The 71081-nt window shown below is 39.5% G+C and overlaps 5 protein-coding genes and 1 pseudogene across 6 annotated transcripts; 2 read left to right on the top strand and 4 right to left on the bottom strand.

The window, feature by feature from the left end:
- Positions 1-2063: 2063 nt before the first annotated feature.
- Positions 2064-4455, bottom strand: LOC147286430 (uncharacterized). The gene is made up of 4 exons (XM_086240765.1): positions 4173-4455; positions 3781-4051; positions 3521-3638; positions 2064-3155 (listed from the first exon to the last, which is right to left on the bottom strand). The coding sequence occupies exons 1-4, from the start codon at positions 4453-4455 to the stop codon at positions 2064-2066; spliced, it is 1764 nt and encodes a 587-aa protein (XP_086096891.1).
- Positions 4456-17435: 12980 nt separating this feature from the next.
- On the bottom strand, positions 17436-34636 carry LOC147286429 (chitinase 10-like). The gene is made up of 5 exons (XM_086240764.1): positions 34618-34636; positions 29402-29445; positions 26246-26652; positions 25486-25850; positions 17436-17773 (listed from the first exon to the last, which is right to left on the bottom strand). Exons 1-5 carry the CDS (start codon positions 34634-34636, stop codon positions 17436-17438), a joined length of 1173 nt encoding a protein of 390 aa, XP_086096890.1.
- Positions 34637-37030: 2394 nt separating this feature from the next.
- LOC147286428 (uncharacterized) lies at positions 37031-40069 on the bottom strand. The gene is made up of 3 exons (XM_086240763.1): positions 38825-40069; positions 38108-38311; positions 37031-37135 (listed from the first exon to the last, which is right to left on the bottom strand). Exons 1-3 carry the CDS (start codon positions 40067-40069, stop codon positions 37031-37033), a joined length of 1554 nt encoding a protein of 517 aa, XP_086096889.1.
- Positions 40070-45782: 5713 nt separating this feature from the next.
- LOC147286427 (uncharacterized) lies at positions 45783-49686 on the top strand (annotated as a pseudogene).
- A 6821-nt stretch (positions 49687-56507) lies between these two features.
- On the top strand, positions 56508-59323 carry LOC147286426 (DHHC-type zinc finger family protein). The gene is made up of 9 exons (XM_086242093.1): positions 56508-56610; positions 56720-56833; positions 56925-57251; positions 57503-57571; positions 57666-57737; positions 57853-57981; positions 58068-58148; positions 58338-58508; positions 58627-59323. The coding sequence occupies exons 1-9, from the start codon at positions 56548-56550 to the stop codon at positions 59134-59136; spliced, it is 1536 nt and encodes a 511-aa protein (XP_086098219.1). The 5' UTR covers positions 56508-56547; the 3' UTR covers positions 59137-59323.
- A 168-nt stretch (positions 59324-59491) lies between these two features.
- LOC147286425 (Pectin lyase-like superfamily protein) lies at positions 59492-63074 on the bottom strand. 2 transcript variants are annotated; one of them, XM_086241352.1, is made up of 6 exons: positions 62719-63074; positions 61815-62147; positions 61545-61665; positions 61289-61463; positions 61073-61143; positions 59492-60636 (listed from the first exon to the last, which is right to left on the bottom strand). In XM_086241352.1, exons 1-6 carry the CDS (start codon positions 62734-62736, stop codon positions 59939-59941), a joined length of 1416 nt encoding a protein of 471 aa, XP_086097478.1. In that variant the 5' UTR covers positions 62737-63074; the 3' UTR covers positions 59492-59938. The 2 variants fall into 2 exon arrangements, with proteins under 2 accessions (XP_086097478.1, XP_086097479.1); XM_086241353.1 differs by having other exon boundaries at positions 61815-62141; positions 62719-62977.
- Between the last annotated feature and the right edge of the window lie 8007 nt (positions 63075-71081).

Below are 71081 nucleotides of genomic sequence, written 5' to 3'. Positions count from 1 at the left end.
AGAAAAGTGGAGTGCGAAAATCGCCTCCCAAAAATAAAAACCAAATACATCAATAAATTATTAGCAAAATGATATTAGGTACATTTTATGGCAATCTTCTTTCATCATGAACATAATTAATTGTTAATCGAATGACTAATTGTTGGTGCTAGAAATAAAAATGCCATATGTCAATTCCTTGAGGCCTCACTTGTAGTTTGCTTAAGAAACTGATAAACAGTATAGGTGTTTTTGGTAATTCTTTTTTTTCTTCATCTATTATTCTTCCTCTATGGGGCTTTATATAATGTGATTACAAGTAGGTTTCGTAAGGAATCATAATTACACCTAATCACTCTTAATTACTCCTAATTATACAGCTGTTATAATATTTCTATAAATACACCTAATTACTCCTAATTATATAGCTGTTATAACATTCCCATAAACACACCTAATTACTCCTAATTACTCATAATTATACAGGTTTGAGCTGTTACAACATTCTCATAAATACATACATGTATCTAATCAATATTTATGACTCTATTCAACACTCCTCCTCAAGTTGGTGCATAGATGTCTCGCATGCCCAACTTGTCAATAGAGTCATAGAAAATTCTGCTGGAGACGGCTTTGGTAAGAACATCTGCAAGCTGATCTTCGGTCTTCACAAAAGGAAGTTCAATGATACCATTCTCCAACTTCTCCTTGATGAAGTGTCGGTCTATCTCAACATGTTTGGTACGGTCATGCTGTACCGGGTTATGCGCAATGTCTATAGCGGCTTTATTGTCACAAAAGAGTTTCATAGCTTTCCTGGGTTTACGACCCAGGTCACGCAAGAGACTACGCAGCCACAATAGTTCCTGAATTCCATGTGCCATACCCCTGTATTCCGATTCTGCACTAGATCGGGCCACGACTTTTTGTTTCTTGCTACGCCTCGTAACAAGATTACCCCTACAAATGTAAAGTATCCTGACGTGGATCGCCGATCAGTAATTGATCCGGCCCAATCTGCATCTGTATACCCCATAACCTCATCAGAATTATTCTTACAAAACATAACACCAATACCTGGAGACGTCTTCAAGTATCTCAGAATTCGGGTAACTGCATCCATATGAACATTGCTGGGATTATGAGTGAACTGGCTAACCACTCCAACTGCATACACAATGTCTGGTCTCGTGTGTGATAGGTATATTAATTTTCCCACCAACTGTTGGTATTTCTCCTTGTCTGTTGGGACTTGTTCAGGAAAGATACCCAACTTGTGGTTCATCTCTATGGGTGTATCACATGTCTTGCAGTCCAACATGCCAACCTCAGCAAGTAGGTCTAAAGTATATTTCCTTTGAGATAAAGAAATGCCATGTTTGGATCTGGCAACCTCAATTCCAAGGAAATATTTCAGATCACCCAAGTCTTTCATCTCGAACTCAGAAGATAGGTATTTCTTTAGTTGACAAATTTCTTCACTATCATCTCCGGTTACTACCATATCATCGACGTAAATGATCAAGACCGTAATTTTTCCTCTCTTGTTCTTGATGAACAGAGTATGATCAGAATTGCTCTGTTTGTACCCAAATTTCTTCATGGCAAGTGTGAATCTCCCGAACCAGGCTCGGGGTGACTGTTTCAACCCATACAAAGACTTCTTCAGTTTACATACCTTCCCTTGGTTTGAAATAGTCATCATGCCAGGGGGGAAATCCATATATACTTCCTCCTTAAGTTCACTATGAAGGAAGGCATTCTTAACATCAAATTGCAATAGAGGCCAATCATAGTTTGCTGCAAGTGATAGTAGTACCCTAACTGTATTCAACTTCGCGACTGGGGCGAAAGTTTCTTGATAATCAATGCCATATGTCTGGGTGTACCCCTTAGCCAAAAAGTCGTTCCTTGTACCTTTCAATAGAACCGTCTGACTTGTATTTAATGGTGAAGATCCATTTGCAACCAACAGGTTTCTTCCCCTTGGGTAGTGCCACAATATCCCAAGTTTCATTCTGTTTTAGGGCAGTCATCTCTTTGTTCATGGCTTCGGTCCACTTTTCATCTGCAAGAGCATCCTACACTTTACTTGGAATAGATATAGAGGATAGATGACGAACAAATGCATCATGAGACTCAGACAATCTATGGGTAGACACAAGGTTACTAATGGGATATTTTGATTTTGCATGTATGTCAGGTGAGTATTGGGTTTTTGGTTTGCCTCGAGTAGTTCGAGGTGGTAATTGGTATTTAGACACAGATTCATCATTCTCAACATTCTCAACATAATCATTCTCAACATTCTCAACATAATCATTTAGGTCATAATCAACATGTTCATTATCAGAGTTAAGTAGTACCTCGTTCTCGAGTGTCGATTGGTGCATTGGCAGGGCAGAGGGGTTAGTTTCTTCATCAATGACGACATGAGATGGCGCTTCAGTAGTGTCTTCATCAACTATATGGGATGTGTTGGGTTTGGATGTATTGGGTGTAGATTCGATACTGGCAAAAGGGCGCTCGGATGGTGCAAAGTGCGAATCTTCCACAAAATCAACCACTTGGTCTAAGTTTTCAACCACTTTGCGATTCGGCACTTTACTCCCCCTTTCCCCCTGAAGTGGAGAATCGGGAGAGTGTGAATGGAAATATGCATCATCCTCCCGGAACTGAACATCAAGAGTCATGATGATCTTCTGGGTAGGTGGGTGAAAACACTTGTAGCCTTTTTGAGTAAGTGAGTATCCCACAAACACACACTTTGTAGCGCAGGCATCCAATTTACTCCTGTGAATAAGATCAATATGAGTGTAGGCAACACATCCAAACACTTTTGGTGGTAGTTTGGATACAGACGACACATTGATATGTTGAGAAAAAACTTGAAGTGGTGTTTCAAATTTGAGGGATCGGTTAGGAATCTGATTGATCAAATAAGTTGCAGCTAGCACGGCATCGCCCCACAAATAGTGTGGAACATTCTTGTCAAGCATAAGAGCCCGTGCCATTTCAAGGAGTTGGCGATCCTTCCGTTCAGCAACCCCATTTTGTTGTGGGGTATATGGGCATGAGGTCTGATGTATCATGCCTTGTTCCTGAAAAAATTGAGACATGCTATTGTTGACAAACTCGGTGCCATTATCAGAGCGCAATGTTTTAATCTTGATCTAGAATTGAGTGAAGACCATGGCATGGAAATCCCTGAAGGCTTTATTGACATCACTTTTGTGCTTCAGGAGGTATACCCAAGTCATTCGGGTATAATCATCAATAAAAGTTATGTACCATATATTACCATGAGAAGCAACCTTAGTAGGACCCCATACGTCAGAATGAATTAACTCAAATGGGAGAGCAACTTTATTATAACGCAGCGGATAAGAGATACGATGGCTTTTGGCCATCACACAAGTTTCACAAAAGAAATCATTGTTTGATAAATCCGTAAATAATGAAGGAAACAATTTCTTCAAATAACTGAAAAAGACATGTCCCAAACGACGATGCCATAACCAAATTTCTTGCTCCTGACTTGAACCACCACTTTGGACTTGACAACCATGACTACCAGCTTTATCAAGTGGTGACGTCCAGTAGTACAACCCTCCTCTCCGTTTACCATGCCCAATCTTCTCTCGGGTTGTGAGATCCTGAAAGTAACAATGAGTAGGATAAAAAGTACCAAAACAATGAAACTGGTCTAAAAACTTTCTGAAAGATAGGAGGCTACCATTGAGAGAAGGAACATGCAATACACTAGACAGGGGCAAATCATGGGATATTGAAATGTACCTTCTCCGATAACTGGAGAAGTTATGCCATTGGCACTTGTAATATATGGAGCACGGGTATGGGGTTTTACATGTCATATGGTCAGATGCACCTGTGTCAATAATCCATCCATATCTATCACAAGTATTAGTTTGAGTACTCAAAGCAATTTTAGAGGTACCTGACTCAGGTGGGATGAAGTCATCTCTTGGAGTAACTGCTAAGGAGGCCTTGGGAGTGGAGGATGACGATTTTGGGACATGATTGTGGGCCTTGTAGTCATCCCACCATTCTGGGTATCCATGTTCACGGAAGCACTTTTCAGACAAATGGTTGCCACCACAATGTGTCTTTGCGGGGATTTGTTGGGCCTGTTCGGTGGGGCAGCGAGGATACAGGACGGGTGCCGGTACGATGGGGCGGTTTATGAGTCTTAATTGCCATGGCACTCGCACCACCAAGCATGAAATCCTGACGAGTTACTTCTTCCATAACCTGAGCATAGGCTATCTTAATATCAGGAATAGGATTTGTTGCCAGGACACGGCTGTGAACATTATCATATTGAGGTTCCAGGCCTCCCAAAAAATCAAATACACGGTCGCGGTCAATTTCTGTCTTGCGAAGGGCAATGTCAATAGCAGATGTATGTTTATTAGGATTCAACAGATCAATTTCATGCCAAAGCAAAGTCATTTTTTCATAGAATTTGGGAACAGAATCACTTCCCTGCATAGTGGTCACGGCTTGACGACGGAGTTGAAAGAGTCTTGAGCTATTTGAGTGACTGTGTAGGTCTCTTTGGCAGAGTCCCACACACCTTGAGCAGTTTCCAGGTTCTCAAAGAGAGGGCGGACCGAGTCTGTCATGGAGTTGAGCAACCATGATAGGACTTGGCAGTTATCTTCATCCCAGGGGTTGTACTCGGGGTTTGAGATGGCAGGAGCAGGTTTGGTATTATTGATGAAGCCACCCATACGTCGGCCAACAATGGAAATTCTGGCATTTCGGGACCATGATAGATAATTGGATTCATTCAACTTCATTGGGGTGATTGGAGCAGATGAATCACGGGCATAAGTAGAGGACCCTCCAGAATTGCTGGAGTTTGAAGCATCATTTTTGGGTATTTCTTCGTTGGCCATAACAAATTAGAGGTATGGTATGGTAAAGCTTATCACAATCCACAGGTTCAGAGATTGTGCTCTGATACCATGATAAACAGTATAGGTGTTTTTGGTAATTCTTTTTTTTCTTCATCTATTATTCTTCCTCTATGGGGCTTTATATAATGTGATTACAAGTAGGTTTCGTAAGGAATCATAATTACACCTAATTATTCTTAATTACTCCTAATTATACAGCTGTTATAATATTCCTATAAATACACCTAATTACTCCTAATTATACAGCTGTTATAACATTCCCATAAACACACTTAATTACTCCTAATTACTCATAATTATACAGGTTTGAGCTGTTACAATATTCTCATAAATACATACATGTATCTAATCAATATTTATGACTCTATTCAACAGAAACGTATATAACATAGAAGTACGTTAGACAAAAGAATAAAGTAGCACCAGATGCACCATGTTGACTACTTCAAGACCCATAGCATCAACAATGAGGTCATTTGGCCTTGGTTAATCACTAGCATTGCTACTTTCAGCATGAAAGCTATGTCAATTGAAAAAATCTTTACCACCTATGTGATCACAAGCTAGCCGCACAATCATCCAAGTTCTTATATTTTTTAGAGATTTTTAGATAAAAGTCCATTTTGGCAATGAAATATTGGATTTAACCCAAGGATTTTTATCTTTGGATTTTAACCTATTTTTTATTTTTGTATGTTCATTTTGCGTCTTGATATAAATAATGGAAATAAATTAGAAATCCATAATTTTAGGCATTATTACTCATAATTTTGAATTTCAATGTTTTTATTTCCAAAAGTTTGATGACACCTGCATCGAATTAAAAAAAAACAAATATGAAGGTCAACATATAAAAACCTAATTAATATCATTAACATGTTAAACACCTAATATTTATATAACTTACCTTCTATATAGAGGAAAAATTGAAACACTCAACCTTCACTTTGGGTAAAAAAAAAAAAAAAAAGAGAATAAAATAGAAAGGTAACAGTGGCAACACAAATACAAACTTATTTGCGAGATATATAAACATAAATCATAATATGTGCCAAAATTTCCAATATATACTTCTATCATAGTTCAAAAAAAAAAAAAAAAAGATGGTACCTCTCACTTTGGTAAAGAAAAATATAAAACACAAATAAGAATAAGAAAATACCGGCTAGCTAACTTAGAGGTTGAGGTTGAGGTTGAAAAGAAGAAACCTCTTATTGAGGTTAAAAAAAAAAAAAAAGATATGAAGAAGAAGAAAAATAATATACATCTAGTTAAGGTAAAAGGTATATAATATAGAAGTAGAACAAACCTATTTGTGAGGTATACAAATATAAATCAAAATATGTACCATATTTATGAAAAAACAATTTTTTAAAAAAGATATCTCTATGTCAGGTTAAAAAAAAAAAAAGAATAATAAGGAGACACCTTTAATTTTGGACGAAAAATGATGGAAGAGAAAGAAGATACCTCTAATTTAGGTCGGAAAAAGATAGAAGAAGAAGAAACCTTTGACTCGAATCGAAAAGAAGAAGAAGAAGATACCTTTAGTTCAGGTCAAAAAACATATAAGAAAAAATAAGAAGAATAAGGCAATATGGTAAGAATAAGGCTTGACTTCACCTAGTAAATGAAGCCAAACAGAAGGAGCATGGAATGAAACTTTGCCTTCCAAAGACAGTGTCCCTAAGAGTCTGCGCCATGTCGAGGATATGCCTTGTGCGTAATTGCCTATATCTAATGTCTAGTTATGACTAGCCTTGGTCCAAGCTGATTTGCCCCTAACCTAGCTAATCAGACCTTGATAACTTATAGTTATCCAACCAAGAAAAATACAGAGTTGTCAGAAAGACTAGAGCAGCTACCACTAGTCCTTCTCATATGTTAAGGATAAAGACTAGTTAATCAATATTCATAATAATAAATTAAGAGTCAGGTTTATGAGCCACACCATTTTACATACCATTTTTACACCCCTTCGGCAAGGTGACAACAAGGTGTCGGCACGATGTTGGCGCACACAATTTCAGCAAATGTCGATTTTCAATCATCGTGCCGGCACCGTGTCGACTCCAATTGGCTGCAGCAAATGAAGACTGCAATATCGTGTTAGCACTGTGTCGTTGCCTTGCCGAAGGAGTGTAAATGATATGTAAAATAGTGTGGCTCATGAACCTGATTTATAAATTAATTACCAATTACATGATATAAGGAATCAACTTAAAATGAAATGTAATTATTAAGAAAATCATAATTAAAGATTATTTAATATAAGAATTGATTGACACAGCATTAAAACTAGTCGTTTGTCAATAAGGGAAAAATTGGCATTCAAAATAAATAAAAAAATACATAAAAAATAGAAATCCAACTTGTCAAGGTAAAATAGGGTCTAATTTGATAATTAAAAAACGGTGGGTTTAATCCAAAGTCAACGATTGTATTTGGGTTTTTGTCCAATTTTGTATATTTTTTATTGTGATTTGATTTGTTCTCATCACTCGTTGGGGGTCTTTATTGTGATCCCTTTTATTCTTATCACTTGGGGTCAAATGTCAATTGATAGCATTGCATATCAATCTCCATGGTATTGTTCATATAGGTTGTTGAACAAAAATTGTAAATAAATGCTAATAATATTACCCAAGGAGTTAAATTTCGAAATTTTCGGCGAAATTTCGGTGAAAATTTCGTTTTTCAGGGGTATGGAAATTTTAGCACATATTCGTCAACATTTTGCCGAAATTTCGCTTTGTCTTCTCCAACAATTCCTTCTCTGTCTTCACTCTTCGCAAGAGAGGGAGATCCTAGCCAACTCTGGCCAGATCTCGGCGGCCCAAGATAGGGAGATCCCGGCTAGATCTCGGCGGCCCAAGAGGGGAGAAGAAATCGGGGAGTAAGGAGGAAGAAATCGGAGAGGAGAAGAGGAAGAGAGGGAGAGGAGAAGGAGAAGGAGGAAGAAATTTATGCGCGGGCTGGTACTTGGGAGAGAAAAATGAGAGGGAATAAGGGTCTCTGCCACGGGAAGGAAAAGGGAAGGAAAAGATGAGGAACATGAAGGAAAGACTGAAAGAGAAAGGAAGAAGAAAAAACAAGAAAGAAAAAGGAGAAAGAAAAAAAAACAAAGAAAGAAAGAAGAAGGAGAAAGAAAATAAAAGAAAGAAAAAGTCAAGGAGATCAGGCCATCAGTACTGGGTAGTGGTATTAGGCTGCGTGAATTGATATTGTGGAAGTGTGGAGAGAGAATTAACATACAAAATCTTATTTTATATTGAATAGAATTGACAGACTTTTAAGTACTAATGGTCTTTTGCCTATTGTTACAATCATTCCTCCTCCACAATATAATACTTGTGGATTAACATAATAAACAAGTGACAATAATATCATGCACCTCTCTTTTGTGGCTGCGGATATAAATTTTTTTTTTAAATTCAGATTTGGTGAGTGCTTGTACATTGGATATTCCTCTACTTAATTGTGGTTCTAGCTAGCTAATACTGGATTATGGCATGTGATGTAATCTTGAAGCACTAATGGCTTTGTAGTACTAATGCTATAATTAATATGATATGAAAATGAGATATAAAGGCAAAATGCTCAGTTCCCAAATAAAGAGCAGTTGAGAACCTTGGATTTGAATATGACCCATGTTGAAACCTTGTCCATTCTTTCAACTTTTTCCACATTTGAACTCTATTTTCTTTTTCATTGTACTCATTATCGGTGGCTCCAATTGCATGTTTTAGATAACACTATTTTCTTTTTCCTTTATATTCTGGTAAGAATTTGGGAAGGAAATAAACCCCAAAAAGCAGCAGAGGGTGCATCCAAAAAGAGTTTATACCTTGCCAACTGAGACTTATTACCTTACAGTAAGAGTTTCCTTAATTTTTATTTTTATCTTTTTTGGGTTCTTATACATCTAATGAGTTTTGGAAATGACTTAGAGAGACATTAAGCCCTTTGTGGTGGAATCTTTGGTGTTGTAAATTGGTATATGTGACTAAATCTCAAAAGATTTTTCTGTAATTTTGACTATGTGACTTCTTGTAACTTGAAGTTCATACATTGATGCTATTCTAGATGCTTGATACACTAAGGATTGTATTTAACTTAGTATTTGTTTAATCTACTATGCAGATAAATGTGATAACCAGTCAGCCTTAAACTGTTTTGAGCTAATGTGATAAATGTGATACTTAATATTTAACTTAGCATTTAACTTAGTATTTGTTTATGTCTATGCAGATAGATGTGATAAGGAAGTTTTTGACTCTCAAAGGGCTTTGTTTGGAGATGCTAAGGAAAAGTAAAGTTTCTAAGTGTCAATTGTCAAGTTTCTTATTATTTAAGGCCTACTTGGCACTTGATATACAACTTGGTTTTATTCTAATTAATAAGTATAACTCTTTGGTTTTAGAATTTGTTGCAATTCTAGTATAATTTTTGTTGTATAGTTAGTAGCTTGAGAATTCCTAATGCTCAAGTGTATTTTCACAATGAAATTATAAATACAATTATTGTATTATAGGGAATGTACAATTTCAATTTATTGTTTTATATATCTATTTTGTAGATGAGTTATTTTGTAGTAGTGCTATATATATATTCCATCAATTCTTTGAGGGCATGGGATTTGGTGGCTGCATCTCTCAGGTATGACACTACAGCTAGCCTGTAGTACATGACCTGCATGTCTTTTATATTTCACTAAAGCCTAAGAACCTTCGATTTGTTCCACATACCTCATAGGTGATTTAAATTTTTTGTTTTAACTTTATGATGAATTTTATGCTTATTTTAATTTTTGTAGCCACTTATCCCATGAATTTGTTTTCCTCATTTGTTCCTCCAGAATACACATGTTTGATTAGAGTGTCATGTACTTTAGATAATATGTTATATATTAATCAATTTAATTAACTGATTAGGTGAAGCTTAGTTTATTTCCATTTCTTATGCTTCCAATCAACATTTTTACCTTGGTCAAAACCTTTATATATATATATATATATATTCATCACTATCAACTTTTTTATTTTGTATGTACAACATTGGGTATAGATTCTTTCCTTGTGTGTATTGTTGTGATTTTGTTTTTAAATCTTGGACAATTTGTTCAGTATATTAGCCAATAATATTTAAGACCATTGCATTATGCTTTTGCAAGTCTAGTGTTCATGAGAAGAGCTTATGTATATTTAGTCTCAATCAACACAACTTTAAGATGTGAATGATTCTATTCCACTAACTAGATGAAGTTGTCTGCTTCGAATCCTCAAATTAGTACCATCAGTCATACCTTAGTAATTATGTATTTCCTTAACTATAGAACTACTTGTTGGATATTGTATTGTAATTCATTTTTGGGTACTTTGAATGTTATTGTTACTTGAAATATGAAATATATGGGAATGAAAGATTTTATACTTGTACAAATTTCAGACTATTTCAAATTATAGACACAATTGTATGTTCCATTCATTGATATCCCTTTTAGGTGAAAAAAAACTGATATATATCATACATTCCAAATCCTTTTTTTAAACTTGAAATAATAAACAATATCAATTTTGGTCTAAAAACTGAAATGTTATACTGTTTTTATATTAGGTTCTTTCTCAGACCTGATATATAAATAATGTTTAGATATCAGGGCATGTTCCATATTTGATATTAATATCGAGATTATATATCAGATTTTACCATATATCTGATATTGATACCATGATTTTAAATCATATTCTACCTCAAACCTGATATTTATACTATGGTTTTATATCATATTCTATCTCAAATACGATATCTATTGACCAGAACTATTGATACTCGGATTTTATAGATATCAGAAATAATATCAAATTGGATATCCATTTTGTATTTAGGACATCAGGTTGAAAAAGAAAAATGATATATAAACAATGTTTACATATCAGTTTAAAACTGATATCTAAATGTGAACATTAGATATCACGACGCTATATCAGACGGCTACCCAAATAGATATCAGTCCACGACTGATATCTATCGACATTTTTGTTGTAGTGTTATAGAGTTCATGAGCGGTCCAAGTGATGAAATCAGATGGAGATGAGATAACTCTCTCCATTTAAATTTAAACTCATCAGATAAGAGATAATTAATTCTAGATAAATCCACATTATCTCATTTTCCAACTTGTTTTCATTTGAAAATAATGTGACACATGGTATATGGGCATCTTATCTCAACCTCAACCTTTGTATTTTTTTTTTGAATTTTTCTTTTTTACGGTTCAACATAGGTGAATGTTGTAAAGGCTCACAATGTGGAGTGATGCAGCTCTTCTCATCTTAAATGAAAGCAAAGTTAGACTCCAAAGGGCCAAATTGTTGTTGGCCATTGCAGGAGGATCAATAGGCTCCATATCCACATTAGGTCATTGTAGCATGGACAATATATAAGCATGAGCAGGTTTGGCAAAGGAATGGACATATTAAGAATATTAGAGCCAGTAGAATACGGGCAAGAAGAGAGGTAAGAGGTTGGATCCATGGGATCTAATTAAAGGAGGTATACATCCCCTAACGGTGACAAAGAGTCAAAGTAGCTATCATTAGCATGTGGCATCATGTTGCCTACAAGATGATCAATAGTCAAGGGGAGTGGTTCAATGGTATGAGTGAGATAATCATTGATGAGAAGTGGTTCAATGGTACTGGATGATGATTCATGGGAAGTGGTTTCACTATTGGATCGATAACAAGTTTAGAGGAGTAAAATTAAAAAACTAAAATTGAATTTTGGTTTAGGTATATATATATATACATATATATATATATATGTTGCACATTGGATGATTTTGCAGCCTGATAGCTTAGTCTATTTTTCCTCCATCCAAAGGCATTTTATTGCCTTCATCTTTGAAGGCTGCTGGGAAGGTTCCATTGTTAATAGTACATAAAAGACTAAAGTAAACAAGCTTACTGCTATAGTTGGTTGCAACAAGCTTAACAAAAAAAACAAAGAGTACGTGTTCTAATCCAAGTGGAAAGATATTGAAAGTGTAAGCAGCAGGTGTTCTTATACATTCTAAACTGAAGTGGAGTAGCAAGTGTCTAGGTTTAACTACAAAGGAGGGGCTTTGAAGTACAATTTATAACAAATATTCCAAATACAAGGACATTCAAGTATTTCTGGTAATTATTGTTCAACAAGTGGTACTGATCGAAGATATTAAATATAACTAATGGATGTTAAAAGAGGATGAGAATCAGATATTAGTAATGACCATTGCATGTTGCAGGGAGGCATAGGGACCTACGCCGCTACGCAGGTCCCATCAAGCCACTTCAGCTGACAAATGCATAGCAAATATAATTGTTTACACATAGTAAAGGGAAATTAAATTGTTTATATGATGATGTAATATCAAAAGAGGTGAATGAGAGTTGTACACTTGTACATGACATATAATAAAAGTAAGATAAATGGAAAAAAAAAATAAAAACATGGTTACTCATGATTTGTTACCAATATATAGGCCCAATCAGTTCCATGAAAAGAAATAATAGGGAATGAGGTGGACCAATATCCACAAAACACTGAACAGTATCGATCAAAACCAGGTTATCGATCTTGTGGTGGACGTTGACTGCTCGACCACATTTGAGCATCAACAATAATGTTCGATGGTGTGCTTCCAAACACTACATATATTTATTAAAGTCCGTTAATTATAAAGTATTAACAAAGAAAAATATTAACCAAAAACACCAATCTATTTCTATTAACTTACACACACTTTTCACCGGCCCAACTACACAAATACCCCAAAACCAATCTCCTTTTCTTGGCCAAATCCATCTCCTTCTTCAACTTTACCAAACTGAAAAGTGTTCATCTTACTCTCAAGCATCTTTCTACAACTGCTACAGCAACAACGAAAAAAATAGGTTCAATCTCTACAGTTTCATCTATAGTAACTGCAGTTTCACTTGCAATTAGTAACTGCAGTTTCACTTGCAATTAGTAACTGCAACTGCAAGTTTGCAACTCCAATAAATTGCAATTTCACTTGCAGTTAGTAACTACAACTGCAAGTCGGAAACTCTAATAAAATGCAGTTTCAGTTCATTTGCAGTTCCAGAAACTGCATTTTCGCATTTTCACATTTTCACTTGTAATTTCAGAAACTAAGCTTAAAAAAAATTTAAAACCTGCTACTGATAAGGAAGGCACAGGGGTGGAGTTGGCTGCCCCAATAACTCTCTAGGCGTTGTTTTAGTAAGGAACTTGGCTTGTTCTTTAGCTTTTGTGTGTTCTCTCTCATTCTCCCTCGTTGCTAGAGGCTAAAACGTTGAATTTAAGTCACCAAATTCGCCGAAAAGGCTGCCGACCTTTGTAGCTTCGATCCTTTGATTATGGTGGGTTGCTAAGCAATCGGAACCTATGGGAAGACTCATCGTATCCTTGGGAACAAAACCCAGGTGGTGGGAAGTCGCGACAAGGTTGGGATCAGAGTGAATGCTGGGGCTCCGATCGAATCTAGGGGTTGCTAGGTGTTCTGAGTTCACATGGATAAAGTGGGAAGAGAGAGGAACTCAGGGGTGGTCGTCTCGTCGCCATCCATGGCCATATGCGTACACACATCGGCATGGAAAGTAGCAGCGGGGGAGAGCGAGAGAGAACAGAGAGAGTGCTCGAGGAGAGAAAGAGAGTGATGAGAGAGAAGAAAAATTTCATAAATGAGGGGGAGAGAGAGAGAGAGAGAGAGAGAGAGAGAGAGAGAGTTTAAGAGTGTTTTGAAAAAATTAAAAAATTAGCAACCATTGGATTGCTTAGATGGCTAAGATGGAAAGTTTGGTACCAAACTGGTACCAAGAAATGGGTAACCAATCCACTCTCAAAGTGACCTAATTGTTAAATATTATCAATATGTGTATTACAAGTTACAAACAATAAGTAAAGTGTAGTCCAGAGTAATTATTTCGATTAATTTATTAGTAGCGAACCACCAAACATATAAGGAAATTTGAGAGTTTGTGAGCCATAGGTTATTTTAGGGTTTACTTAGAGTTTGGTTGAAAAAGATGAGTGGGTATATATATTTGATGAGTTTATGGGGTACAACCGTACAACGAGCAAATGAAAATAAATTTCTTCATGTCATTTGTCCACTGTTGATGCAAATTCTCGTGAGGTAGATGCAACAACGTAGAGATGATGACTTGGCTGATCCGAAGCCCTGCTGGATGATGATGTAAATGTTGATTGGGATCTTCCTGTAGACAAACACAAGATCAAAGGAGATGGACCGGTGTGGTACCAGCCAAACACACTCCGATGATGAAATCAGTGGTGGTGTTTGATGATAGGTGAGGAAGAACAAAAGATGAACTTGGGAGAATAAGGAGAACAAGGCAAATGTTCTGGGTTATTCTCAGCAAGTTGGGTATGCTCTTTGGTGAGTGAGAATTTTTGTGTAAGTGTTTCTGTAGATGGATTCATAGATCTCGTTTTGCACACATGAGTTTGATATATATAAGCAAAGGAGGTCTTGATGAGTAAGTTACCTGCATGTGAATGAATGGTTGCCAGTGACCCACGCGCTTGGTCAGAACTAGTTGCATGCACAGCTACTCACCTCCTCAGCATTCAATACTGCATTGAATGCTCCATTAAATGCAAGGTTGGAAGGTTCAGACAAACTCCCCCAATAGTCAGGGATGCAGGCAGGATATTCCATCTGTCAGAGGATTTTGTGTCAGATGCATTTATGTGTGGCGGTTCATCCCAATCGTGATCTTCCTGGGAATGGCGGCGGAGAGCCGAGCCGAACCGAGCAGATGTCCTTATGCGTATGCATGAAGTCCATGCGTGATCGGTATGCGTATGCATGAAGTCCATGCGTGATCGGATCGGACATGGGATTCCAGACCGAGCCGACCCAAAAGATAGGGGTCCCTCCGAGCCCTAACTGGCCGACGCCAGAACTCGAAAGTAGGTCACTTCAGTGCCGAGCCGAGCTGAACCGAGATGACTGTGGAAAGATGGACACTCAATCCCTTGGAAGATCATCGGTTCGGCTCGGACCGAACATGGAGGACCCGACATGGAGACCCGGTCTGAGCTGGCAGAGGAAGTGCTGAGCAGTGATGATGTGGAGGTCAAAGTCCGACCGCTGGGAAGTCAAACACTGAAGTCAGGTCTGACCAGCCACGTGTCCGGCCCTGGTTGGCTGTTGGATTGGTGTGGGTTTATCCACAAACAGGAGTCCCCCAGCTTCCGATCCGAGCAGGCAGTGGTGGATTGGAAGTTGAAATGAAAAGACTTCCCCAAAGATTAGTATGTTGCTCGATCCGAGCCGAACCCAACAGGTCAACGTTCCTGCAGATCCGAACAGGTGATGACTTGTGTTTGGCCAAAATATCTTGGGGGCAGGTGAAGGGACGTTTGGTTTCTGCATGGGGGAACGTAAGGGTCACCTCATTTATGGGTATTTTGAATGCTTGACAGGTGTCAAGATCTGGGATTTGAAGCGCCAAAAAATGAAGGGCTGAGATCGGTTTGCATGGGGGTATAAAAGAGGTGGTTTCTCTCTCTTCCCTCACTTTCATTTCCAGACTTTCTTTCTCTCCCTCTGCAAAACCTCTCTCTCCCTGCGAATCTCATTCTCTCACCGCAATCTGAGAGGTTGTCCGATCCCGAATTTTGACCAGACACGGTCGTGGACGAGGTGGTTCCGAGTGTGTAAGGGGCGGAGACTTTGGGCGGAGGAAAACCAGTAAGTGATTCTCCTCATTTTTGAGTTTTCTGCATTTTCGGGTTTTGGGTGTGTGTTCTTGAGAGTTCTTGAGAGAAAGTGCTTTTTGATCCAAAAAAGGTAAGAGAGAGGGTGAGAAAAGTGTTTGTCATGTCAACAAGTGACTCGAGTGGTAGGCTCGGCTCGGGAGAGGCATTTGAGGGGATAGTGACGCCGAGCTGAGCCGAAGCCCACCGGCGGGTGAGGCGAGTTGGGACGGGTTGTCTGAGGAGTTGGATGAGGTCGGCTCGGCGTTGGATCTTAACCCAGGCGAGGAACGCCGAGCTCGAGGGGACCAGGAAAACCCCGAAGTGTTGAGTTCTGATCGGGAACAAGGGGTGGCCGAAGGTGACGACGAGGAACCCCTTGACGTCGAGCCGATCGCAACCGTCCCGAGTAGGCTCACCTCGGGCTCAGATGAAAGGGACCGGGGTCACGAGGCGTCGACCTCAGCCCAGGGGGTGACGGGGAGTCCGATCGACCCGGACTTCTACGAGGAAATGGCGTGGAAGGCCGATCAGATCCCCAATGAGATGACCGAATATCATCTCGGGGATTTGAGGGATAGGTACTCAGTCCCCGAATCCGTGCTGACAAGGTTGCCGATCGGGGGAGAGAAGCCGAGCCGACCCCCAACAGGATGGGTGACAATGTACCCCGAGATGTTCGAGAACGGGGTTCGGCTTCCTCTGCACCCCTTCCTGCAGGACTGGCTTGCGACGATCGGCGCGGCGCCGCACCAGTTGAACCCAAATGTGTATAGAATAATCTTGTCTATGCACATTTTGTGGCACAAGGTGCACAAGTGTGTGCCAGACAAGGATCTTCTCTTCTGCAACTACGCGCTGAGGTCGAAGCAGAGCGAGCTCGGATTTTACAACCTTCAGGCATATTCGGGGCCACTCTTCGGCGGGAATCCCTCCTCCCAGAAGACATGGAAAAAGAGATATTTCTTCGTCTCTGGGGATTGGGAGTTCGCCGATCCGAGCAGTGCCACTCCGGCTCGGGTTCCTAGAGCATTTAGGATTCCAGGTGGGCACTGGATATCTGGGAGAGCCGATTCGAGAGTGACTTGTTTATTTTTGCTTTTTTTTTTTTTTTTTTTTTGAAACTGACTCTTCATGTTTTCTTTTTGCAGTTAGCTGGAACAAATACAAACTCCGGGGCGAACTCAGGGATCAGATCGCCGCAGTGAGAAGCTCACCCCCGGAATACTTGTCGACCAAGTTCCTGCTCGGGGAAACCCAAATCAGGTCGAGTGGGATCTCCTAGTTCGTACCCAGGTGGAATCCTCGAGCCGAGAGGGGAATGGCGCCCACCGAGCTGGAGGCCCGTTTAAGGAAGAAGGCAGCTCGGAGCGTCCAGAGGAGGGCCGCGGGGCGGGCCCCTGCCGAGCCGGTCCAGGCTCCCGTCGCAGCGACGGCCCAGCCCGGACCTTCTGTGCCGAGGCCGTCTCGGCAAGGAGACAAGAGGAAAGCTCCCCAGACCGAGGTTCGGGTGGAGAAAAGGGCTCGGGCCGAGCCCAGTGGTCCCGGTGCCGAAGCGTCTGGCTCGGCATCTTTAAAGACGGTGGAAGTAGACCCCTCCATCGAGCCGTTTGTCACGGGCCTCAAGCGCGTGATAACGCCGAAGATACTGGAGGGGCTCTGGGCCGGTCAGGACGAGCCGAGCTTCAGCCAGAAGGCCCTAAGCACGTCTCGCCACGCCATGTTGGTAAGTTCTTTTCACCTCGGACTTATGTCTATCCGCTCGGTTCGGATTAATGATAGTAATCTTTTGTTGTTTTGCAGCTCGCCCTGAAGCAATTTGAATCTGCCCATGCCGCCGTCGAGGCCGAGGTAAAGATGGGGAGGCTTCGGGAGCGGAACCAGGAGCTCAGGAAGAAGATGCCCGAGGCCGAGCGGGCGATCAAGGCCGAGCGCGAGCGGTCGGCGGGTCTGCGGTCCAAGCTGGCCGAGAAAGAGGTGGAGGTCGCTCGGCTCGGGAAGGAGCTTGTGTCCTCGGAGCAGAAAGTGGCTGACTTGGGGCAACTCGTCGACCAACTCCAGTAGGATGTTGAGGAGGCCGAACGAAGGGCGGCTGAGTCTCGGCGCCGAGCTGGGCTTCCGAGTGTCCAAGCGCTGGCTGATGCCCACTTTGAAGGGTATCAGGAGCTTTTGGAGGCGATCCGGTCGAAGAGGCCGGACTGGGATGTCTCATTCCTCGGCGAGTCCGATGATGAAGAGGATACTCAGGGAAGTCAGCAGGACGAGCTTCCTCTTCCTGATCGTCAAGCCCCCGCCGAGGCGGTCATATCAGCGGCCGAGCCGACTCCGAAGGATCCTCCGCTGCCTGAGTGCGAGCCGACCCCGATCCCCCCAGTCCCTGAATCGGATCCCAACGCTGAGATGCAGATCGACGGGGTTGAGGTGGTGCAGCTCGGCGAGGAGACGCCCGAGGAGTCTACTGAGCCGATCCTGGAGGGGCCTGCCGAGCGATCTGCATGATTTATGTTTTTGTTTGTTTTTGTTTTTGTTCCCGAGCCGAAGTGTGGCTCGGGTTTAATTGATTTTGGAACAATCTGTACTTGATTTTACCTTGTTTAATTTTATCAGTATTTTCTTTTTTTTTAAACAAGTTGTTGTCAGTTCGGCTTGGACATGGAACTTAGAGACAAAAACAAGTAAAAATGGGTAAGAAAGATAATGAAAAAATAACACTCATGCTAAAAACAAAGGCATATTGAGATCGGCTCGGCATACCGATCGCAATGAAATGAAATGAATAACTTGTCTTCGGATAAGTTTGATAAGCATATGGAAGATAAGCAGGAATTTAAAAACCCACTGATCCCGGATGGGCTCGGCATACCCATTGAGATGTTTAGGAATTTTGTTTTTTGAGAAAAATATTCAAACCTACTTTCAGATCGGCTCGGCATGCACAATGAAAGTTTTGGTTGGAGTGTATATTTTTCTTTTAGAAATATCCTGTTGAACGTTAGGACTGTAGGAAGTCACTTCGGCTCGGACAGGAATTTTTATAGATCTGATAAGTCTGTAATATGCCGAGCGTCGGGCCGAAAGTGGCGCGCCAGCTCGACACATGAGTTTATAGACCTGATGAGTCTGTAATATGCCGAGCGTCGGGCCGAAAGTGGCGCGCCAGCTCGGCACAGGAGTTTATAGACCTGATGAGTCTGTAATATGCCGAGCGTCGGGCCGAAAGTGGCGCGCCAGCTCGACACATGAGTTTATAGACCTGATGAGTCTGTAATGTACCGAGCGTCGGGCCGAAAATGGCACTTCGATTCGGCACATGGGTTTATTATTTTTTCGAAGGAAACACTTAGATCTTTCCTCTTTGTTGAAAGTGTATAGGAGTAGAGTCCCCAGTGTTTTCTTCGAAAAATAAGAAGAAGATGAGTCAAAATGTGTTCATCCTTTCATTGATTGGAATGAGTGTTAGGTCGGACAGTCCCCGATCCTAACTACATTTTTACTGATAATAAGTCTTCAAGTGTTCAGCGTTCCAGCTATGCTTGAGAGGCTTCCCAGCCAGAGTGGCCAAGTTGTAAGTGCCAGGCTTGACTATGCCTGTAATTCTGTATGGTCCGGTCCAGTTCGGATCGAATGAGCTCTCCTTGACGGCAAGGGGATTCTTCTTCATGACGAGACTGCCCAATCCGAAGCTCCTGGGCCTGACCCTTTGGTTGTAGTATTTGGCTACCCTCTGTTGGTAAGCGGCTCGGCAGAGATTGGCGTCGGTTCGCCTCTCCTCGATTATGTCCAGGCCGAGCCGGAGTCCGGTGTCATTGGTCTCGGAATTGTATGTACCGGTCCGGAATGAAGGAGTCCCCATTTCGACCGGGACGACAGCGTCAGTTCCGAATGCCAATGCGTAAGGTGTTTCCTTCGTGGAGTTGCGGTAGGAAGTTCGGTAAGACCAAAGCACCTCTGACAAGAGTTCAGGCCAATTCCCCTTAGCATTATCAAGCTTAGTATTGAGGGTCTTCTTGATGATCTTGTTGATGGCCTCGACCTGTCCGTTCGACTGCGGATGGTAAGGAGCGGTGAAGCGTAAGTTGATGTTCAGACGTGAACAAAAACTCCTGAATTTGTTGCAGTCGAACTGCTTGCCATTGTCCGCAATGATGGTGTGCGGCATGCCGAACCGGCATATGATGTTCTTCCAGACGAAGGTCTCCATCCGCTCGGCCGTGGTAGTGGCTAGGGGCTCGGCTTCGGCCCACTTGGTGAAGTAGTCGACTGCTACTACGGCCATGGTGACTTGCCCTTTCGCTTTCGGCATAGGGCCGATCAGATCGAGTCCCCACCGAGCTCGATTGACCACTTGATGAGCCGACCCGAAGTTTCGGGCTTTGCCAGGATTTGTCTGAGCGGCTGATCGGTCAAGACGACGATCGAGTGAGCCTGGAAGTAGGGCCTTAATTTCCGAGCCGAGCTGACCAGGGCGAGAGCCATCTTCTCGAATTTTGGATACCTGGTCTCGGCATCGGCGAGGGCTCGGCTCGTATAGAAGACCGGGTGTTGTACACCGCCGACCTCTCTCATCAGAACTGAGCTGAGAGCCGAGTCAGAGACGGAGAGGTAGAGAAAAAGTTCTTCACCTTCCTCTGGTTTGGATAATATGGGAGGTTCCCCCATGTGCCTTTTCAGGTCTTGAAAGGCCTGCTCGCATTGGGGGGTCCATTCTATGCCCTTCCCTGCTCCCCTTAAAGCTTTGAAGAAAGGGAGGCACCGGTCAGTGGACTTCGAGATGAACCGGTTCAGGGCGGCGACTCTTCCAGTCAGACTCTGGATTTCCTTGCGTGTCCTTGGGGACTTCATGTTGATCAAAGCCTGGATCTTCTCTGGATTGGCCTCGATTCCCCGTTGGCTGACCAGGTAGCCAAGGAACTTTCTTGACCGAACCCCAAAGACACATTTGGCTGGGTTCAGCCGCATCTGATACTCCTTCAGGACTCCAAACATGTCTGCGAGGTCCTTGACGTGATCATCCGCCTTGATGCTTTTGACCAGCATGTCATCCACGTAAACCTCTACGGATTTGCCTATGGAAGATCTGAACATGTGGTTGACCAGCCTCTGGTAGGTGGCTCCGGCATTTTTGAGACCGAAGGGCATGACCTTGTAGCAGTACATGCCGCGATCAGTTATGAAAGATGTGCCCTCCTGGTCGGATTTGTGCATGAGGATCTGATTATACCCAGAATAGGCGTCCATGAAGCTGAGGAGCTGATGTCCTGCTGTTGCATCGACGAGCTGATCTATTCTGGGCAAGGGAAAGCTATCCTTGGGACAACCTCTGTTTAGGTCGGTGAAGTCCACGCACATCCTCCACTTCCCGTTGTTCTTTTTTACCATGACCATGTTGGCAAGCCAGTCGGGATAGTTGACCTCCCGGATGAACCCGTTGTTTTGGAACTTGGTTACCTCTTCAGCCATGGCGGCGTATCGAACCGGATCATATGACCTCCTCTTCTGACGGACCGGTTTGCATCCCGGGTCAATGTTCAGCCTGTGGGTAATCACGTCAGACGATATGCCTGACATGTCATCATAAGACCAGGCGAACACTTCCGCATTGGCACGGAGGAAGTCGATTATGGCAGAACGTTGTTCGGGGCTGATCTGAGTCCCCACTCGGACGAGCCGATCCGGGGTATCGTCCGAGATCGGCACTTCTTCCCAGGCCTCGGCGGGAAGGGGCCGAGATTCTGGGTTCGGCTCGGAAGTGAAGTCGAATGTTTCCGCCCTCGGCCACCTGCCCGAATCGGCGATGGAGTCAAGTTCCTGCGAGTTCGGCAGCTGACCCTTCTGCTTGATCGAAGCGGCGTAGCAAGACCGAGCCGAGCACTGGTCTCCCTGAATGACAATGCAGTCGTCGCCCACCGGACATTTGATGAGGAGGTTGGCGTAGTGGACGATACAGTCGAGGTCGACCAGAGCTGGTCTGCCCAAGATGATGTTGTAGGCTGACGGCCGCTTGACGACGATGAAGTACGTCATGCAAGTCCTCTTGATCGGTCCCTTCCCGAGCGAAAGGGGAAGGTAGATGTGTCCGAGAGGCTGAACCACTTCTCCCCCGAACCCGACCAAGGCGGGAGTGTCAGTCTCCAGCTTATCCTCGCCGATGCCCATCTGCGCGAACACAGAGTGGTAGAGGATGTTGACTGAGCTCCCCCCATCGACGAAGGAGCGTGCAATGGTAGTCCCGGCCACCTCAGCCACTATGACGACCGGATCATAGTGGGGGAAGATGATCTCACTCGCCTCGTTCGGCTCAAAGGTGACCGGTGCCCAGTCTTTCCGTTGTCTTTTGGAAGTGCTGGGCTGACCCGCTTGGATTGACAGAGACTCGTGAGCTTGAGCCGCCTGTCTGACATACTCCTTCTGGGATCGGTTCGAGCTTCCCACGAAGGTTGGGCCCCCGCCAATTGATCCGATCACAGCATCCCTGACATCGATGGTATTGGTGGGCTTCTTCGGCGCGGCCTTGAGTACCCTAGGTCCGCCGGCCAGGAATTGATTGATATTGCCCGCCCGTGCAAGAGTCTCAATTCCGTCGCGGAGAGCGTAGCAGTCACCCGTGACGTGGCCGTGATTGGAGTGATACTTGCAGAAGACGCCCTCCCTGATTTTGTCTAGGGGTGGTCCCTTGATCTCCCTTGCAACTGGGAGCTGGTTCTTGACCTTGGAGAAGATCGTCTCCAGACCGGCGTTGAGGGGAGTGTACTCCGTGTATTGGATGAACTTGGGCCCCTTGCCCAGAAGTTGGCGTGGTTCCTCGGTCCTGGTCTTCTTGGATTGGACCTGGGGTTTGAGGCTTGCAACCTCTCCCTCCTTCCTCTTGGTTGAGGTCGGCCTGGGATTCAGGGCCTCCACCTGGGCATCCCACTCCTCAGCCCGCGCCCACTTAGTGGCTTCAGCAGAAAGCTCATCATAAGTAGAAGGAGGGTTCCTCATCAGGTGGGAGCGGAGTCCCCCGGCGAGCAGACCTTGCATAAGGGCGTTCTTAGCCGATCTGTCGTCGCAATCGTCGCACTTCGTGTATTCGATGTTGAAGCGGATCAGATAGGCCTTGAGGCTTTCCCCTTCCTGTTGTTTAATAAGCGACATATCGTTCAAGTTGTAGAGTCGTTCGGATACAACCCGATATCTCGCCAGGAAGGCTCTCCGAAGGTCGGAGAAGGAGTCGATGGAGTTGGGCTGGAGGGTCCGGAACCAACCCCGAGCCGATCCCTTCAAGGTTGAAGGAAAGATTCGGCACTAGTGGCTTCAGACGCCTGGCGGGCTTCCATGGCGTACCTGAAGCTGTCAAGATGATCGTACGGATCCTTGGTTCCGTCGTACTGATCCATCTTGGGAGGCTTGGTGTCCCGGGAGACCTCAGCATCCATGATTCTGCTGGTGTACGGGAGGGGAAGCTCTTCCCCGTGGTCGGCTCTACCGGTATACCCCCTGGAGACCTCGACCTGGCCGAGCCGATCGTGGACGCTTCGGATTTTGTTTTGTACCAGAGTCCGGACCAAATTTTCCACGTCGGGAGTGGTCGGCTCGGCTTGATTCTCCCCCGAGCGCTCGGTTCGATCACCGAGTCTCTCGCTCACTGGTTGGCGGGTGATCCTTTCACTGAGTGGACGACGGTCGGACATGACCATAGTATCCCCCAATCGCTCCGCGGCGGATCGTCTCCCCGAATAAGTGTCCGATGTGGAGGGGCCTTGACTGGCGGTGGGACCAAGTCTGCTTCTGACTGGCACCCTGGGTTCAGTCGAACCAGTTGGGTTGACATCCCCCAACCTGGATCGGATTGGAGGTCGTTGATCCGTGCCCGGTTCGGCACGGTCTCCTCCCAGACCTTCGGGAGAGTGTTTCCTGAAGGCCGCCTGCTTCTGCTGGAGGAGGCGGTGGGCTTTCAAGAACTCGGCCTGCTCAGCCGGAGGCATGTCCTCGAAGCCCGGAAATATGTGATCCGCGCTTTGCCGAGCCGACCGGTCGTCCACGTCGGCTGGGGTGCTTTGCCGAGAAGGAGACGGTGAGAAGACCTCCTGCTCGGCTCGGGTCTGGCGCGAACGGAAACCTGATCCCCCACTGTTCTCGAGCTGAGCACGATGGCGTGCAAGTTCTCTGGCCAGCTCGGCCTGTTTTGCGAGTAGCTCATTATTCTGCTTCAGGAGTGCATTCTCAGCGGCTAAATGTCGCTGGCTCTCCTTAAGAAGTTTGTGAGCAGCCCGAATTTTTGAGGGACCTTTGGGTTTTGGTGTCCTGGGGAAATGTGCTCCCCTCATCTTCTCAGGTGTCTCAGGCTGATGTTGTCCATCATTCTGAGACGCTCCTGAAGAAGAACTGCTGTCACGAAAGATGGTAGCCATGATGACTTGTGTGAAGGAAGAGCTTAGCACTTGCGATGATGAACACAACGGCTGAAGTCGATCTTCCCACAGACGGCGCCAATCTGTTGATGCAAATTCTCGTGAGGTAGATGCAACAACGTAGAGATGATGACTTGGCTGATCCGAAGCCCTGCTGGATGATGATGTAAATGTTGATTGGGATCTTCCTGTAGACAAACACAAGATCAAAGGAGATGGACCGGTGTGGTACCAGCCAAACACACTCCGATGATGAAATCAGTGGTGGTGTTTGATGATAGGTGAGGAAGAACAAAAGATGAACTTGGGAGAATAAGGAGAACAAGGCAAATGTTCTGGGTTATTCTCAGCAAGTTGGGTATGCTCTTTGGTGAGTGGGAATTTTTGTGTAAGTGTTTCTGTAGATGGATTCATAGATCTCGTTTTGCACACATGAGTTTGATATATATAAGCAAAGGAGGTCTTGATGAGTAAGTTACCTGCATGTGAATGAATGGTTGCCAGTGACCCACGCGCTTGGTCAGAACTAGTTGCATGCACAGCTACTCACCTCCTCAGCATTCAATACTGCATTGAATGCTCCATTAAATGCAAGGTTGGAAGGTTCAGACAAACTCCCCCAATAGTCAGGGATGCAGGCAGGATATTCCATCTGTCAGAGGATTTTGTGTCAGATGCATTTATGTGTGGCGGTTCATCCCAATCGTGATCTTCCTGGGAATGGCGGCGGAGAGCCGAGCCGAACCGAGCAGATGTCCTTATGCGTATGCATGAAGTCCATGCGTGATCGGATCGGACATGGGATTCCAGACCGAGCCGACCCAAAAGATAGGGGTCCCTCCGAGCTCTAACTGGCCGACGCCAGAACTCGAAAGTAGGTCACTTCAGTGCCGAGCCGAGCTGAACCGAGATGACCGTGGAAAGATGGACACTCAATCCCTTGGAAGATCATCGGTTCGGCTCGGACCGAACATGGAGGACCCGACATGGAGACCCGGTCTGAGCTGGCAGAGGAAGTGCTGAGCAGTGATGATGTGGAGGTCAAAGTCCGACCGCTGGGAAGTCAAACACTGAAGTCAGGTCTGACCAGCCACGTGTCCGGCCCTGGTTGGCTGTTGGATTGGTGTGGGTTTATCCACAAACATCCACAATTGTCCTTTGATAAAAGGCCAAACTAGTCTTTTCATTCAACTAATAAGTGGGGTATAATTAGCAAACGAAAAAAAAAAAATGGGAACTCTAACAAAAATTGAAGATATAATAGTAACTCTTGATTTTTTATTTTATTGCGAAAGTATAGTTTTATTGTAATACACAAATAACTAATACAATTGAAAGTCAAGTAAAACAAGAGAATTTGAATCTTTCATCAGGCTTCCAATGGGAAATTCATTGAAAGGAAGTTTGATTTTCACAATCTACATTAGATCCAGTATCAACATTAAACAACTTAGCATATCTTTTGAAATAACCAATGCGACCATTGACTCGTCGATCATTGGATATTCCGCACTCTCCACCGTTGATTATGTTAGTAACCAGCCCATATCCAGCTCTTCGATTAGCTGCCATGTCTTCTTCTGTGGGCACATATTTTCCAACCATGACATTGTGACAAGAGGGCCCGGGCTTCGGCTTTTGCTCAGTCATCCAAAACCATAGAGCCGTTTTGAATGCAATTAAGGAATTATTTGCTACCACTTCAGGGTTTTTAAGCCCATCAAACCCCAATGCTTTGCCAGCCGGGCCATAATTGAAGTTCCTGACCAAAATTTCAACTCAAAACATGCATTAGAACTCTATATGTGGGAGTACAATGTAACTACATTTTCTTTAATAACCAACTACATTAATTAGTTTTAGAATAATGAAAATTTGGATTAAATTACTAAATTGGACACTTTCTTCAGAAAACAGTAGCCATGTAGCAATTTTTATTCTATTTATTTGTAGATATTAAGTAAGTGAGAACCCAATTCATTTGGGGCCAAAAATCGGTTATGAATTAAAGAGGATATTTTGTTTTCTTGCCATCGATCAATATGTTGTTCTACTGATCGATCGCTGGTATACAGATCGCTTCGTTGTGTTTTTTTTTTTGTTTGGTATATTGTTGTGACTTATGGAGTACGTAAACTTCTAAATTGATGAACTCACCAAGATAGTTGAATTGGTCCTTTTCCTTTGTAAGATTTACCCGGATAGCACAGCCATTTGGTGGTGTTGCAGTTACAGTAGTCGCTCTTTGGACTCACTTCCTCTATATAGCACAAACCCCATGCATATGGTCCATCAGGTGCAGCAGCCCACCCACCTGAAGTCTCATGAGAGATTTGACCAAGAAAGGCTGCAATTTCGCGCTTCCTTGTTCTTAACCCACCGGTGGTACCAAACCTAGGGAAGCTTTTGGCGGCTTTGATGAAAGAATGGTAGGTGTAGAAGTGTTTGGCAGGGCATGCATTGTCATCCTTGTGTAGAAACAAGGTTTCAAAAAGCTCTTTTCGGATCAAAGACGAGATGGGAATGGGATGACGATGATGACGATGATGATGAGACTCCCGAGCCTCAGCTCCCCATTACGCATTGATGGAGATCAAAAAACAATAATTAGTGAAGCAAAAGAAGGTGAATGAGATGATGACTGAAGAAGACAATGAGCTGAGTACTGCTGCCATGGATCATGAGGTGCATTCATGTGCTACTTAATTTCCTCGCTAGCACGCAATGTATATAGGAGTAAGTTAAATAGCCCTTTAATTAATGAAATGCCATAATCATTTTCCAAGGTAAATGAAGAGGCCATATTGATTTTTATAAGGTATGAAAAGGGCAATAGTTACGCATACAAGGTCAAAGATCTAATATTTTAGAGACTTAAACAGTCTCTTATTATGATGGCCTAATTGGCACTCCACATAGCCACTTCTCAAAGTATGAGATTGAGAGTATATTTATATATGCATTTATTTGATATAGAAGGGATAATATTAAAGAACTGGCCGGCCGTATGTCTGAATTAAGTATCTCGTAGTTGTAGTGTGGTACCTTATTTTAAACTTGTATACGTGTGTATTAGGGTTAATTTTAGTTTAGTGGCCTTAAGTTTACTTCAAATTCAAATTTCATACCATTTGTTTAAAATCTTGTGATGTCATACTTTATCTTTTAAATTCATTGCAATGTTATACCTCTGTCAACATATATGTTAAAGAATTAATTTTAGAATTAATTCTAACGTGCCAAGGATTAATTTTAGTTTAATATCTCAAGTTTATTTAGAATTTCAATTTCATACCTCTTGTTTAAAATCTTACAATGTCATATCTTATTTTTTTCCAATGTGTTGCAATGTCATACCTTTGTTAGTATGACCATTAAAGAATCTGTAAAGTGCTTATGTTACTTTTACAGGTCTCACTATTTTTATGATGTGGCACTTACTTGTCAACTGAAGAATGAGTTCTCACTAAAAACCTGCCAAGTCAATTCTGACCGGACGCCACATGGTCTAACAATTATTTTCAGAGTTTTAATTATTTTTTAAAGTTAATGATTATAAAGTCCATTTTTTGACACTTAATACTTTTAAGACCCATGTCCTTTTTTGATATTTGAAGGAGGCCCAGTTTATACCAAACCTGTCCTCTCTTCCGTCTCCGTCATTCTCTCTCCGTCTCCTTCTCTTCTCTCCTTCTATCTCTATCTCCCTCTCTCCGTCTGCAAGCTTTGCCGCTGCTCCCTTCTTTGGCGACTCACCATCGTTGCCGTCGTCGATCGGACTATCGTTGCCTCTGCTTGGATCGATCTCGGTGCCCTTCTTCGGCAAACCACCACGAAGAATCCTCCCTTCACTTTGAGAAAAAGGTAGCAGAAGCCGCAACTCCAGATCGACCTCCTTCCTCACTCCCCACCTCACAAGTATGTCTCTTCTTCCTATCTCTATATCTCTTTTCTCTCTCAGCTTAGCTTGGAACATGGCCTACACTGCCATTGAATTAGGGTTTCAGATTTTGGGACTCCAATTTCAGGTGGCAAAGGTGATGGACATGCCACAATCCAAGTCCATGTCTGCAATTGCAGGTTCTTAATACAAACTTTCATTTGAAGAAAAAGTTTCATTGTAAATTTCCTTCGCTCTCCCCCTTGTAATTGAAACTTATGTTCTGTTGCCTTTATTCTACATCATATATTGCTAACTAGAATCAGGTAATTAATGGTACTCGAAAATTCACATTCCCAATTAATTTTGTCTGTGGATGAGAAGTTCTCACTTTTGTTGATGAAGATCGATTGCACACCACTGAACGTTTGGATACATTATTTTGATTTTATGTTTCCAAGGTCATGCATGTTGGAGACTTATCTAAGATTCATTTTACAGGTAACAATTCCATCATTGGCCTCTGTATACAATGAGTATGCCTCTGTATTCATTTTACAGGTAACTTAATTTTGTGCAGTTTCTTTTTGCGTTTTTAGCTCTTTTGCTTTGCATAATTTTACAGTGTTTAATCTGATGAATAGAATAGGTGGGGCTTAATTAATTTTTTTTTTTCCAATTTATTTCAAGGTTGTGGCCATGGTGATATGCAGCTTGATATATGATACAAGCATATACCTCCAGGCCATGGTGATATATTAAGATTGTTATGATTGGTTTGTATGCTAAGCCATGAAAGTAATGATTATTAAATGATGTTGAGGAATTGAGTTTCTAAAAGGTAGAACATGGCATTAGCTTCTGTACTTGCAGTTTGTGTAACTACTTATCTATAGTATTAGTTTGTGTAACTACTTGTATATTGGTGTTTCGTTATCATTATTGAGTAATTCATTGTTTGTGTTTCAATGGCAGGGGAGGTTTGTTTCTCTTGACTTTTCCTTGATTGGAATTCTGTAGTCATGCCTATGTTTGTTTAGGTGGCAATGTATTGGTGGTAGGAATCAAAGATATATTATTGGAAATTTTATATATTGTTCAAATCATTTATAGTTATGTCATGCATCTTAGTTATGTTAGTAGAATATATCATATTCATTTTATAGCCAATATGTACGTAAGTGGAGTTATGATTGTTACTACTTGTCAGTAGCAATATGTAAGTGGGGCTATGATTGTTACTGTTTGTCAATAACAATATGTAAGTGAGGCTATAGTTGTTAATGCTTATCAGTAACAATATATAAGTGGGGTTATGATTGTTAATAGTGACAGTTGATAGTGACAATTGTTAAATAGCATTTTTTTTTACAGTGGCTATTTTTTTGACAGTGGCTATTGTTAAAAAGAAAAAAAAAAAAAAAAAGACACACGGTAGCTTCAACAAAAAAGAAAAAAAGAAGAAGACACATGACAACTTCATAAAAAAAAAAAGAAAAAAGGAAGTACATGTCTGCTTCAGCAAATAGAAAAAAAGAAGAAGATAAAGATTTTTGTTTAAGTTTTTTTGTTTTTTATGTGTTTATGTTAGAAAAATACATAAGATTTGTATATGTATGTTGATTCTGGGTTCTTTTTGGAACAATGAGAATAATGATTGTTCGATAGTGGCAAGAAATAATAGTTGCCACTGTGACAGTAGCAATTAGGTGATTGTTACTGTGTGACAGTAGCAATCAAGTGACTGTTACTGTGTGACAGTAGCAATCAGGTGATTGTTACTTTCTGAATTTTGTAATTTTCTATGGTTTGAATTTTGGTGATTGTTATTGTATGACAATAACAAGATATATTAGTTATCTTCAACAGGTGATTGTTACTGTAAGACAGTATCAATAGGTAATTGTTACTACCAAATAATAACAATTTCTGATTGTCACTGCCAGACAGTAGCAATAAGTGATTGTTATTATCAAACAATGATAATACTTGATTGCCACTGCCCGGCAGTAGCAATAGATGATTGTTACTATTCGATAGTAACAATTATATTTACTATTAAAACGTAAAAGATTATGGATGCTTCATCTTGATTTTTTGTATTTTATATTGGTTATTATTTAATATGTTTATGACATGAAAATACATAAATTATTATTTGTTTTTTTTGGGTAGTTTATGTACCAATTGGTACTGAAATGGAAAAAAAAAAGAAAAAAAAAAGGGAAAAATGGCATTTTAAAAACACTGTAGCGCTGTTACTGTAGCACCGGTTTTTTAAAAAGTGGGCTGCTACAGTATTTTACTGTAGCGCTTGGGCCGGATGAATAGTAAATTTTAAAAAATGGACTTTAAAAAAAAAAACCCTATTTTTTATGCCATGTGGCCGGCATGATGTAGCTCGTTGTCATATCACTTGACATGATGTAGCATGTTGTCAGACTGCATGGCATCTAGTCAGAATCAACGTGGCAGGTTTTTGGCAGGTACTCATTCATTAATTGACAAGTAAGTGCCACGTCATAAAAATAGTGGGAGTAAAAGTCACGTCAACACTTAACATATACCTTAATGCTTGGTCATTCATTTTGATGGAGGTATGACATTGCAACGAATTGGAAAGATGAGGTATGACATTGTAAAACGTTAAACACGAGGTATGAAATTGAAATTCTAAGTAAACTTGAGGTACTTAGCTAAAATTAATCCTTGCACGCCAGCACTTAACGAATTCTTTAACTGTTATACTGATAGAGATATCACATTGCAATGAATTGGAAAGATAAAATATAGGGATTAATACCATTTTGCTCCCCCGACTATTACACTTGTATCAGTTTGCTCCCCAGACTTCTAATTTTGAAAATTAAGGACTCTGACTTTTTCAATTTTGCCAATTGAGGTTCTTTTGTCAATTTACACATTTTTTATCCAAATCTTTGAGGGCAAAATGGTCCCTTCCAATTAGATCTTATCATTTTTTCCTCATGCATCATTTTTCCTCTTTTATTTCTTGCTAAATTTTGCTTGATCATCTCGACATTTTAGATGAAAAATGTATAAATTGACGGAATAACTTTAATTGGCAAAATTGAAAAAGTCAGGGTCCTTAATTTTCCAAATTAGAAGTCTGGGGAGCAAACTGATACATGTGTAATAGTCTGGGGAGCAAAATGACATTAATTCCTAAAATATAATATTGTAAGATTTTAAATAATAGATATGAAATTGAAATTTGAAGTAAACTTGAAGTACTTAATATATAAATTAACCCATTTTTAAATCTCATATACATGTAAGCTACACACAAAAATACAAAAGGATGTCTTCTTGAGCGTACATGTTTCTATACAAACTCTTTTATGTTGAGGCCGATATTAAATATTATTATTTTGGAAGGCAATAGGCCAAAATAAAAAGGTTCTACTTAAATGAGACAAATTTTAAAAAAATTGTACTTACAGCTAGCTTGAGTTGGGTTATACAGTATTTGACTTCTCAAGTAATACTAGAGTCACCAACTATATATTATTCCAAGGGATTAATGTCATTTTGCTCCCCAGACTATTACACATATATCAGTTTGCTCCTCAGACTTCTAATTTGGAAAATTAAGGACCCTGACTTTTTCAATTTTGTCAATTAAGGTTATTCCGTCAATTTATACATTTTTCATCTAAAATGTCAAGATGATCAACCAGAATTTAGCGAGAAATAAAAAATGAAAAATGATGCATAAGGAAAAAATGATAAGATCTAAATGGAAGGGACCATTTTGCCCTTAAATATTTGGATAAAAAATGTGTAAATTGAAGGAAGAACCTCAATTGGCAAAATTAAAAAAGTCAGAGTCCTTAATTTTCCAAATTAGAAGTCTAGGGAGCAAATTGATACAAGTGCAATAGTCTGAGGAGCAAAATGATATTAATCCCTTATTCCAACTGATGTGATCGTTTTACTCTAGACTTTATTTATTTATGAGTAAAAAACTGACATGTCATATATCACATCAGTGGGTGATTATAAATTAAAATAATAGTTGGTGCATCTATTATTGTTGTTGACTGCCTCTCTTTATTGTTTCACCAAATTAAGAAAGATGTAAAACATTGATTCAAGGCATCCCAATTTTAAATTGTTGCAAAGATGCGGCTTAAGCAAGTAATGTAACTTGTTTCGAAATGAGAAATGCAATGTTGATATTTGGTAGAGCTGAATGACACAGGTCTCTTGCGAAAAAGCGCTCGTAAAAAAGGAGGCTGTGCCCCAAGAATTGGCTCCTCAGACCCCAACCCCCCTCGTTCATGCAGAGGACATGGTGATGGTAGAGACTGCCTTCAAAAAATTCTTCAGTTTCTTTCAAAAATCTCACTTTTTTCTGAATAGAGAAAAAGGACTGCATTTCGTATTTTTTTCCTTATCAACTACCTTCCATTTGTAGCAGCATACCCTGAAAAGGATGGGAAAGAAAGTAATTGAAAACTCAAAACTATAAGAAACTTTTTTTTTTCTTTTCTAACGTTTAAGTAAACAAGAACTAAGAAAAAAAAAATGTCTTTCCAGTTGAATGATTATCTATACTGCATCTTACTTGCAACATTAGAGAACAGATGGAAAACTCAAAAGCAAGATTACACATCACAGGGGTACAAGTAATCTCTTCTCCAAGATTTATCTTTTATACAAGTTACACCATACACCATTTAAGAACATTGAAAGTTGGACTGTAAATTACAAGTTCTCCAAAAGAAACCCAAACATGCATCAGCTATGTAAGTGAGTCTCTATGTCCAGCAAAGCTGATGCATGGTTAATGACCAATCAAACACAAATAGCAGAAACAAAACAAAGAGGAGAGAACCCAAGCTTAATTACCTCAATCCTGTGATCCACTGCCTATTATAAGAAGATAGCACAATGGCTCCATACTAGAGCCTTCAAAATTCGAATTTTTCGGAATGCTCAATAACTCTAGGATAAACCATACAGCAGTTGGAAAGTTCCAGTTGCTTGGGGCCTTTGTATTTCTTTCAATGTGCTGACCCCTTCTAAAATGGGGTTTATTGGGCATTTTTGGTCAACCACTGCCACATGGCAGTCAACCAAATGGTGTGCGGTTGCCCACCAACGAGGAATATTTACAGTCATATGTGACTTCTCTCTCACAACAAATATGTGAATCCTATCCTACAAAAGTGGGTCTCACATACATGCTATGAGACAGATCGAAGGTCTCATATGACCGTCCCAAGTACCAAGTACGTTCATATAATAGTTGACCAAGAAGACACCTAAGGTATTTTGATAATTTCACCTCATCTAAATTCATTTAGGCTCATGAAATTAAAGCCCAGAGCCACAATGGTTGATCTCTTAAATCTCCAACAAAGTCTGAGTCAGGAAATTAGTTATGCTAGTTCAGTCTCCTAACACTAACCTAGTACACACTACCGACGAAACTCCTACAACTTGACGATGTGTGAGGTCCATGCGAACTGTCTCGATGCTATCTCAATTGTATCTTTGCTCTGTCTTTGTTCATGAAACCCTTGAGTTCCTGAGAATTCTCGTTGCCATATGTCATATATAGTTAAGTACAGATAAAATTTGCCAACACTGAATCCTCCTAATGATACATTCCTACCAAGCGTACTTTAATGGCCTAATTATCTTAATTTAAGCTGCATGGTGCTAGTTTTGGGATGCTAAAATTGTAAGAGGCCTTAACCTTTAGGTGTTTGGCCTACCAAGCTTGGGAAGTTTCAGATTTTTAACTCAATCAGTGGAGAAATTAAAATGTAAAAATAATACAAAAGCTCTAACCTACACAGTTAATTGAAGAGGTGTATGACCATAAAAGACTCACTTTGTCTTCAGGGAAAATTAAGATCTACGTACATTGTCTTCAAATTTTATATCCTAGTGATTATTTCGATTTCAGAATACAATATACTGTAATGGGATTCATGTTTTCTAAGTTCTTCTCTTACATATTCAGAATCACAATATTAGTTCTTGTCTTCAAATTTTTTCAAAGAAGTGGTGAATTCAGATGCATTCTGATTGATTTTCAGTGAAATATATAAATATATATAGTATTGATGCACTTAGTATCAACGAAAATTTGAGAAAAAAATTTATTAAAAAAATTATTAAAAGTTTCTCTTGCATTGTTTACAACTCAAATGGATTTAAATCCTATATTGTATAGCCCCAACTATATATAGTTCATATATACCCTATTCTGTAAAACTAATGCCTGCCTTCTACCACTACACTCACCTTGTTTATCATCATTGCTTAGCTGGCCAACTTTATAAATCTCTAATTTTAGATTCAGTATAAACCTCTAACTTTATAAACTTTAGCTGGCCAAACATATACCCCTTCCCATGAGAGATCATGTTCTGCTGCTGTGATCCACTCTGCCTTTTATAAGAAGATAGCACAATGACTCTATGCTAGAGCCTTCAAAATTCGAAAATTCGGAAGGCTCAATCACTTGAGTGAAGTCTATGATTAACCATACAGGAGTGGCTTGGGACCTTTGTATTCTTTCAATCTGCTGACTTCTTAAATGGGGTCTATTGGGCATTTTTGGTCTACCACTGCTACATGGCAGTCAACTAAATAGTGTGCGGTCGCCCACCAGCAAGGAATTTTTCCATGTGACAATCATATGCGACTTTCCTCTTACAATAAACATGTGGGTTCCTCCATCATACAAATGTGAGCTCCACATACATGCTGCGAGAGGGAGGTCGATCACGTATGACTATCACATGAAAAATAAAATTTGCCCACGAACATATAACACTTGACCAAGGAGACACCTAAGGTATTTTGATCATTTCACCTCATCTACATTCATTTATGCTCATTAAAAGCCCAAGGACACAATGGTTGATCTCTTAAATCTCCAACAAAGTCTGAGTCAAGAAAGTTATGCTAGTTCATTCTCCTAACCCTAACCTAGTACACACTACCTAAGAAACTCCTACTACTTGGCAATGTGTCAGGTCCATCTGGACTGTCTCGATGTTATCTCAATGGCATCTTGGCTCCACCTTTGTTCATGAAACCCTCGAATTCCCAAGAATTCTTTTCTGCATATGTCATCTTTAAGTATATATGTATATTCCTACCAAACATAGTGTAAATTGTAATAGTCTAATTATCTTACTTGAAGCTGCATATATAATTAATGCTAGATTTTGGGATGTTAACATTTGTAAGAGGCCCTAACCCATTAGGTGTTTGGTCCACCAACTCGGGAATTTTAACTTAATCAGTGGGGAAAAATCTAAGAATAATAAGCTCTAACCTACAGTCAATTAAAGAGATGTATGACCATAAACTTTGCCTTAGAGGAAATTTAACATCTACATTTTTTCAAATTTTATACCCTAGTGATTATTTCGAATTCAGAATACATATAATAGGATTCATGTTTGCTAAGTTATTCTCTTATATATTCAGAATCACATTATTAGTTCTTGTCTTCAAATTTTTTCAAAGTGGTGAATTCCGATTGATTTTCAGTGCAATTTATTTAAAAAATTAATGAAAAATTCAACTCAAACTGATTGAATCCTATATAATATAGCCCCAACTATATATAGCTCATATAAATCCAACTCTATAAAAGTTAATGCTTGACGTGGTATAAGAACGTACATATACCTGCCTTCTACAACATAATTTTAATCAGTTGTACAATTTCGATCAGTTTTCGACTAGGTTTTTCTTCTGCTACTACTTTCCATGAGGGACTAACCTCTCTACTGAAGCACATGATTTAATTGAAGCAAAAGACCATGCATTTTTTTAATTGGAGCACATGATTCCATAGTCTATGGGTCGAAATGCCTACTTGCACAGATTTTACTTTTCCTTTTAGATTTTTGTTTTAGACAACCACTAGACCCAAAAGCTTAAGTTGTTAGAAAATATGCCAACAATGTATCAAATCCCTCACGTACAGCTCTGTGCGTGGAGAGGAAAACAAATGCAGACATAGATAAGCATATATATGCAATATCATCCAACACCTTGTAAACCAACAAAGTAGGTATAGAGATTGGAGGTTTCAAACTTAGGACCTCCTGCAAGAAGAGTTCTGATGCTATAATAGACAACTATTCCCCAAAAACTTAATCTGTTAGGAATGAGCCTATAATGTCTATAAAACTAACATCGAAAATTAGGAGAGTATTCCTTGTATCATTTTTTAGGGGAGCATCAGCTAGCAGAAACAAGAAATCGCTAACTTTTGTCTATTCGTTTCACATTTTGTGAAAATTCATTGGATAGAATATTGGAAGGGATTTTTAACCAAATAACTTAAGAAGAAGAACCTGGTGTACCTTACTATGAGTACTTTCAAAGATCATTAATTATCACTAGTGATAAATAACTACTAACTATGAACATCTAGGACAATTAATATTGAGCAATCTCTAGTGAACATTGTAGAATTATTCTGCCATTTCCAGTTTATCAATATGTATTTCTATTTCTTGTTTCGATATGAACCCATTTCATTTAATTCTAGTGCCAAAAGAAAAATCTAATTAATTAACATTTCTAAACTGAAATGAGAGTTTAGATCCCTCTACACTATACATCTAATCAAGCATTTCCTTTTAGTTTTCTTTTCAAATGCCTAATGACACTGAGAGAGAAAAGTCTCAAAAGTTTCCGGCCAATTAACCATCCAACTCCAATTGTTAAGAATAAAATTATAGAATATTTTTAATATAAATTTTAGAGAGGAATATATATCATTGTGTTTAAAGTGATTGAATTAATATTCTTGGGGTGATTTGTTGAATCTAATTGTCTTATCGACTGTCACCTATTATTCGATCATCTTAGTCGTTCATATCTAATCTAACAATTGAGATACAAGTCCTTGATCAACTTAGGTATCACTTAAATGCATATATAAATATATATATATGTATTTATGTATATAATGACTTTCATGTGATATATACGTACGTACAATGGTCTTATAGATGGCATTAATTATTTCACAAATTTATAATAAGTACCTGTGGTTATTTCTGCAGTTTGCTCAATATAGTATCCAAGTCTGTGTGCATTCTTAAGCTATCTAAAGGAACATTCTTTAACAAGTATAGTAGTGCTGACTCAGCTTGTTCCTGAAAGCAAACAGATTGAGGTCCATCAGTTCTAGCTGTTGCTTGCAATTAAATAATTAATGGGGCATTTCAATAAACAAAGAAAGTTTAGATGAAATTCAATGTTCAAGAAGCAAGTGAGACAAGAGGAATAATAGAAAAAAATTCACAGAAAAATAATTGAAGATAGATTAATTAACAAAAAAATACATGATCAAATTAGGCGGCAATGTGCAGTAGTATGAGAGAAATGTAATACATGCATATGAGGATCATTAATCAATCTTTTTCAATAAATAAACCTGTTCTCTGGTTCGAAAACAATGAAAGAGGCTGTAAAAGGTTAACCTTGAGAGAGAAACCAACAATTCTATCTTTGACTTGGTATGATGAACAAAAATGCAAGGATACAGCATCATATTTGCCATGATATATTCTGAATTATTATAACTAGATTATATAATTGTAGTATGGGAATAATGATATAATAGATTATACTATCTGAAAGCATTATTAATCATAGCAAACGTAATAATGAAAAAGTAAGAGGAGAAAAGTGTTACTGGTAGAGAATAAGATAGAATCATAGAAGAAACATGAGTGAGAGAGTGAGAGAGAGAGAGAGAGCAATTTACCACAGCCTAAACATATGAAATCTGTATGAATCTTGCCTATGAACTAAGATCCATATACCAGGGGAATGCTGAAAATGATATGAAATCTATATAATTCTAGTTTACCAACTAAGTTTCTACCAATAAAGTCTATCATTTGTTCAATTTTACTTGATAGCTTTTCAGTTCACATTCAACCTTCAGGGTTAGATGGTCATATGCAAAAAGAATAGAGGCATATGGATAAAACTATACACTAAATAGTCATATATTATATGGCATTATGATCACCATGATGAGTGGCTGGAAAACATATTTGATTAAAAACAAACGCGAAAATCACTAAATAGAACTCATAGTAAATTCATAACCCCTGTACCTTCACTCTTGGAATTGGATGTTGGTCAAGTGCAGTAACCAGTGCCGGAACAATCCTCAAATGATGGAGAATTTGCATAGCCTCGACCAGGGTTGTAGGCAGTTGCATAAAATTACAAGCTGCCCAACAAACTCGAGGATGGGGATCTTGGAATGACTTCAAAATAATGGATGTAAGTTGGTCGAAATAATTTTTCATCAGTACCTGCAGTAGTAGAATGGATTGAGAGACACCAAATATTTAAAGATTACATACAATCATTAAATAACAGGTACTGGATGCCCGAGTTACTAAACTATGTACATACATATATATTAAGTTTCAAAAAAGAAAATTGTACACTAGATAGAGCTCAGACTGTCAGTACATAACCTAGCCTATCATTAACAAACCTTAAACCCTACAATCTCAGGCCAGATATGCAAATAGGATACGCAATGTACAAAGAAAAAAAGAAACTGTATATGGTGTATTGAATATTCCTTTATCCTTTATTGGTATGCACATATTAATTCATTGATCTATATCAAAAGGAAGCAAGTTGAACTTTTTTTTACATAAGACTGGTAGGTAACTCAGTTAAACTAACTATTGGTTTCCCTCGATCATTATACTTTAAGGAAGTGCAATAGTTTATATCACACATATATTCCTAAATATCAGTTAAAATAATATCTAAACGTGAATCAAGCACTAAACCTCGCTTAAAGCTATTACCAATTCACTTGAGCACTCCTCTGCAATAACAGCTAGCATAGAAATTCCTGCATAACGCTTCTTCCAGTTGGAATCATCTAAGTACTCTAAGAACAAATCAAAAGCAATGGGCGCTATTGTCCGTTCACCTAAGGCAGTTGAAATCTTTTGTAGGTATGCAATTCCATATCTGTTTGGATCTATCTTCCCATCATTCTCACCCTGCTGGCTTCCCAGGTTGTACCATGCATTGTTGTCATTTATATAGAGAAGCTGTTTCATTGGGATTGTGAGAAGCCTAACCAAAATCTGATGAGGTAGCTCCCTCATCATTGGTGCCAGATCTCTCACTTCTGCCATGGTGAGCAAAAATTTTTCAACAAACACTTTTGTTTCCTCTTTCACATTTTCGTTCTCTGCTATCTTAAGCATGTCAAGTACTAGATCATTAAGGTATGGCTTCAAGATTTGTGGCTCTTCCATTACCAACATTATTAACTCCTTGATAGCCCCGCGAGCATAGGCCTCTTTCGAGTGACTTAACAAACTAAACAGTCCAACCATCATTGCTCTCAGAAGGTCATGAAACCAATTCCGCCCTGATGAATTAGTAAACAAATGTATCAAACTGACCACAGAACCAAATGTTGTTACCTGAATATCAGCATTTGGTGAATTCAATGCATGTAAAAATCCCAAGTGTATAGGTTCAAGGCTAGAAACTAAAGCTTCACAAATAAAAGGCCGGTATCCTTTTGGCAAATAAGCAAACACCCACAAAGCAGATTGCTGAAACTTTTCAGAATCCGATTGAATAGAATTCAATAAATAATTAATGAGTTCTGGCCATTCATTGCCAGCCTTATAAATCTCTGACACCATTTCAGATACAATGCCGCAAATTATCCTTAAAGTCGGCATTGAAACTTCTTTTTGAAGACAAACAAGAAAGTGGTTCTTGATGTTAATTTGAGCATTCAAAGACAACTTAGACCAAAGGTCACAAACTCCGACAAGACGAAGTACATGTGCAGACATGGCTCGAGTGTCCACACAAGGGCTGCATCGAAACACATAACATAGCTTAATGAATAGCAAATCGGGGAAGTGTTTTTTGCAACAGTGTAAAAGACTATATGCTTGAGATCTTTGGGGTTCTTGGGGGAAATTGAGATGAGAAAAGAATGCCTCCATTTGCTGCTCTTCATTCGAACTTAGAATACTAAGGGCTTGTTCTTGTAATTGTTGAGAAAATTCCAAATCCATCTTAGGGTTTTGGGTTTTGCAGAGTCGTCTCGTCAGTATAACACAATATACAGAATCAGCCAAAGTTGGGCATTGACAGTTCAGTTTACTAATGAATGAACTCGAAATATGAGACTTGAGACACAAGAAAGCTAGAAGCAGAGCCAAACTGGCGGGGCATAAGAAAGATTGTTGAACAATCTATACCTTGAAAAATTCTGTAGTAAGAATCTGTATGTCATACCAACACGTCCTTAGGGTTAGCATCATAGGACAAACTGACAGAGACGTTTACGATGCTTTTGAGCCTTCGGATCTAATAAAATCCGAGAGCTTTAAACAAAGCTGACGTGGAGGTTTTTCTCCATAGACTGACGTGACACAATAGCTAATAAGAAAAAGGAAAACTTTTAATGACTCAACTAAAAAAATCTAAAAAATAATAAAAAGGGAAATAACATAAATTCAATGGTCGTATTTTTTTAATAAAAGGAGGGAATGAGTTATTTATTTAGGTAATTACACATTCAATTCAACGTAATTATCCAATAAGTTCTTATATTTTCTCAAATTTGTCCCTGAGGAGAACATTTATGGACGCCATGGGAGAAAGGAGGTAGGGTGGGTCGGGGCTGGGTGGAGGGGAGGGAGGGAGGTAGGGGGGCTGGGTGAAGGGGTGGGGAGGGGCTGGGTTGGGGAGGAGAGGGGCGGTGAGGGGGAGGGGCTGGGATGGGGGGTGATTGGGTGGGGGGAGGGAAAGGAGGAAGAAGATATGTTTCTTTTTTAGAGCTGCTATTTGCACACCTTTTTTTTTTGCATATCAGTTTTCCTACACACCTCCTACTATTTTTTAAAATTTAAAATTTCTCTTTTACACACCCCTCTCCCATTACCAAAATACATCAACCTAGTTAATCTCACCAAATTTCTCACTACCCACCCAACCAAAAACACTACACACCCCACTAACACATCTAAACTACACACCTCACCCCAAATGTGAATTTTTAAATTAAAAAAAAAAAAAAAAGAACAAAAAAAAAAAATGCTGAAACAAGCCACCCCGCAAGCCTCCACCCACTATGCCGCCCATCGCCGGCGGTCGGACCCACACCGTCGGCCCCTTCTCCCCCTTTATTTCTCTCTCCTTCTCTCTCTTCCTCTTTTCCTCTTTTCCTCTCTCTTTCTTTCTCTCTTCGCACCTCCTCAGCCTAACAGAAAGGGAGGCGGCGACCTTACCGGCCTCCAGATCGGTGGTCGCTCACTTCTGATTTGGTGGTCTCTCTCTTTCTGTCGAGCAGAGAAGGTGCGAAGAGAGAGAGAGAGAGATGAGGGAGCCGGTGGCATGGGGCTCGACCTCCGGCGAGAAGGGCAGTGGCCGGTAAGGGTTGGCTGGTGGTTTTGAGTTTTGTTTTGTTTTTTTTAAATATGTTGTCCTTTATTGTCTTTTAATAATGGGTGATTGTGGTAATTTCACAAAGTGAATAGAGGGTGTACAAATAGCAGTTTTTTTTTTTTTTTAAAGAAGATGAAAAGACGAAAATACTCATATCACTTCAGTAGATAATGTTATCATTGACAGAAAACTTAACGGAAGTATTATTTTGACATAAAATGAAAGTTGAGATATTTTTTTATAAGTTTTCAAAATTGAGATACTAATTTGAAACAACATATAAAATTAAGATATTAAATTATAATTTGCTCCTTCATTAATTATAAACACCAAAATAATTATTTGCATTCAACAAAACCTCGCAAAGCACACCGGCAGCGCCTCACACTTTTATTTTCTGTAATCAAAGAAGAGGCCTAAAGGACATAAACAAACAGAGTGCAGTTTTGCTCACCCCTTTTAACTCAAGTGTATGCTCACCTCCCATCTAAAAAGTTGATATGTGTTTAAAAATGTAACCATGAGTTAACCCCTTATATTTAATTATTACTCAACAATAAACAATACATATAAAACATTTTAAAATATTTAAAACTTCAAAATTAAAAAAAAAAAAAGAACTTAAGAAAACCCATAGACCACCCACGTGTGCATCTCCCCATCAGCCCCCGCCCCTTCTTCTTCCTTCTCCTCCTTCCTCATCCCAGACCTTCTGCAACTAAACCCCAAGGTCAGGTCATCACCGATCGAAAAAAAGAACCCAAAGCCCAAAACTTTAGCCCTCTCACATCTCTTTCAAGCTTACATGTTTTTTTTCCTCTACCCAAAACAAAAACAACCACAATGGTTTTTATCTTTATAATTAGGTAGAAAGCACATTAAATTTTAGAAGCATATACCTTTTTTTTTTTTTTTGGTCACAAGGAAACTGAATCTGATATCTACCTTTCATATAAGGCTCATGTCATCACCAAAGCCCAAAACTTGGGGTTTAGTTGCAGAAGGTCTGGGATGAGGAAGGAGGAGAAGGAAGAAGAAGGGGGGGGAGGCTAGTGGGGAAATGCACACGTGGGTGGGCTATGGGTTTTCTTAAGCTTTTTTTTTTTTTTTCCTAATTTTGAAGTTTTAAATATTTTAAAATGTTTTATATAAATTGTTTATTGTTGAGTAATAATTAGATATAAGGGATTAACTCATGGTCATATTTTTAAACACATGGCAGCATTTTAGATGGCGGGTGAGCATACACCTGAGTTAAAGGGGGTGAGCAAAACTGCTCTCAAACAAACAAGAGCAGCCTAACCTCAGACCAAAGACAAGTGGAGCCCAACAAATTAGGCCTAGATACAACATGAAAGGAAAGCAAATAAAACAAAAAACGATAAGCCCAGCGAATAACTGTTCTAGATGCTCTATCTAGTATCAGTAGTGAGAACACAACAGACGCCTAAGTAGAGGTTGAGGATGAAAAGCTCTTTCTGAAACCAGGCACCAGTTAACACTCAAACTTCTTAATTTCATTCGCTTGCCACATTCTGTTCTACAATGAGATGTGAAAAAAAAAAAAAAAAAAGGGTCCTTGGATGTGGGGTCCCTCTGTTGTTGCACTACACTGACACCAATAATTTTTCTAGTTTTTGGTAACCAACTATATCGCAAAAAATAATGCTAGGATGCCCAATTTATATCCTAAATGTATAAATTTATATTGCATCTATCGCATCTAATGATATGTCATTAAATATGTTGGTGTTGTACTTGTAGTGAAATAAATAATGGGTGGGTCATGTATGAATTGATAAAATACTGACACGTTATTTGAGATTCAAATTTGGAATATAAATTTGGGATCCCTAGCACTGCTCTATGACAATTTTCTATAAGTAATTTTATTCAATATACCCTTTTAATACCTCATAAACTATTTTGACCTCCCAGCCCAAAATATAACTTTTATAACCCTTTTGCATTTGAAATGTAAAAAATAACCTCCATATAAAATCCTTTTTTTTCTGTAGTTTTTTTTTTTTTTCTCTTCCCTAGCCAACCATTGCCCCTCCCTTCCCTTCCTTCCTCCCCAGCCAACCAATGTCCCATCGTTGCCGCATCACTCACCATCCCAGCTGCCGACGCCCTCATCCCCCACCACTACAGTAAACCCAACAGATGCAACAATCTCAATAGATCCAACAAACTCAGCAGATGTAGCAGTAAACCCAACAAAATCCAATGAAAAAAAATCACGTTGCCCAGCACCATCCTCCACCTCTCCCACTGACATCTCATCTTTGTCTCTTTTCTCTGTCTTTCTCTCTCCCCCCTTCCCTCTCAACCCATTTAGAGAAAAACCCAAATCTGGGTTTTCGAATTATTTTTTATTTTATTTTATTTTTTCAAATTTGGTTTTAGAGAGAGGAGATGGTGAGCGTTGGCCAGTGATGGAGGTCGCTCTTCATGGTTGCTGCAGCCTTGCAGGAAGAAGATAAAAGAAACGATTGTTACAGTAACTCGAGTCGTGATAAGTCCATAAATATACTCATTTATGTACTCTTTTTACTTAGGTTTTGTAGAAGAATTAGATTTAAAAAGGGTTTATTACTTCACTTTTCTGATTTTCAGCTTTTCTGCGCTCATAGAAGGTTTTTAAGGGAAAATCAACTTTTCGGAGGAATTTTAGCGCAAGGCCAATTGGAAATGAAACCTAACACCTTGAAGTTCAATCTGTGATTTTTCTAGAATTTATTACCGAGCCAATTGGTACAGTTTTACAAGTAAAGTTAGCCCACTTGCAGTTTTACAAGTAAAGTTAGCCCACGTGCAGACAGGACAGTTTCGTACATGTTACGTGAATATGAAGAAACGGAAGCCTTCTCGAATTTTCCAAGTTACGTGCCATATATGGTTGGAAAGATAAGACATTTATCTTTCTAAAATATATTTTTACTGATTTTTCTAGAAGGCCAAAGATCCCCAAATCGTGTGACAATTGGGCTGAGCTGTATTTCCTTGTGGAGTTAGGAATTGTGATCTTTACTTTCCTATTTGGATTCCTTGTTTACCAAGACTTCTTGGACGACTTTTCAGTCAATTTGAGGGTTTAGGACTTTGATTTAAGTCATATAAAAAGCCAGCCAAGGCCCTATACCAGCGGATTGACGTCCTAAGGAGAGCAACGACAAGAGGAGAAAGCTGCCAGCGAGTTCTTTCTTTTCCTTTCTTCTTTGAATTTTCAGTTCTTATGTATTTATTTTTGAGTTCATCCAAGAACATGAGTAACTAATTTCTTGTTAGTTAGGGCTTAATCTTGAAGCCCTAAACATGATTTCAATTCTATAAACAAGTTTGAATGGATTTTTCAGTTTCTACAAGCGTGATGATTTCGGTTTCTCTATATTATGTGAATTCTGATATTTTGATTCTTTGAGTAGCTAACTTTGAAGCATGTATCGGAATTAAATTGTTGTAGAACATATGTCAATTGCCATATTGAATGTGCTCTTGTTTGCAACGAATAATTGGGTTAAGAACTAGTTATGAGAAATCGATTCTTGAATTCCTAATAACAAATGCCATGTTTTAGGGTTTTTGTGACACTCATATTCTCTTTGAGCTTAATGGATTTTTGATTGTTAATTTGAGTAGATGCCATACTGGATTTCAATTAAGAATACACGTATTGATGTAAATGCCATACACCTTACATACACTTAAGAAAGAATCATACAACTAGAGTCAAATGCCATGATCTTGTTGTGAGTGTCGTCATCATATGCTTGCTAGAAATTGATTATCTATTGTTGTTTATGGATTGATTGATTGTTTGGAGGTGGATAGTGAGTCCTAGCTATTGTTCTTGATTGATTTTAAACCAATTTCTCTTAAACTCTAATTTAAATTTTGTTTTGTTTTCTTTTGCTTGTTTTGTTTTATTTACAAAATTAAATCAAAACCCCTTTGGTGTTGGCGTGTGTGTGGAAGTCCTTGTGATTTCAATCTTTATTTTGTTTTCGTGTTTAATTGTGTTCTAGTTTTCTTTGTGTGACATTGATAAATATCTCTTTAGATTACAATCTCTGTGGGAATGACCCTTGCTTGCTTACTATACTATCATTTGATTTGTGCACTTGCAAGGTTTTAATATTGTTGTTAAAAATTACCAACAAGTTTTTGGCGCCATTGCCGGAGATTGTTTATCTAATTAAGTTTTGTTTTCAATTTCAGGTATATGCTGGGTCGTCGTTCGAAGGTTCCAAGCTTATACCATACGACCCTGAACTAGAGAACACACTTCGTTATCTCCGCCGAGATAAAAATACGCAAGTTACACTTCCAATCAAGATGGGAGACGAGTTGGCACTTAACAACCTCACCCGACCTTTGAAGGATTTCACGGTTCCTAGAGCATTGGACCAGCCGTCTTGCATTGCGTATCCAGCCACTACGACCACCTTTGAGATCAAAAGTGGCACCATTCACCTTTTGCTGCAATTCTATGGCAAGCCGATGATCCTCACATACACATCAAGGATTTCTTTGCCGTGTGCACGACTATGCACAATGGAGGGATTAGTGATGAGGCAATCCGATTGCGTTTGTTTCCATTCTCACTCAAGGAACAAGCCAAGGAGTGGCTTTATTCTTTACCTAGTGCATCTATCACCACATGGACAGAATTGGCTTCCAAGTTCCTTGCAAAGTTCTTTCTAGCTCAAAAGACAAACCGTATTAGGAAGGAGATCATGGGAGTGCAGCAACTAGATGGAGAATCATTTCATGAGTATTGGGATCGGTTTCAGAGACTCCTAGCTTCGTGCCCTCATCACCAAATTGAAGATTGGCTACTTATGCAATACTTTTATGAGGGATTACTCGATTCAGAGAGGATGATGGTTGATGCTACTAGTGGAGGAGGCTTGATGAACAAGAGTGCTACTCAAGCTAAGGAGATGTTTGAGAACATTGCAGCAAACTCTCAACAGTTTAATTACCGGAGAGCTCCCCCAAAGAAAGCAGGTGTTTATGAGGTAAGTGTTAGTGATATTGGTCCTCAAATAGCTAATTTGACTAACCTTGTTAAGCAGTTAATCCCTCAAGCACAAGTGTGTGCTGTGTGTGCTAATCCCGGACATCCTACGGAGTCTTGTCCAAGTTTGTATGGTGATGGAGAAGAGATGGCTCAAGCACACTATATGCAGCAACAAAAGCCAAGAAATGATCCATTTTCTAACACCTATAATCCGGGATGGCGGCAACACCCTAACTTTGGATGGAAGAACAACCAAAACGTGCAAACAACACCGGTTCAACAAAATCAGTTTGTTCCTCAACAAATTGCACCACCACCACCTCCTAGGCAAGGTAAGTCTTTAGAAGAGTTAGTTAATTCTTTGACATTAAGCACTCAAGGTTTTATGCAGGAAACAAGGCAAACACATGCACAAATGTCTACAGCAATCAAGAGCCTTGAAAACCAAGTTGGACAAATTGCAGTCTCTTTGAGTCAAAGAGAGCCAGGACAGCTTCCAAGCCAAGTAATTCCAAATCCTAATGGAGGCTATGAAACTGCAAAGGTGATTACTCTTCGAAGTGGAAATGAGGTGGGAAAGGATGACAGTAAAGAGAGAAATTCAACCAAAACTGTGGCTGCCCCCTCTCCCAAGCTTACGGTTCCAAGTGACAACTCTAAGGTAAGTTCTCTTTTGGATCATTCGATTACTTCAAAGATTCCTTTTCCTCGTAGGTTTTTGAATTCAAAGAAGGAGCAAGTTTCAAAGGATATCCTAGAGACTTTCCGAAAAGTGCAAGTGAACATTCCCTTGCTCGATGCGATCCAGCAAATTCCGAGCTATGCAAAATTCCTCAAAGATCTTTGTACAAATAAAAGGAAGTTCAAGGAGCATGAAACCGTGGCCTTGAGTGAAGAAGTTTCAGCTGTGCTATTGCGTAAATTGCCTCCTAAACTAAAGGATCCAGGGAGTTTTACTATACCTTGTCTCATTGGAAATCAAAGGTTTGAACATGCTTTATTAGACTTAGGTGCTTCAATTAATTTGATGCCTTTTTCTGTTTTTGAATCCTTAAATTTAGGGGAGCTTAAGAAGACTTCTGTGAGCATACAATTGGCTGATCGATCAATCAAGTATCCTAAGGGAGTGTTGGAAGATGTTTTGGTCAAGGTGAATGAGCTAATTTTTCCAGCCGACTTTCTAGTGCTCGAGATGGAGGAAGTTCCTATTCCTGGAAAAGACCTTCCATTGATTCTAGGACTTCCATTCTTGAGAACAGCAAGGACAAAAATTGATGTGTATGAAGGCACTCTCACAATGGCATTCGATGAGGAAACCGTGGAATTTAAGGTATTTGATGCTTTAAAATATCCTAATGACGATCATGCTTGTTTTTCCATAGATGTACTTGAGCAGATGGTACAAAAAACGTTTAATGTATCACAAGGAGAGACTCCATTGGAAAGGGCACTCATCCAAAGCCCTAAAACTGTGAACAAAGAGGGAAACACAGCTGTACTTGAAGCTGTGAACATGCTTGAGGCCTTGCCTCCCCAAAGAGGTAAGTTTAACTCTATTTTTGAGTCTCTTCCGTTATCTACTAATAAGCTTGTTTCCTCTATTGTGAAGGCACCACAGGTTGAGCTAAAACCCCTTCCGGAGAACTTGAAATATGCATATTTAGGTGACGAAACGACGCTGCCTGTGATCATTGCTTCAAATTTGAGCACATCCGAAGAAGACAAACTAATTCGAGTTTTAAGGGACCACAAGACTGCCCTAGGTTGGACCATTGCAGACATCAAAGGAATAAGCCCTACAAAGTGCATGCATAGGATCCTTTTAGAGGGAGAATCGAAACCTACAAGGGAAGCCCAAAGGAGGCTGAATTCGGTGATGAAAGAAGTCGTTAAGAAGGAAGTTTTGAAGCTTTTGGACGTGGGAATTATATACCCCATTTCGGATAGCAAGTGGGTAAGTCCCGTCCAAGTTCTTCCCAAGAAATCCGGAATTACCGTTGTGAAGAATGAAGACAATGAGTTGGTGCCTCAAAGAATTCAAACGGGTTGGAGAGTATGCATAGACTATAGAAAGCTCAATACCACGACACGTAAGGATCACTTTCCGTTACCATTTATTGATCAAATGCTTGAGCGTCTTGCAGGTCATAGTCATTATTGTTTTTTGGATGGATACTCTGGATACAATCAAATTGCCATTGCTCCGGAAGATAAAGAAAAGACCACCTTTACCTGTCCATTTGGTACGTTTGCTTATAGGCGTATAGGCGTATGCCTTTTGGTTTATGTAACGCACCTGCCACTTTTCAACGTTGCATGATGTCAATTTTTTCTGATATGGTGGAGGAGATAATAGAGGTATTTATGGATGATTTTTCTGTTTTTGGTGATTCATTTGATATTTGTCTTCACAACCTCTCTTTAGTGTTAAAAAGGTGTCAGGAATGCAATTTAGTGCTCAATTGGGAGAAGTGCCACTTCATGGTACAGCAGGGTATTGTCTTAGGTCACATTATCTCTTGTAGGGGAATTGAAGTGGACAAGGCAAAAATCGACATTGTGAGAAGCTTGCAGCCCCCCAAAACCGTGAAGGAAATTAGGTCATTCCTAGGACATGCAGGGTTCTATAGGCGTTTCATCAAGGATTTTTCAAAGATATCAAGACCCCTATGTCGGTTGCTTGGCAAAGATGTGGAATTCGAGTTTAATGAAGAGTGCTTGGCTGCATTTAACAAGCTTGAGGAGCTTTTGACATCTGCCCCTATCATGCAGCCGCCAGATTGGAATTTTCCCTTTGAGTTGATGTGTGATGCCTCAGATTATGCAGTGGGGGCCGTGCTTGGACAAAGGGTGCACAATGTACCACATGCCATCTATTATGCCTCCCGGACTTTGAATGATGCTCAGTTGAATTATTCAACTACGGAAAAGGAGTTGCTTGCTGTTATTTTTGCTTTAGAGAAATTTAGATCATATCTTATTGGCACTAAAGTAATTGTATTCTCTGATCATGCAGCACTTAGGTACCTCCTCCACAAGAAGGATGCCAAGCCGCGACTGATTCGGTGGACTCTCTTGCTTCAAGAATTCGATTTGGTGATTAGAGACAAGAAAGGTAGTGAAAACGTGGTGGCTGACCATTTGAGTAGGCTGGTGCACGGATCCAATGAAGAAGAGGACATGCTTCCTCTACGTGAAAGTTTCCCCGATCGATGAGCAACTCTTTACCCTCGACGCCAAGGACCCTTGGTATGCTGACATTATCAATTATAAGGCTTCAAAACTGATTCCGGAGGATCTCACTCGAGCTCAAAAGGATAAGCTTGTCAAAACAAGTAAGTATTATGTTTGGGATGATCCATACTTATGGAAATATTGTCCAGATCAGATTGTTAGAAGGTGCGTGTCCGAATCTGAATTTAATTCTATACTTACCTTTTGTCATTCATCTGCATGTGGTGGACATTTTGGTACTAAGAAAACAGCCATTAAAGTATTACAATGTGGTTTTTATTGGCCTAGCTTGTTCAAAGATGCATATACTTATTGTTCCACATGTGATAGATGTCAAAGAACCGGTAACATTAGCTCTAGGAATCAAATGCCTTTAACACCTATCCTTATTGTTGAAATATTTGATGTGTGGGGCATAGATTTTATGGGACCATTCCCTTCCTCTTATGGCTTTATTTACATTCTCCTTGCTGTTGACTATGTCTCTAAATGGGTGGAAGCAATTCCTACCCGGACTAATGATTCAAAAGTTGTTTTGAGCTTTGTGAAGGACAACATCTTTTCTAGGTTTGGAACACCAAGAGCCATTATCAGCGATGGAGGTAGTCACTTTTGTAATAGGTCATTTGAGGCACTTTTAAAGCGGTATGGAATTACACATAGGATCTCAACACCTTATCATCCCCAAACAAGTGGACAAGTGGAGATTAGTAACCGAGAAATCAAGCAAATCTTGGAGAAAACCGTGAGTCCTACGAGGAAGGATTGGAGCTTGCGACTTAATGATGCATTGTGGGCATATAGGACAGCCTACAAAACCCCCATTGGTATGTCTCATTTTCGTTTGGTTTATGGTAAAGCATGTCACCTTCCGGTTGAACTTGAACATAGAGCATTTTGGGCAATCAAGAAATTCAATTTCGATATGAAAGAGGCTGGAGATGCAAGGCGACTCCAATTGAATGTGTTAGATGAGATGAGGAATGATGCCTATGAGAGTGCACGGATTTACAAGGAAAGGACTAAGGCATTTCATGACAAATCCATTCAAAGGAAGAACTTTGAGATTGGGCAGAAAGTCTTGCTCTTCAATTCACGCCTCCGGCTATTCCCAGGTAAGTTACGTTCTAGATGGTACGGTCCTTTTGTTGTTACTAATGTTTTCCCTCATGGTGCAGTTGAGATTCAAAATGACAAGACGGGAAACATATTCAAAGTGAACGGACATCGCTTGAAGCCATACTATGAATCTTTTGAGCTTGGAAAAGAGAGCATGCACGTGCATGCACCGCCCCCATCTATTGTTTAATCATCTAAAGAACCGCGTCTGGCTGAAGACTTTAAACTTAGCGCTTCTTGGGAGGCAACCCAAGCATTCGTTACATTGTCCATCCTCTCCTACTTCGACATATGCTTTGCTCATCCAGACACCTACACAAACCCGGGAAGTTCTTACACCCTCTCTCTCTCTTTAATTGACTTTGCATGAATTAGTTTTCTTTGTTTTCAACATTGAGGACAATGTTTGTTTTAAGTTGTGGGTGATTGAGTTCTTTGGTTTCATAACACATGCAGTAGTCCTCTGTCTTTGTTTCCAATTCTGTTCTTGTCTGCTGCTGTTTTTGTATTTCTTTCACATTGAGGGCAATGTGTCATTTAAGTTTGGGGGGAAAGGCAAGTTCTTTCGTTTTTGTTCTTAGATTTCTAGGGTTTTAGAAAAAAAAAATAAAAAAAAAATATTTCAAAATTTTGGCCCAGAGGTTCGGTCCTCTCTTTGGAGGTCCGGTCCTCTACACTGCTGGAAGAAGATGACCTCTCTGGAGGTCCGGTCCTCAAATGTGAGGACCGGTCCTCTCTGTAGCTGGAATGGAGCTTCGCTTCTGGAGGTCCGGTCCTCTCTCATTGAGGACCGATCCTTCTGTGCACTTCCTAGAGCCATGCTCTATGGAGGTCCGGTCCTCTCCTTTAAGGACCGGTCCTCTAGAGCAATTTAAAAAAAAAACAAAAACAAAAATTTTTTAGTTTTGTTTTCATTTAGGGTTTTGTTTCTAATTGTTTGCGGTGGTCACTTCCCAATTCTATGATGAGATTGAATTTTATTTGCCATTAACTTTCAAGGAATTGTGAGCATGACATTAATTCTTTACATTATCTTTGTGCTAACCATAATTTTGTGATTTAACTTGGTAAATCTTTTTGCACATGGCCATATTAATATGATGTTCAATTGGGGAGTTCACATGATTTAAATTCCCAAATAAGGCTAGTGTAGACTTATATAACCCTTATTATGTAAGCTTTTGAGCCTATGCCTTTCATTCTTGAGTGTTATATACTATTCGATAATTTTCTTGTCTACAAGTCGTTGTGATCTCATTATTCTTTGTTTTAGTCAAGTACTTGAGGATGTTTAAATTGTTTGCTAGAACTACTTTCATTATCTATTCGAGGCATATTTCATGAACCACATGGATCCAAGGAAGTGATATAGGCCTTGTTTCTTTCGTTTGAGCTTTTCTAGCCAACACATATCACTTTTAACCCTAGTTAACCCCCTTGTGCCTTTTTATGTAAGCTTTTTCGTTCTTTACCCCTTTTTCGTTCTTTACCCATTTTTCCTCACCTTAATCTATCATATGTTTATCCTATACCCTTTTAAGGAGTTCTATAGAGTATTTTCGTTGTTAAGGGAAAATTACACAAATTGTTCAATCATGTGGAAAGTAAAGGATACTATCAAAAAAAAAAAATAATAATAATAATAATAAAGCTAATTTCGAAGCCTTTTCAACTCGAGTTTTTAAGCCCGAGGAGTGTTTTATACTTAATACCCTAAAGCTATCTAGCTTGGGAGTTATTGGCCTAACACTTGTTACATGGGTTGATTAGAAAGCTAATGGAGTTAGTTAAAAAAAAAAAAAAAAAAATTCAAGACAGTATGAATATGAAGTTTCGTGCTCAGAGTGCAAGATGTTATAATGGAAAGCTCTATGAATTCCTTAGAATTTGTTCATCCATATCTTTTTCTTGTTCCATCCATCACCCTAAGCCCCATTACAACCTTAGTGAAAGTCCTACTTGATCCAAGGAGAAGTGTGGTTCCTCATGTGGAGAATAGGTGTGGAAGTACCATGGTCGGATGGTTTAAATGTTTCAAGTATGTGATATCTTTCCATGAGATCTTTTTATATTTGTCTTGAGCTTTTATTTCAATTATGTGAGTATATCCTATTGCTTTGATTCCTCTCACATATTTATGAGTGACAATAACTAGTCAAATTTTGAGTGCTTTTATTGGAGTGAACATCCGTGATGAGATTTGAAGTAGAAGCTTGTTCTTATTTGGTTATTTAACTTCTGTGAAGCTTAAGTCGTGGGTTGTATTAATGTTGGCTATTTCACACACTACATCCAAGTTTTTCAATTTAAGTTTGGTTAATCCTTTGATAATGTCTTGAGTTATTGTTGCTTATTTCTTGGAAGTTAGCTAACGGTTTGTGATTATCTTTGAGATCAATATTGGGAAGTTAGTCGATCGCTTGTTTGCGTTGAGTCTTTGTTCTTTTGTTTTTATTTTTCGTTTTGTTTTGCTCGAGGACTAGCAAAATCTAAGTTGAAGGTATTTGATAAGTCCATAAATATACTCATTTATGTACTCTTTTTACTTAGGTTTTGTAGAAGAATTAGATTTAAAAAGGGTTTATTACTTCACTTTTCTGATTTTCAGCTTTTCTGCGCTCATAGAAGGTTTTTAAGGGAAAATCAACTTTTCGGAGGAATTTTAGCGCAAGGCCAATTGGAAATGAAACCTAACACCTTGAAGTTCAATCTGTGATTTTTCTAGAATTTATTACCAAGCCAATTGGTACAGTTTTACAAGTAAAGTTAGCCCACGTGCAGACAGGACAGTTTCGTACATGTTACCTGAATATGAAGAAACGGAAGCCTTCCCGAATTTTCCAAGTTACGTGCCATATATGGTTGGAAAGATAAGACATTTATCTTTCTAAAATATATTTTTACTGATTTTTCTAGAAGGCCGAAGATCCCCAAATCGTGTGACAATTGGGCTGAGCTGTATTTCCCTGTGGAGTTAGGAATTGTGATCTTTACTTTCCTATTTGGATTCCTTGTTTACCAAGACTTCTTGGACGACTTTTCAGTCAATTTGAGGGTTTAGGACTTTGATTTAAGTCATATAAAAAGCCAGCCAAGGCCCTATACCAGCGGATTGACGTCCTAAGGAGAGCAACGACAAGAGGAGAAAGCTGCCAGCGAGTTCTTTCTTTTCCTTTCTTCTTTGAATTTTCAGTTCTTATGTATTTATTTTTGAGTTCATCCAAGAACATGAGTAACTAATTTCTTGTTAGTTAGGGCTTAATCTTGAAGCCCTAAACATGATTTCAATTCTATAAACAAGTTTGAATGGATTTTTCAGTTTCTACAAGCGTGATGATTTCGGTTTCTCTATATTATGTGAATTCTGATATTTTGATTCTTTGAGTAACTAACTTTGAAGCATGTATCGGAATTAAATTGTTGTAGAACATATGTCAATTGCCATATTGAATGTGCTCTTGTTTGCAACGAATAATTGGGTTAAGAACTAGTTATGAGAAATCGATTCTTGAATTCCTAATAACAAATGCCATGTTTTAGGGTTTTTGTGACACTCATATTCTCTTTGACCTTAATGGATTTTTGATTGTTAATTTGAGTAGATGCCATACTGGATTTCAATTAAGAATACACGTATTGATGTAAATGCCATACACCTTACATACACTTAAGAGAGAATCATACAACTAGAGTCAAATGCCATGATCTTGTTGTGAGTGTCGTCATCATATGCTTGCTAGAAATTGATTATCTATTGTTGTTTATGGATTGATTGATTGTTTGGAGGTGGATAGTGAGTCCTAGCTATTGTTCTTGATTGATTTTAAACCAATTTCTCTTAAACTCTAATTTAAATTTTGTTTTGTTTTCTTTTTCTTGTTTTGTTTTATTTACAAAATTAAATCAAAACCCCTTTGGTGTTGGCGTGTGTGTGGAAGTCCTTGTGATTTCAATCTTTATTTTGTTTTCGTGTTTAATTGTGTTCTAGTTTTCTTTGTGTGACATTGATAAACATCTCTTTAGATTACAATCTCTGTGGAAATGACCCTTGCTTGCTTACTATACTATCATTTGATTTGTGCACTTGCAAGGTTTTAATATTGTTGTTAAAAATTACCAACAAGTCGCCATGGTTGCTGGGTTTCTTGCCACAAAAGGGTATTTTGGTTTTAAAAAAAATGTCATAAAAGTTATATTTTGGGCTTGGGGGTCAAAATAGTTCATGGGGTATTAAAAGGATATATTGAATAAAATTACTCATTTTCTATGCATTAGAGTCTAAATACCAACAAATGAAATACTATCACATCTTGGCAAAAAAAAAAGAAATACTATCACATCAATTGAAATAATAGTTGGGTCGAGAGTGGGCAAAGATAAAGTTTGTAGTTTTGCAGGTTGGGTAGGGTGATCCATCATAGACTTCATAGTCCATGAAGCCCAAAAAAACAAAAAGCAGAAAACAAAGACACCCAAAAAAAAAAAAAGAGTGCTGCTATTTGCACACCCTTTCCTAAAAAAAAAAAAAAAAAAAACTCAAGGGAAAACACCTTATACCCCATCCATTTTTCTTTTTGCACACCCTCCTAAACAGAAAAAAAAAAAAAACACACACACACACCCAAAAATCACACACCCCATCCCCATCTCCCCCCGGTACACACCCCCTCACCCAAACACCCCATCCCCACCTCTCCTCTCTCCGGCACACACCCCACCCCCGTGAGTAACCACCCGTCGACCACCCCAACCCCGGCCCGCCCCACTCTCTCTCCTTCCCTCTTACCCCGCCGACCACCGCACCCGCATCCCCTCATCTTTCTCTCTCCCCGAAACCCAACCCCAACCCCAGCCCCGGCCTGCCCCTCTCTCTCTCTTTCCCTCTCCCTCCTCCAGCCACCACCAGTCACCCCACCGGTCGGAAAATACTCCCCAGATGCCGGCCATCACTCCCCAGAACACCTCTTACCGGCCAGCCACCCACACCCACAAAAAAATTGCAGCGGGTTCGGCACTGGTCCGTCGAACCCGTTGCAATTTTTTTTTTTTTTTTTTTTGGCTGTCTGCTTGGGCGGTGGTGCATGCGGGGAGGAGGGGGAGAAGAGGGTGCGGTGGTCGGCGGGGTAAGAGGGAAGGAGAGAGAGTGAGGCAGCCCGAATAGAAAGGGTGGGGGGTGGGCTTCGACGGTGGGGTGTGTGCCGGAGAAATGGGGATGGATGGGGTGTGTACCGGGGGGGAGATGGGGTGTGTACGGGGGGGAGATGGGGATGGGATGTGTGGGTGAGGGGAGGGCCAAATGGTCTTTTTTCTTGAATTTTTTTTTATTTTTAGAAAGAATGTGCAAAAAGAAATTTAAAAGTGTGCAAATAACAGCCCTAAAAAAAAAAAAAAAAAAACCCGAAAACAAAAAGAATAATGGCGGACCAAACCCACTGAAGTGGGTCTAAGGAGCACTTCCATAACATGGAGAAGTGTGACGGCCGCTCCAAAGCATAAAAAGCCCCAAGTCGTTTGCAAGAGTGGACCCCGCGGGACTCGCATGGTATGGGAGTGGGGCCAACGACTTCAAATTTCAAAAGCACCAACGACAGCAAGTCGACCGTTGGGAGTGTTTGGGGTCAACACTCAACACCAAGGTTGGGATTTGGATTTTCAGCTTAGAAAGACAAAAACCAAACCAGTGTTTTGTTTGTTTGGAGTTTGGAGAGTGCAAATTAAGCGGCAATGCAATTTGACCAAATGAATCGGAGACGCCATGGCTGGCAACGCCCTCTCCACCCTCTGCAGGTATTCTTCTTCACATCACATTTGGATCATTTGATATTTCTCTGACTATTTTTTTTTTTTTTGGTAATTAAAAATTTAAAACAAAACCAAATGTATGCCAAATATGCAGATTGTGGGAATGGCAGTTTACAGCTTTCTGGTGGTCGCCTTCTATACATTCCTCGGACTTTTCCTCGGAAACAGAATCGCAGAAATCGCCGTCACCACAATCTTCTCCTTTGTGGTACTTACTACATCAACCCTTAATTCTACTCTATTATCAAATGTCAATAGAGATGTGAATTTTGATATTGAAATTTCGAATTTCATTTCAGGCTGTTTCAGTGATGTTCCTCTTCATAAGGTGCACAGCCACTGACCCAACTGACAAAACCAGCCTTAAGAAGAAGAAGAAAGCTAAAAAAGGGTACCCAAAGCTCAATTACCGGTTCGTCTTGGGGCAGATTATAGTGAGGTTCTTCAGGAGGGTAGAGAAGAAGATCCTCAGGACTTTTATAAGGAGGAGTTATCTGGACCCACTGAAGACCAGCGCTCATTTGGAGCCACTGATCCCATTTCCCTTTCTCCTCATGAAGGAAGACGCAGTCTCTCCTGATTTAAGGGAAGACGACATCTCCTTTTGTGCACTCTGCGACTTTGAGGTCAGTATTAACTTTGAGGTCTAGTTGTTATCTCATATCAGAAGAGTAACTTTCATGTAACGAGTGTATACACCCATTGTTTTTGACACCCATTGTTTTGTTTATGTTTCTCTCATCACGTGACTTAGCATGTGACGAGGGAGATGAACAATAGAATGTGTACACCCGGTCTCCACATCAGAATTCTGAATTCAGAACATGAACATTGCATTCGTTTAGTTTGTATTTCTGTAATTCTGTTTGATTTGTAGGTGAAAAAACGCAGCAAGCACTGTAGAACCTGCAACCGTTGCGTTGAAGGCTTTGATCACCACTGCAGGGTGAGAACTCCTATCCTTGTTTGCTTCTTATTCAACTTTATAACCCCAAATTCAAATGCAAATTCAAATTCAGTTGTTTTCTTTCTCTCTCAAGTGGCTAAACAACTGCGTCGGGAAAAAGAATTACACAACATTCATTCTTCTAATGATCTTCGTTTTGTTATTGGTAAGTTGTTTAGTATCTTTGGCTTCTTTGACAATTCACACTGAGTCGATCAGTTTGCTTTCACCTGTTTCGTCACCATGTCCATGACAACAACATTACTGCTGTGATGACACAGCTAATCATAGAAGGAGGAACTGCAATTGTCATATTCGTGAGGTGCTTCACTGATAAAAATGGAATAGAGCAGGAGCTGAAGAGGAAACTCTACGTAGACTTTCCAAGAGGCGTTCTTGCCACTATTTCGGTACTTAATGTTGCAGGTCTTGATAACTTCCATTGCAATCAAATCATCACTTATCTACTCATTTTTATACCCTTGAAATCTTGCAGGTCTTGCTAACTTTAATGACAGCTTACGGCTCAGCCGCAATGGGACAGCTTTTTTTCTTTCATGTGCTTCTCATAAGGAAGGTAGGTACCTCTCAGTTCTCAGGTGCCAATACCCCATTACTGTTTGCTATTTGCCAATTGCCATTTTCACAGTATGAGTGTTTATGGTATTTCGTGAGGCGAAATTGGTAAAATATGCCTGCCCCATCTTCTCTATTAATTGCTCTATAATCTCACTTTAAACTTTTGCACAATAAATTCCTGCTGCAGGGAATAAGAACATATGACTATATCCTGGCAATGAAAGAGGAGAACCAATCTATAGAGATGGATCCATTTAATGATTCGGATTTCTCCTCAGATGATAGTAGTGATTTCGATTCACCTGAAAAGCCATCATTTGTATCACGTTTTATATGCAGAGGACAAGGAGGAATTCAGGTAAAGTTTATATCTTCTACAGGCATACAGCCTACCATAGTTTTTGCTTCTTCAGATTTCAGAAGGCATACAAGTCTATCTGCCCGACTTACTGGATAAATCCCATTCTAAGTTTCAGAACACCAGAAGGCTGTCCATAAGAATTGATAGAGATCCTCAGCCCTCCACCTCAACCAAGAAACAAGGCTTCCATGTCAGCATCAATCCATGGAGACTGATAAAGTTGAGCAAAGAGAAAGCACTAATAGCAGCCGAGAAAGCCAGAGAAAGGATTGTGAAACAGAAGCCAGCAATGGAACAGGATTCATTGAAACCACTACCATTAGAGACGAAATCTGGGCCGTTGATGAGCACAGATAGAAGCATGGACACTGCAGGATCAGGCTTAACACCTCTTATATCCAAAGGGATGATGCCTGGGTCACCTGGAAGGTTTTCAAGCCCAAGAAGGCGATTTTCTGGCTCGCAAACTATGTTCTCTGGCATTGTTCCCTCACCAAAACACAAGTACAGAAGCAATTTTGACTTGAAATTGACAGAGGTGTCCAGGGAGCTGGAGACCTACATTTCAAGGCAGGTTCTATGTTCTGTTATAAAGAAGGACGGGAGTGAGGCATCCCCAAGATAGGGAGTGTGTTCAAAATCTTTAGATTCTCAGCCTTTGAGAAAGAATCATTTATGGTCTGTGTACTCATGATATCTTCTGTGGATTTTTTGGAGACTAATTTATACATGCACTCCTAAAATTATTATTTATTACACCATTCATTCAATGTAACTTTTACTTTTATGGAAATGCAAGTTAATGGTTTAGATATTGCCCTGTATCAAACTGAAATTGCCTAAAAGTTGGCTTCATCCCAAACTCCTGTGTGTGCATTTTTCTTTATTTACAGAACTTTATATGGTGAACATTTAAGCATTTTACGTCTGTTGGTGTTCAAGAAGAATAGATCCTGAACTGAAGTAATATAAAAACGCCATTTGCTGGAATGTTGCTTCATTGAAGTAAATACAAAATTCACTCTAAATCAGAATGTCAATCATGACATAAAAGATTGACCTCATATGATTGACAGAAAAGATTGACATCACATTTGCAGAGTGCACCCTGAACCAAACAGCATGGAAAACACTTTCTTTTTCTTATGTATGACTTGAAAAGCAAAAGGAATAAAGTATTTTTGAAAGCATAAAATCATTCTATTTCCAATTTTTGACAAAATCACTCAATTATTTGTTACTGCACACAAACTTACAAGAAATAATCATCTCTTAGTACCATCTCACAGGGCACAAACCACATATTTGCCAATTCCACTCAACTTCTTATGACAGGCAATTATATCCTCCAGCTAGGCAATGGGTGTTGTGCGGAGAAATGGCAAGAATCAATTTTTCAACATTCACAGAAGGTAACTTTCATTAATCTACCAAGATAGCGACTGAGCACCGCTGTTTTGATTACTTGAAATCCATGTGTGATCCGATAGATGGTAACAATCCGAGTAATGCTCAGGCGAGATTCTCTCCTTGAGAGGCTCACAAGATTCTGGAGTAACTAAGTCAGAATATCCTTCGATAGAAGAGCAGATCCATGGAGACTTTGAGGTTACATTAAGGGTAATATTTGATAAGCAAATGTTCATAAAATTGTCACCTTCTAAACCCTCTAGGAGGCCTGCAGTTTTGATATTCTCTCCTATGACATCTTTAAAAGTAATTCGTTCTATAATAGGCAGGGCACTTGGGTCATAAAACTCATCTGGGTGCTCCCCATAACGGCTGGTGAACCTTATAGCTATATCTATACCATCCAAGGTCATGTTTGATACATAGATATTTCTCACATAACCACCCCTTCCAGGTGAGGTCTTTATTCTGATAGCTGTCTTAGAATTGAAAAATTGGAGGTTTTCTGCATGAACTTCTGACACGCCTCCTGACATCTCACTTCCAATTGCAATTCCTGCGCTTGTTTCAGTTTTCCCAGTAATCCTGCGAATGATAATGTTTCTACTGGGACGACCATATGAAATGCCATACTCATCCCACCCACTTTTGATGGCAATCAGATCATCACCAGTGCTAATATAACAGTCTTCAATGCAGACATTATCAGAAGAGTCTGGATGCATTAAAATGGATGGGTGAGAACCATAATTGCTTTTTATTTTTATAACTAGTATGTGAAACTGAAAAGTATTTTAAAGTTGATGCAGTCAGTCCGAAATGAAAGTGTATTTATGTGCTTATTTTGACACTTAACAATTTTCAAGTGGGAGACTGAAGAATCCACAACAATGACAGATAAGGCACTATTCACACATCTAAGTAGTAATGAATTAGCATTTAATCCACACAGGAAAAACTATGATTTTTTTTGCTTATTTTGCTCTATATTCAGAAGTTACTTTACAGCGATAAAGTTTTACAAACTACCATGAGTGGATTTTGGGACTTTTCAGGTTTTGGCATATATGTTATTTATAGGATTTAGTGGTTGGTATTTAAACTATAAAAAATTGTTATCTTCACATAGAAAGGGAGATTTGGTGATTCACCTGGATCGATCCCATCCGTATTTGGTGAGTTGGGAGGAGCAAGGATTGTCACATTCTGGACGGTAACATGGCTGTTCATCCAGAAAAACAGTCTCAACTCTCCCCCTAAATCATAAAAGCTTCCCTTTTGCATAGTTTTAATATGATACTGAAAACACTTGAAATCTACCATACAAGGAAGAAAAAAGTTATTCAATCCTTGTGGATAGAACTAACCTGCAATATACAGGGTGAATGGTCCAAAATGGTGAATTTAGGAAGGTCAGGTTTGAGATGACAACCCCAGTTGAGTTCATCAACTCCACCAAATGGGGCCTTGTATAATTCAGGGTTTTGTTATGGAAACAATCCCACCAGATGCTTCCTTGGCCATCGATGGTCCCATTATCACCTGCATCATCAGGAGAACATAAACATCAAGAAATCAAACAAAATGCATATGGGAGATGATTCCTCATCATATATTACCAACCTGTTATGATAACATCCGTCAAATTGCGTCCATAAACAAGACTCCGATGTCTTCCACCTTTCAACTCCCTTCCTCGACCATAAGATGGTAAGGGTTCTACAACTGGCCAATCATCAGAGTCCTGGAGCATTCCAGAAGAAGCTATTCAGTATTATGAGCTAAAATATTATATCTGTGGTGTGGCCACAAGGTGACAACAGCCATAGTCTTATATATATTATATATATCATAAATATTTTAGAAGTTTTTGGCAAGAAGGTGAAACATTACCGTTGATCCAAGAATTACTGCATCCTTATCTAACCACAAGGTTAGATGACTGATGAGATGGAAGCTTCCTGTCAACCACCGGCCGGCAGGGACAAAAAGCTTGGCCCCACCCTTGTCTGCAAACGAATTGAGATAGAAGATGGCATTCTGGAACGCTTTTGTGTTGAGAGTGACCCCATCACCAACGGCTCCAAATTCAGTGATAGTGACACTGTGAGGTCGAATTTCCCCTGAGTTGTTGGCCTGTTTCTTGCAATATTGTGGACTGCACTTGACAGCCCATGGAGCCCCGCTGAACAATGCAAGTAGCAGAAACACATCCAAAACCTGAAACTTGTATTTTACACACTCATTAGCATCAAAGCCTTTATGCATTTTCATCAACCATGCTACTCTTTTAATGGGAACTTCAGATATGGGTTTTAGCCTTTTAGGTCAGTTATGTTGAGGATCTAGAAAAGTAAGGCAGATAAGAACCAGGTTTTAGCATTTTAGGATACAACATAATGAAGGTGGTCACATGAGCCACATTTTTTCCAAAAACATAATGAAACAAAGCAAAAAGAGAGGACCACTCCTCCGCTGACACCTCAAAAATTATTCATAGAAAGAACCGAATTATGCTAATTAGATCTTGGCAGATTTTCATATTTAATGAAATTATTTGTATATATTTTGAGGCAGAACCCAGATTAGATCATCTATCTTAAATACATGCCATAGATGATAGATCTTAATTAATCCAAAAACATTATGTTTCAAGGATTGAACAAAAGTAGCAACCATTTAGGAGCTCCCCAACAGAGAGAGAAAAACATTAGAAAAAACAAAAAGCGAGAGACAGAAAAGTCAAGGGGAAACTATAACAAGAAGAAGTAAGCACATGATGAGTAATCAAACTCACAGAAGAAGATCTCCTCATATGACTGAGATCTGCTTTTGCCGTTTCAGCCCAAGCAGCTTGAGAAATCAAATCCTGTTTTCAGCTGAACCAATCTCCTTGTGGTAGTCAAACAACAAACAAAGACACAGAGACGAAAAAGAAGAAGAAGAAGAAGAAGAAAGCCTTGAGAGGGTTTGGTTATAAATGATCAAAAATGACAAGATCCCGGACAGGCAAATATGGAAGAAGCAAGTGTATAAGTGGGTCAGTGAGAAAGCCACCAGCATCCACATAAAATCATTGAAAGTGACCGTTGCTGCCCGCCAAAAATTAAGCAGTAGGGTCCCTCTTGGCTTTGTTGACTTCACCTTCTCCAATACGTCACTTGCTACTCCTTCAGTGTGTGGAAGCAGTGGCTAAGCAGCTTTGATGAGAACAGGAGGGTACCCAGAAAAGAAAATGAGGCTGAAGTTGTAACCCAAGTCCTGGAAGATGAGTAATTGAGTACTAAGCAGAGAAAATGTGACATAAGCGTGTGTGTGTGTGTGTTTGCTTCAGATTCTAGTATATTTTGGGAGCACCCACGCCCTCTGAGTCACTGACAGTGGCTTTTTCCAGAACAGTAGGGGGAGAGAGAGAGAGAGAGAGAGAGAGAGAGAGAGAGAGAGAGAGAGAGAGAGAGAGAGAGAGAGAGAGAGAGAGAGAGAGAGAGCTTAATTTGCAGAAATTGAGAGAAATTAAGATTTAGGCTTAATTTGCAGAGGGGTCTCTGTCTGTCTGTCTGAGTGTCACTGAGGTTCACTCAACTCATGTGACAAACTTAGATGAAGATGACGATGATCATTTAATTAATTGTAAGTCAACAAACACTTTAAGTAGGCAGGGAATTAAATCCCACTTCTCTTCTCTTCAATTAAGTCTAAACTCATGATTTTCACTTTTGGAAAGTGTCTCTCTTTTTGCTGTTGCTGGTGTTGTTTCATGTAGTTTTTCTTTGTATTTGTGATGTAACTTGTAAGAATATAATATAGTCAGAGTGGAGTAGTTCATAGCTGGAAGCTGCAACATTGGATGCGGACAAAGCTGAGGCTACAATCAAACGGGAAAGAAGCAGAGCCATAGGTACTGCCTGGTGGCCTCCTGACCTGCTGTACTGGTTTTTGATTTTTTCCAGACCAACAATTATCATGAACACCACAATTTACAAGGCCAAACAACGTGCCTCGGTCACATTAAGAGACTGTTTATTATGGTTGCTTTCGCTTAATCTAATTCCAAAAATTGCATTCACATTCGTGGCTCGTTTTTTATGGTGAATTTTCTCGTTTTAATGAATTAAAAAATATGACTCAATTAACTAAGCAAAACGAATGAGGATGAAAATTAATGGACTCAAATAATGAATGAAATCCATTCATTGTTTAGTTGAAGATGGAAAACAAGATTGTAATTAAGGATCCATTCCTTACTATCGGAAAAGAATCAAATATGAATTATATTGACAAATGGTTCGTATTCGCAAATTGGGGTTGTGTTCGACATCCTAGTTCTATGTCTCGGGTTTCAAGTCCGAAATTTTTTGTCCCTAATTGGGGTTTTGAATCCCGAGTTTTTAAGTCTTAGGATCAAATGAACTGCAGAAATACAAATTTAAAATGCCTATTCTACTGTTTGGGAAAATGAAAATGCTTATTCTCATATGTGAATCAAACAATGGATTCGATTCCTTCAAGCCAAACATTTCATATTGTCTACAGTCTACACCTCCTTTCTTTATAACTTGGGTTTTCTGCAATTGGACTCGATTCGAATTTAGTACTAAATTTAAATTTAGGAAAAAATGCATTTTTAGTCTCTGTGTTTTACCTTACAATCAATTTTAGTCTTTGTATTTTCAAAATTGTCAATTTAATCCATATATTTATGTTTGCAAGCAATTTTAGTTTACCACCACCAATTGTGGCGGCGGATTTGTAGTGAATTTCACATATTATGCCCAAGAGAGAGAGAGAGAGAGAGAGAGAGAGAGATAGAGAGAGAGAGAGCTGATGAGGTAAAGAGGGATGGAGGGAGGGTGAGGATGGTAGTGGTGTGTTGTTGTCGGTGGTAGAAGGGAATAGAGGGATGATTTTGGTGGTGGTGGACTGAAATTGCTTGCAAACATAAACACAGGGACCAAATTGACAATTTTGAAAATATAAGGACCAAAATTGATTACAAAGTAAAACACAGTACTAAAAATGTATTTTTCCCTTAAATTTATATTTGATCTTAGAAGAAGAGAAAGGAGTTAAATGCTAAATGGTTGAGAAGTGAGCAGTGAATCAGTGATGTGTGGATTTGTGCCGTGTGTACTACACTCTACATTGGTTGTGGGAGCAGGGACCACAACCAAATGCAATTTACAGCTTTCGCCTTTGACCCGGGAAACCAACCAACCAACTAAGCCCACTTTCACTGATTGCACAATGTAATATAATTTCTGTTTACTAACTCATAAATAAACCATAATAAATTAACAAATTAATAAATCATTTTCCATCTATTATATAATTAATATGACCTTTGGTGCTCAAAGAACCAGACAAGCATGCCAAAATGGATTATATAAAGAAAGTGTTTCAATACAGCAACATCTATAGTCTTTACTTACCAAATGGCCCAGCTTGCTTAATTGGCATTTCATGCATGTAATTTTCATGTGCTAATAATCCATCAAGTAGTATTAGTAGTAATTAATAATAGTTTAAGCAATTACTTAATTGAGAGTTGACTAGTTGAGAGAAAGAGAAGAAATAGAAAAGAAATGGTCTAAAAAGAGTGGGGCAACAAGGGCCAAGTGTGGACAAGAGAGATAGAAAGAAGTGTGGGGTGTACTGGTGTGGTGTGGTCATTGTAATATTTGTGGTTGGGATTATGAAAAAAAGGGGCAAGTCAAAGTCAGGTAGTGACTTATGAGGTATCCTATGCCACATTAACCCAACATACATTACAGTTACACAAATCAAGCAGAGCAGTGATGGCTGTGAACTCTAAAACACATATATATTGCACAAATATTGCATTCAGTCGTCTCTTCTCTCTAAAAAAAAATAATAAAAAATTAAATGACACTAAATGCATATATAATTGAACTTGTTGAATGCAATTTTGTTTTCTGGGTTTGATTTGAGAAGAAGATTGCAATTAATTTAGATCACCTATATAGAATTTTATTCAAGTGCGAATGAGCAAACATGTGAATGTGCCGCCAAGCTCTCGGTAGCTTCGCTGAGTGCTCGGTAGCACCGCTTCCGCCGTCGATTTTTTAGGATATTTCCCCGACGATTCACCCCATGCCTCCTTAGGATGTAGAATCCGTCCAAAATCTCATAGTTAAAATCTAATATAAAGTCAAAAAATCAGTGTTGAGCGCTTAGGAGAAGAAGAAAATAACAATGTCGAGCGCTTAGCGCTGGGTGCAAATGTACGGACGTCCGCACCTGAATGTGCGTGCACCTATATACACCAATTCTTTAATTTGTAGAATCATTGGTACAAATTAATGGTGGGAGTCTAGTAGAGACAATTGTTGAAATCATCAACAACCTTAGTCTAGTGGTATTTTTCTTATTAATATTCAAAAAAGTCTTAAATTTGAATCTTTCTATGATCATATGGGACCATTAATCTTGGGATGTAATTGCTACCAGATTGTACTGACTAATGTAAGTTATATCTACAATCTTGGAGCCTATTAGGAGCAAAATATGTGGATTTGACTGATTATTTTCCTTGAACACGACTTTTGAATAGTTAATATAAATGTGTATATAGAGAGATGTAAACTTTGAATAAAAGTCATAGAGAATTTTCTCTAGAGACTTGAATTTTTTTTCTTCTCAATTTTATCAGCAATTCATAAGTGAGACTTTAATGGTATTGATCGATCTTCAAAGAATCTGAATGAATACAAGTGGGACTCTTGGATAAGGTAAAAGACAGGCAGTGGACAGAGTGTGGTATAGCTTGAATAAGGTAAAACACTCGGATATTTATCAATCTTACCTCCATGTGCACAACCACTCAAGAATTTCTCTTCTATATATTAATTTTCTGCAAAAAAAAAAAAAAAAAAAAAAGAAATGTGGGGTTGGTTAATTATTTTTGTTTGGTTATGTATGGAATGATTATGATCTTACTTGGAAGCTAGTTTACACATCCTAGCGAATACCTTAATTTGAGCCGTGGCACATGGATGTGAAAGTGATATGAAATAGTTACTTAAAGACTTGTTTATGTGAAAGTGATATGACCGGGGACCATTTATGTGAACCTTTTTACTCTCTCTTTGTATATAAAGAAATTTTCTCAACACGACATTCATTCAACTAAATAACTGCATATATTTTATAGTTTTTTTTGTTTTTTTGTTTTTTCACCATTTGATTTTAAACTTGTCAATATTTAATTATTTAGAATATAAATCATCTATCGAGACCTATTTCTTAGTTTTAACTCGCATGATTTTAAGTTCCCTTTTATCCATTGGAATTTAGGTTTTAATTCCCAACTCAAAACTCGAGAGTTAAAATCTAAAATATAACCTCGAACAATGATTCTATACCCTAAAATATAGAACCGTATACCCTAACATGTTGACCCCATAAAAAATAGTCTAAAAAGGAAAAAATGTTCGTTCTTTAGTTAAAAAACGACGTCCTGCAGAGAGAATTTGTATATATATATATATTTGCAAGTGTGATTTTTGAATAATGGTCTAAAATATGAACGGTTCTGATCATTGAATTGTAGGTCCAAAGATAAGACATCCTTGAAAATTTCTCATATATATATATATATGCCTCTTTCATTGAGGGATCTCTTATAGAGCCTGCCCCTTCCATTGAGGGATCTCTCATAGGGTCCACTCCATATAATATTTCAATGATCCGAATCGTTTGTTTTTTATATCTATATTCAAATATCACCCTTGCAAAAAATTGGACAAATCGAAAACGATTAAGCTATCTAATATTAATCAAATAAATAGACGAACAAAATATTTTCGATAAACACTTGAAATGGTGACTATTTAATCAACAATCAAATGGTTTCTAATTAATATAATTTTTTTAAAGTACGATTCTTTAGTGGAGACTGAAAAAATAGACGGTTTCGATCATAAAAATACAATGTAGAGTGAACCCCCACAAGAGATCCCTTAAATAAGCTTATTTAAAGGATCCCTCAATGGAAGTGGCTTATATATATAGGGTTTAGGATTTAGAATGGATGCGTTCGCATTTTTTTTTAGAACGAATGCGTCTGTATTTATTTTGTGTGGATATCCAGCGTCAACGCTCGGCAGTTTTGTTTCTTATAATAGCCTAGCACTAGAATAAGATCTCGCCGCTGCTTCCTCTGCTTGTTTTTCAGGGTATAGAGTACGCGTTCACTCCATACCCTCCTAGGGTGTAGAATCAAGTTTCTAGAAGCTGCATGTGAAATTTTAATTATGGGATTTTGGGCTAACATAAAGTCAACAAACTAGTGATGCGCGCTCGAGGAAAAAGCAAAAATGCACGGCCGAGCACTTGTCGCTTTGTCTCCATAAAAAAAATTTTGCAACATCCTCCTAAGAGAATTTTCAAGTAAGGACATCCTTACTTGAAAATTTTCATATATATATATATAGAGCAATGCTCTAGAGCTAACCAATTAGTAAAATAATACTGCGCTAACTAATTTTATATATATATACAGAACCCCTTCCATTGAAGGTCCCTCATAATAATTTTATTTAAGAATTTTATTTAAGAGATCTCTCATGAGACCCACTCCATATAGTATTTCTATCCGAACCGTCTATTTTTCAAGTCTATATTCAAAGATTATCCTTGCAAAAAATTAAACAAATCGAAAACCATTAAAATATCAAACTTTGATAAAATAAATAAACGAACAAATTATTTTCGATAAACACTCCATTGAATCAATGGTCAAATGGTGACCATAACTGTCCAGCAGTAGCCTTGGGATTAAAGATCAGGCTTGTTTTTTCTAAGGCCAAAGGCCAGGAGAACATCTTCATGTTCCAAAGGGTTCTACATAATCATATTGCCAATTGCAAATGATTTCATAAGGTCCATATTCCAGTACCAACCAAGATCTTTCCCTAATTTCATTAGCACTAAGTTAATCAAGCCAAAGGAATGAAAAAAATTCTGTGATATTGCAGTTTCTTCTCATTATGATTAAAAGTTTACATGCATCCCACATTAGTGTTACAACATTTGCCCTCAATTAATATAGTTGTTGTAAATATATTGTTATATGTGGCTATTCCTGTAATTAGTTGTAGGGGCATACTAGTAAATATTCTAAACCTAGTAAACCCTACCTCTATATAAGGATATTTATAAGATGAATAAGTTGACGACTGATATATTCTCTCTGCCTCTTCTTTTCCACAAACCCTAATCTCTACATATTTTACAACACGTTATCAGCACGAGAAGCTCTTTGGATTGTGGATCGCTAGACGAAAGAGGATCATCATTCAATTTGTTCTTCAACCAAGTAGGTTTTATAAAATAATTTTATGTTCATGATTATTTAACCTTGATTGATTGAAAAATCCCCATGAAGCATGAACCCTAAATTTATGTGATTGATTTATTTGGGTTTACATATTTTATACATGCTTCCTTGAATTGAATGATTAAATAATAATAAAAAAAAAAGGAAGAATTTTTGGGTGATCGGAAAACCACCCCGAGCAGCAGCCCCGCTGCCTTGCGCTGCCAGCAGCAGCGTCTCCTCACTGCCAGCAGCAGTGCCACCTTGCAGGAGAGCCCCCTCGCGCGCGCAGTAGCCCCGCGCCTTGCAGCCCCTCGCTGCCAGCGCACAACATCAGCCAACAACAGCACGCTGCCAGCAGCAGCTCCCTCGTGCAGCAGCCCCTTGCTGCCTCGCGCCTCGCCTCGCTGCCAGCACCTCGCGCCTTGCAGCAACCTTTCCAGTAGCAGCGCAAGCAAGCTGCCAGCAGCAGCTTGGCTGCACACCCAGCAGCCCATGCAGGCCCACCAGGTAGCCCAGCGCAGCAGCTGCCACGTGTCTACCATGCAGGCAGCCAAGCCGCTGCCACGTCAGCGCCATGCAGGCGCCACGTCAGTGCCACATCGCTGCCACTCCCACGCTGACACATGGCGAGCCTCCTGAAACTTTGTAAAAAGGAGATGTTAATTCTTGTCATGCCTGGGGTTTGAACCCAGGACCTCTTGGGTACCAAGAGTGCACCTTAACCACTGTGCTGCTGATAGTTTATTGTTAGTATACAAACCAATTAATATATATACTCTAAATGTCAGAAACTTTTATTCAAATAATTTTGTGATATTTTTCTGTTCTACTTGGGTATATGAATATTTTACTTGTTTAAATTTTTGCACTAGAGTATATGTGTAGAAATTGCAGGTAATTAATGAACCAGTAGTTCATACATAAATATTGAACCTGTAGCTTCAATAATGCCATATAAGGGACCTGAAGTTTCCTTCATAAATTCACCATACATGATAAAACCAGTAGATTTTACATGTTTATACCATGTTATAGAACTTGAAGTTCTTATTTATTGCTTATGGATGTTATTGCCCAAAACATTAATTATAATTATTTGTTCCTTTCAACCAAAGAATATCAAATCTCAACAAGCTTAATTTTATCGCTTTGGAAGTTTCCGGAAGAAACTATCTAAAGTAGACTCAAGATGTTAAGCTTCATTTGACTGCCAAGAAGATGAGATCGACAATCAATGCAGACAATGTTGTCGCAGAATCTCTTAAGGCAAGTGCCATGATCTTCATTAGGAAGCATATGGAGGAAGCACTTCAAGTTGAGTACCTCGCTGAAGAGGATCCACGAGCTCTTTGGGTTGCTCTGGAAGAGCGGTTTGACCATCAAAAGACCATTTTCTTGCCTGAAGCAAGACATGATTGGCAGAACATTCGTTTCCAGGATTTCAAATCCATGAATGAGTATAATTTGGAGATCTGCCGGATCCGGTCGCTCCTCAAATTTTGTGGGGAGGAGCTCACCGAAGCTGACCTATTGGAGAAGACTTTCTCCACCTTCCCTGCCTCCTGTTTGGTCCTGCAGCAACAATACAGGGAGAAGAATTTTACCAAGTTCTCGGCATTGATCACTACTCTGTTGCTCGTTGAAAAGAACAACAACTTATTAATGAGAAATGATCAAGCCCGACCTGTCGGTACTAAAGCAGCACCATTGCCTGAAGCAAACGCTGTTGCCTATCGCGATTCAAACCGCGAGAGAGGATACTGAGGTCATGGAAAGGGCACAAAGTCCGACCGCCCGAGATATGGAAGGAAAGGTTCTCA

The sequence above is a fragment of the Dryas octopetala genome, chromosome 4 (genome assembly GCF_963921425.1).
Source record: "Dryas octopetala chromosome 4, drDryOcto1.1, whole genome shotgun sequence".
Taxonomy (NCBI): domain Eukaryota; kingdom Viridiplantae; phylum Streptophyta; class Magnoliopsida; order Rosales; family Rosaceae; genus Dryas; species Dryas octopetala.
This window is presented reverse-complemented; position numbering and strand designations above follow the sequence as displayed.

Excerpts from the sequence above, each read along its gene's own strand:
- LOC147286430 (XM_086240765.1), bottom strand. The coding sequence starts at position 4,455 with ATGACTTTGCTTTGGCATGAAATTGATCTGTTGAATCCTAATAAACAT. Across the intron at positions 4,052-4,172 it reads GACTCATAAACCGCCCCATC|AATGGTGGGATGACTACAAG; the intron begins GTACCGGCACCC and ends ATGGATACCCAG. Across the intron at positions 3,639-3,780 it reads TTCTCCAGTTATCGGAGAAG|GATCTCACAACCCGAGAGAA; the intron begins GTACATTTCAAT and ends TGTTACTTTCAG.
- LOC147286429 (XM_086240764.1), bottom strand. Across the intron at positions 25,851-26,245 it reads GGACCAATTCAACTATCTTG|GAACTTCAATTATGGCCCGG; the intron begins GTGAGTTCATCA and ends AATTTTGGTCAG. Across the intron at positions 17,774-25,485 it reads TTGTGAAAATCAAACTTCCT|TCCTCAACATCCTACTGGAG; the intron begins TTCAATGAATTT and ends CTTCGTTCGGCC.
- LOC147286428 (XM_086240763.1), bottom strand. The coding sequence starts at position 40,069 with ATGGATTTGGAATTTTCTCAACAATTACAAGAACAAGCCCTTAGTATT. Across the intron at positions 38,312-38,824 it reads AGGAGTGCTCAAGTGAATTG|GTACTGATGAAAAATTATTT; the intron begins GTAATAGCTTTA and ends CTACTACTGCAG. Across the intron at positions 37,136-38,107 it reads ATCCAATTCCAAGAGTGAAG|GAACAAGCTGAGTCAGCACT; the intron begins GTACAGGGGTTA and ends GTTTGCTTTCAG.
- LOC147286426 (XM_086242093.1), top strand. The coding sequence starts at position 56,548 with ATGCAATTTGACCAAATGAATCGGAGACGCCATGGCTGGCAACGCCCT. Across the intron at positions 56,834-56,924 it reads CCACAATCTTCTCCTTTGTG|GCTGTTTCAGTGATGTTCCT; the intron begins GTACTTACTACA and ends ATTTCATTTCAG. Across the intron at positions 58,509-58,626 it reads GAGGACAAGGAGGAATTCAG|AACACCAGAAGGCTGTCCAT; the intron begins GTAAAGTTTATA and ends TCTAAGTTTCAG.
- LOC147286425 (XM_086241352.1), bottom strand. Across the intron at positions 61,464-61,544 it reads GACGGATGTTATCATAACAG|GTGATAATGGGACCATCGAT; the intron begins GTTGGTAATATA and ends CTGATGATGCAG. Across the intron at positions 61,144-61,288 it reads ATTCACCCTGTATATTGCAG|CCATGTTACCGTCCAGAATG; the intron begins GTTAGTTCTATC and ends CTGGATGAACAG.